Source organism: Glycine soja, chromosome 8 (genome assembly GCF_004193775.1).
Source record: "Glycine soja cultivar W05 chromosome 8, ASM419377v2, whole genome shotgun sequence".
Classification (NCBI taxonomy): domain Eukaryota; kingdom Viridiplantae; phylum Streptophyta; class Magnoliopsida; order Fabales; family Fabaceae; genus Glycine; species Glycine soja.
In genome coordinates, this window is record NC_041009.1 from 20,697,080 (window position 1) to 20,769,168 (window position 72,089).

General features: G+C 32.7%; 4 protein-coding genes and 1 pseudogene across 9 annotated transcripts; 2 read left to right on the plus strand and 3 right to left on the minus strand.

Annotated features, from left to right (window-relative positions):
• The first annotated feature begins 882 nt into the window (after positions 1-882).
• On the plus strand, positions 883-4,417 carry LOC114424652. Of its 2 annotated transcripts, none has more exons than XM_028391513.1 (2): positions 883-1,047; positions 2,294-4,417. In XM_028391513.1, exon 2 carries the CDS (start codon positions 2,338-2,340, stop codon positions 4,120-4,122), a length of 1,785 nt encoding a protein of 594 aa, XP_028247314.1. In that variant the 5' UTR covers positions 883-1,047; positions 2,294-2,337; the 3' UTR covers positions 4,123-4,417. The 2 variants fall into 2 exon arrangements, with proteins under 2 accessions (XP_028247314.1, XP_028247315.1); XM_028391514.1 differs by lacking the exon at positions 883-1,047 and adding an exon at positions 1,074-1,295.
• An 11,407-nt stretch (positions 4,418-15,824) lies between these two features.
• LOC114422680 (EID1-like F-box protein 2) lies at positions 15,825-19,650 on the plus strand. 3 transcript variants are annotated; one of them, XM_028389159.1, is made up of 4 exons: positions 15,825-16,134; positions 16,324-16,570; positions 17,655-18,428; positions 19,315-19,650. In XM_028389159.1, the coding sequence occupies exon 3, from the start codon at positions 17,664-17,666 to the stop codon at positions 18,408-18,410; it is 747 nt and encodes a 248-aa protein (XP_028244960.1). In that variant the 5' UTR covers positions 15,825-16,134; positions 16,324-16,570; positions 17,655-17,663; the 3' UTR covers positions 18,411-18,428; positions 19,315-19,650. The 3 variants fall into 3 exon arrangements, with proteins under 3 accessions (XP_028244960.1, XP_028244958.1, XP_028244959.1); XM_028389157.1 differs by having other exon boundaries at positions 15,829-16,134; positions 19,340-19,650; XM_028389158.1 differs by lacking the exon at positions 16,324-16,570 and having other exon boundaries at positions 15,829-16,134; positions 19,340-19,650.
• Positions 19,651-19,917: 267 nt separating this feature from the next.
• Positions 19,918-26,598, minus strand: LOC114422681 (chaperone protein ClpB3, chloroplastic-like). 3 transcript variants are annotated; one of them, XR_003668714.1, is made up of 11 exons: positions 26,151-26,597; positions 25,110-25,328; positions 24,746-24,983; positions 24,351-24,546; positions 23,851-23,905; positions 23,479-23,629; positions 22,913-23,221; positions 22,067-22,332; positions 20,919-21,845; positions 20,179-20,626; positions 19,918-20,089 (listed from the first exon to the last, which is right to left on the minus strand). XR_003668714.1 is itself a non-coding variant. In XM_028389161.1 (10 exons), exons 1-10 carry the CDS (start codon positions 26,382-26,384, stop codon positions 20,297-20,299), a joined length of 2,916 nt encoding a protein of 971 aa, XP_028244962.1. In that variant the 5' UTR covers positions 26,385-26,598; the 3' UTR covers positions 19,946-20,296. The 3 variants fall into 3 exon arrangements, 2 of the variants coding, with proteins under 2 accessions (XP_028244962.1, XP_028244961.1); XM_028389161.1 differs by having other exon boundaries at positions 19,946-20,626; positions 25,110-25,319; positions 26,151-26,598; XM_028389160.1 differs by having other exon boundaries at positions 19,946-20,626.
• A 1,258-nt stretch (positions 26,599-27,856) lies between these two features.
• LOC114423569 lies at positions 27,857-30,564 on the minus strand (annotated as a pseudogene).
• A 2,291-nt stretch (positions 30,565-32,855) lies between these two features.
• LOC114422682 (membrane-anchored ubiquitin-fold protein 2-like) lies at positions 32,856-36,480 on the minus strand. The gene is made up of 4 exons (XM_028389162.1): positions 36,289-36,480; positions 35,378-35,661; positions 34,482-34,646; positions 32,856-33,459 (listed from the first exon to the last, which is right to left on the minus strand). The coding sequence occupies exons 2-4, from the start codon at positions 35,508-35,510 to the stop codon at positions 33,404-33,406; spliced, it is 354 nt and encodes a 117-aa protein (XP_028244963.1). The 5' UTR covers positions 35,511-35,661; positions 36,289-36,480; the 3' UTR covers positions 32,856-33,403.
• Positions 36,481-72,089: the final 35,609 nt, after the last annotated feature.

Genomic DNA, 72,089 nt, shown 5'->3' on the forward strand with positions numbered 1-72,089 from the left:
TCATGTGTAAAGTTTCTTTAGCCAGCAGCACACGCCCAATGCGAATAAAATTAATATCTTACTAGTGAGTAGAGAGATACTTGTGTGATATTTTGTGGATCCGGACAAAAAAAAAAAAAAATGCACCGTTTGAGAATTTCAAACCATTGCATTTTTGGAAATGAATTTAAAACTGAAATTCAAACTGAATTTAAAACCGTAATGGATTTAGTATTAACGTCTTAACATATCCTTTATACCATTTTTAACAACATGCCGTTGACGAAACGTTACATTCATTTAAATTTTATCTCAAATACTAAATGATAAAAATGAATGAAAGCATCCCTTCGGTGTGATAACATTGAATGATAAGATGTGGGAAACGCATATTTATTTGATTTTTTAATAAATTTTGATTAATAAAAAAGTACCATTAAAATAAAAGGTGCTGAAAAGTGTATTGCTAATATTTTTTTTTAAAAAAAAATTCAAATCTAATACTCGAAGTCAACCATGAAGTTTCAATTTTTCTTTTTTTGAAATTTGACTAGCAAGTAAGAATATATTTTAATTTTTGTATCAACAAATGGAAATTTGAATTGAAAAAAGAAATTCAAAAGTCAAAAATTAATTTTCATATCAACAAATTTTAGAAAAATATCTTTACATTTTGACCAAATCAGTAAACTTCTTTATGATGCATGCTAAATTTGAATAAAGTATTCCTTAACCGGTGCATAAATGCATTAAATATTCAGATTCTAACAATTTCTCTGTATTTTTTTTATGAGAATCTCTGTATTTTATTTAGATTCTATTCTAAAATAATGATATATATAATATTATAACAAGCGCGCAGTGAAGTAACACGCTAAACAAACTAAACAGAAGAAACAAAAACCAGAAACTGTTGCTTTCTTGCGCGCACATTCTCTTGTAAAACGAAACAACCCTTCGAAAGGGGTGGCTCAGTGTTCACTTCGTTACGTTCTGTTCCTTTTCCCTCGCTTTCTGTTGAAGCACCCTTTTGTTTCTGAAGCTCTGGTGTCAAAGTATAAAACAAAGGTTCGTTAGTTAGAGAATTTTATCATCTGGGCTGCGCAAGTTTTCTCCCATACGCTAGTGGTTTTTCTGAAAAAAAATGTGATTTTGGTGGGATATTGAGATGGGTTTTTCGGAGCATGCTCTGATCTCTGTCTCTGTCTCTGTTGCTTTGTCTTGGATTGGCTTCGTTTTGTTTTTTTTTTGCTGAAAAATGTTTCCTTGGCCGTTACGGTTGCTATGGGTTCTGTAGTTTGGAGAATCGGCAAAAGGTGATGCTTTGTTTAGAATATGAATGATTGAATGTGAATTTCTCCAATTGTGTGTGTTATGTATGGGTCATTAGTGATGCATGTTATTTGCAATTAATTCATTACCTCTTTTACGTAGGTTAGGTTGATTATGACCAAATGTACCTGCTTTTAATATCTTATAGTTTTTTTTTTCTTTTCTTAGGTGATTGGTTTGGTACTTTGGTTGCCTTGTTAATGTGCTTGGTGCGCGCCTTTTTCATTAGGGTCAGTTAAACCTTAGATATGCATGGTTTAAACATTGAAAACATGGAACGCAATAAAAGTATTTGTGAGAATAAGAAAAAATAGAACATGATTCCTCAAACCAAACAAGGCCTTAGTTCTTTTTTTTATTCTGTTTTCTCTGATTTCATTTCCTTTCTATATATTTATGCCTTTATGGGTGGTTCCTGTTGCATTTATTGCTTCATTTATCTTATTTTTACGATGGCATATAGTGTTTTAATCTATATAAGGACAAGAATCACGTGTAAAACAAGTAATTCTGATGTTGTTAGATACTGTATGAATGACTGATGTTCTACTAGTTTCTTGTAGTTGGTGCCTTAGCATTTTGTGGAGTAGAGATTTTTATTCCTTTTCAGTTTGTGATGCCTTATGAGTTTCAAATAATAAGAGATTATAACATCATTTATTTTCCTGTATATTATGAATTTTTTTTACCTAAATTGAGAAAAGTTCTAAAAATATTCTGCTTTTGTTAACTTCCAAAGATTATGCTTTGTGAATGGTACTTTTCTTGATATCTGGCATAATTTTTAAGCATTGTTGATAAATAATAAATTTCATTGCTTCTAACCTTAAAATTGTAGATATTGATTATGTACTTTAACTGAAATTTTGAGTAGGGCATTGATGATTGATCATTATATTGCATTTGCTGTTTCAACCAGTAATTACCATATTGTATTTTTCTTTGCTTTTATTTAAAATTAGTTTTTGTTCTCATGTTTCAGGATTTTGCCCCCGATCTTCTTCTGCATAGCTCATATCCCATCCGATGGCTAAGGAAAGTGTTGATTTACCACTGATTCCAAAAGTAACTATGTCAAGTGGGGTTGCATTAAGAAGGCACTCAGCGGGAATAGCAAATTCTGGAAATAATGAAAAAAAACTTGTCCCTCATTATCTCAGAGCATCTACTGGCTCCTGTCATGATTTTTGTAAATATGGGAGGAAGAATGTGGAAGAAGCAAGGGAGAAACTCTCCATTATTAAGAGAGCTGGAAGAAAATCACTTTCCCGAAGTTCAGAAGACATTATTGATGGGATAATGACATCAGTTGCCAAGCAAAAAACATCTCTTGATTCCACGTCAACAAAGATGTCAACAGTGAAACATAGTGAATCAGTTGGCACAAATAAGATGGAACTCCCAACAAAATCATCTGGCAGCCAAAAACAAATGGGGAATAAAGTTCTAGTGAACACAAGCAAGGCATCATTGGTCAGTGTCAAACCATCATTCCTTCCAAAATCACATATTTCTTCAATCCCCGAAGCAAGGAGAGGGGGGATTTCTTTAAGTTTTGAGGTGGAAGCTCTATCAAAACCAACTTCCAAAAGGGTGGAAGCTTCACCAACAGAAACTTCTGAGAGGGTGAAAACTCATCCTAAATCAACTTCCCAAATTGTCAAAACTTCACCAAAATCCATGTTCAAGAAGAAGCAAACTTTAAAGGTGTCTCCTTTTGAAGAAAAAGAAATGGAGTTGTCTGATAAACATGTGACTTCTTTGAATCCAGATTTCATCACAAAGCAGACCATATCTTCTGTGAATTCTTCTGATGTCTTTGGCGGCCAAAGGAATAGTAAGATTAAGATGAACAAGAAAGAAGTCTCCTCCAAATCTTCTTCCAGAGGAATTGGAAGTGTTAGTGCAAGAAAGCACAAGGGCCTGAAAATTGTGCCTCATCTTATGAATCAACCCAAGCCTATAAAAGTTGAACTTGAGGAACACAACAATGAGGCTCAGGAAAAGACTTTGTACATCATCAAGATGGAAAGTACAAAGCAAAGTTCGCACTCTGATCAAAATGAAAGCCAGGATATTGAAGACCAAGAGGAATCTGAATACTCAAATAGTGAATTTGAGGAGGATGCTTGTCCAGAAAACCATGAAATTGAATACATGGCTAATGTGGACACTTTGGAAGTTGAGAAGAATGGAAAGCCTCAAAATGATGAGATTGTTTGTTCTGAAGAGAAGGAGTGCCAACAGTTAGGGGGGAAATTGGTTGAAACTCAAATTGAATATATGGCTAATGTAGACACTTTTGAAGCTGAGAAGAATGGAAAGCCTCAAAAGGATGGAATTGTTTGTTCTGAAGACAAGGAGTGCCATAAATTAAGGGGAGAATTGGTTGAAACTCAAATTGAATACATGGCTAATGTGGACACTTTGGAAGCTGAGGAGAATGGAAAGCCTCAAAAGCATGGGATTAATTGTTCTGAAGCCAAGGAGTGCCAAAAATTAGGGGGAGAATTGCTTGAAACTCATATTGAAAAGGGTAGTCTGAGGAGCCTTGAAGTCCAGAAAGAAGTGTTGGGGGCCATCACCACTGATGTCAAGGCCGTTGCTATAACTGCTCCAGAGAAGGTTCTTTTGAGACATCAACATGTGCAGGTCAAGAAAGATGGACAAGGATTGTACAATAATGTGATTAAGGAAACAACTAAACATGTTGAAACTCAGAAGGGCAAGGTTAAAGCACTGATTGATGCCTTTGAAGCTGTAATCTCTCTTGAAGAGAAAAGTATTTCTGCTGCAAACATTGTCAATTGATCTTGGCAGACTTTTTTTAGATTTCTCTTACATTGTAAAGAAATGGTAGGAAAACAAATCCAAGGTTGTGGCAGTTAGTGTGCCCCAACAAGCTATTGTTCAGCTGAAAATATAGATAGATTTGTCTTGTGTCTTGTCTGTAGAAGAACTGGGAGTGTAGAGTTGAACTGGGGAACTTATGTTCACCACCACTCTTGTGTGAGAACTTATACTCATCATTCTGTTCTTGAAACTTATACCTGTTGTGATTGATTTTTATCTTTTGAATAAAACAATGATAGCATGGTTTTAGCATTCATAGCCAGCAAATGAAAAGTGCTTTGAATTTGTGAAAGTTTCAATTACAACCTTGATACTCACATGAAAGTAATACTAGTAGTTGTTAGCACTGCACATATGTTTAGGGAAAAATATTCTGTCAGTGTCCTCCCAAATCAAGTGGCACTTTGTCTGCTGTACTTTGGGGAGCTGGCAATAAAACCTTTGTTAGGATAGAAATAAAAGAGCAATGATTTTTTATACTCAAATTGTTTCAAACACCTAACTAATATCTACTATTGTTTTGTACCTCTCTATCCCTTCTATCAAATCATATTATCTATAAATCTCTCTCACCAGGTGTTATAATATCCAAAAAAATATTTTCCTAAACAAAAAGGGAAAATAAGTAAATTTTTAGCATTTTAAATTAAAATGAAGAGAAAAAGAAAACATTAGGAGCATTTGGTTTGAGAAAACATTTTTATTTTCATTTTCAAATAACCCAAAAGAATCTATCCCCCTCCCCATTTTTCATTTACCAAACAAGCTCTAAATTGCATGATTATAAAATGAAAGAGCTATATGATATATCTTCCACCTCAACATTAAAAGTGTCTTTCATTGGTTTGAGGTGGAGAATTAACTGTTGGTTTATATTAATTTTGATATATTTTGATATGCTTGATTTTATCTTTAAAGAATTTAAAATTGATGTTTGACTGAATTACTTTTGATTAACTTTTGCATTACATCCAACATTTTATATTAAATGTTACTATTAACATGATCTTGTAATAAAACGTTCAAAAATAAAACACATCATTTCAAAATCCATCAAAATCAATCTCATTTAAAATTAATTTTATCAATATTCATTCAAATACACACTTATTTTTTTGTGCTCTCCCAACAGACATCATCTTTCCGCTTCATCTCTCACATCTTTCCGCTTCGTCTCTCACACACAGCATATAATAAAATGCATGGTTAGGTTCATCATAAGGTCAGATAAGGGTTTCTATTCCGACTATTTCTTTTCATCCAACCCTGCCGATTTTATCAGTAGTTTATCCTTTTTTTTTAATCCGACAATCGAAAACCACCCTCCCATCCGATGTATTAATTTTTAGTTTGATTTGTCCAATTGGTCAGGTAATAAAATTGTGGTCTCCCGTAATAATATTATCAAAATGGCAAACATAAGTATTACCTGCTTTTGTGTCTGTAATTTATTTTTGCTATCACATTTTTTTACATTTAAAATGAATAATATTATTTATGTACAATATTACAATAATTGATAATCATAACTCTTTCTTAACTGACAAATCAAACAATGCATGCACTTCATGACAATCTTTAACTTTTCTGCCATTTATGAAAACAAATATCAATTTTATCATTATTTGTAGTTAGCCAGTAAGAAAACATAGTAAGGAACCAATGATATTAAATTTGAATAATTATTAACCTTTGAATAATTCTTCTTAGTTTTTTTTATAACACATCATTCATAGTTTCTTGTCTTTTGAAAAATTATTTTGTATGAAAGTGATAAAAAAATTTAAAATTAAATATATGCATTTATTAAATTAGAGTACATAAATATTTTAAAATAATCTCACTATATTACCTTTGTATCATTTGAGATAATCATTCTCTTTTTATCATTTTCTAAAGTTGAGTTTATGTGTTATAGAACCCCACCCAATAGAATAAATTTGTAGACGATGGACCTGTGTTAAAGAAAATTAAAAAATATAATTGATTGATTGAAAATGACATAATATAAAGATTGTTAGTAACAAATTTGATCTAACCTTGTTGTCAATTGAGCAAATTGTTCCCAGTAAATAATGGTCCTCCCTTTCAAGTTGTCTTTCTTTAATAAGGATTTTTGTGGAAGCTTGAGAAACACTTCTTGACAGCAACATGTAATTGACCATGACTAGAAATACGTCGTGGAAGATAAGTCCCAACATTGGGTATGGCCTGTCCATGTGACTTATTAATGGTAATTGCAAAACTTAATTTGGCAGGAACTGTGTCCTAAGAAGGTCTTGCACTTTCTATTGTCTTATGTTCAAGACAACGCAAGAGAACTATTCTTTCAGCCTGGTAGGATTTCAACATCAACATGTTCATAAAATTGACCATGACTAGAAATACGTCGTGGAAGATAAGTCTCATTACACGGCTAGATTTATGGTCTATGTTTCACAACAACATAAGGGTGCACTTTTTTTAACCTTTAAAACATGCGAAGGCAAACCAACTGGAGCAATGGAGTGCAAGTACTCATGTTCATATAAGTTGTGTGTGTCCCCTTTGACCTATAATTATGTCATTAATTTTTTGAGCATCCTCATTTTTTGGCATCAATATGGCTCTTTGTACCACATAAGATGGATCCCATGTATGAGATTCTAATTGAGGAAATGTTTCTTGTATAAGTTTTTGAATTGGACTTTCTCTTTCCCATGTTATTTCAAGTTGGTGGGGAATTTTGACCATATCACCATGGTTGGTAGGTTCAATACTATCTTTAATGCACATGAGATATTCTACAAAATTATGATCTTATGATGATCGCATGTTTTGTTGCAAATGTAGGACCTTTGTGATAGTCCATAAAGGAGACTTAACAATACATGCAAAAATCATTTGTGCCTTAGTACCTTTTTGAACAATAGGAAGTATTTGAGAAAAATCCCCTCTTAATACCATCACTTTCCCTCCAAATGGAGCATCACAAACTAAAATATCCTTTAATGAACGATATAATGCTTTCAAAGCATATCTATTTGTCATGGGTTCTTCATCCCAAATAATTGTTGTTGTTTCTCTAACTAGCTTTGCAAGATTACATTGTTTACTTATTAAGCAAAATGAATCCACATCTACATTGATAGGTATCTTAAATTGAGAATGTGCAATCCGATCACCACGTAATAGTGTTGCAGTTATCCCAGATAAGGTTTGCTAAGACAATCTGACCCTCACTTCTTAAACTTGCAATTAAAGTATGATAAAGGAATGTTTTACGTGTTCCTCCTGAACCATCCACAAAGAAAACTTGACTTTGTTTAGTGTGGATAACATCCATAATGGCATTAAAAGCAATTAATTGGTCGTTATTTAACTTTCGTACACATTCCAGATCTTCATTGGGTACTTGGACCAATAACTCCTCTTGCATAACCCTTGGAACTAAATTGTTTTCCGTGTCCTCCAATGATATTGTTGGCAAATCATAATTTGTGATTTGTTTTTCGTGTTGAATCAGAAGGTCATTCAAATCCCTCAATAACATATTAGTCAAGGTTGATCCCATGGTCGTACGTGTTGAAGGATAATCTTCTATCGTGTAGATGTAAAAATCATCCCAGAGAGCCCTAACATTAGTTAGTTCACAAAAAAATAATATAGTGACAAACAACCTCCTTAAAGCATAAGGCATTCATAAAGCTGATGCTTCAACTAAGCATTCACGAAAATTGTTGTCACTTTCTAAAAAGCCCCAATGGTAAGTCATTTTTTAATGTAGGCAAACATGTTTCACTGGATGAAAGTAGGTATTCCCAACTGATTGGACCTCTTATATGAGATAACAAAACATACAAGTAGAATTTCTCCCCTTTGTAGACATATTTATACAAATATTTAATGCTCTTGATGCTATTGCATACTTCAACATTTATATGACAATCATACTTCAACAACCAAGGGTTATAAGGAACCACCTATCTGTTATCCACAATCATATTTCTATTTACAGGTATTGGTTCCCCAAATCGTCATCTATAATCTAGATATGAGTTATTACCTTGTCATGTGAGAATTGTTTAGGATACCTTTTTTGCACAAACCGTTCTTCATACACAAAGATTTTGGACCAAGTGTTCCACAAGGTCCATGTATCATATGCTTTAGTAATGCAACTATGGTTCCTCTTCAATTTTTGGTATTTCTGCCCTTACCACGCTATCATACTCTTGTAGATCTCATAATTTGTCATTACTGTCTAGTATCAGTAGCATGTGTACATGAGGTAGTCCCCATTTTTGAAATTCTATCACATACTTCCCAAGGACACCTTTATTAATGATATCATCCTTTAGTTGCTCAAATTTTGCTCGAAATTTTTTTGTTAGCAAGTTAGAACGATTTTGTGGTGTTTGGTGAGTGGTAACTTCGGAGGATATTTTACTCCAAGATTACATGTCATTGTAAGAAAAATATCAGGTTTATCATCATGGAGAACAATAGCCATACCATCTTCATAACGTTGTGCCAAGTCTTGACAACTACCAACAAATGATGATATCATTTTTTTTCTGACTTTTTCTACAATAGCAAGTTGAACGTGTGGACGTTAATAGTTGTCTACAACATGTTGTTGTAAAAGTCAACCCGCTTGTAACAACGTGGATTGATCATTTGGATGAATCTATAACCAACATATTTATCACTTAGAATTTCATATTATATTTTTTTACAAATATATTGTTACAATATTGTACAAAACAATGCAAATTACCTAAAGCATATAACTATAATATTCACGACATGAGATATTCTGTATGTTATCATTTTTTGTATTGAGGTCCCAACCATATGTCCCAAAATGCAACAATAAAGGATATTGTATAGGATCATAGTATCCCATAGTCTCTTGAATCTTCATTAAATTTCCATCATGTCTTATAATGTTGATATCCCGACCACTTGTCTTTGATTCTGCATCTCCATTGATAATAATTGTTTCGACTTATGGTGCAGTTGGGAGTTGCTATTGTGGTTGATTAGCAGGATGCTCTCTAATGAGTCAGCTACATTCTTAAACATATGTATGTAGTGTAAGTTTTCTAAATACATACACAAAGGGATTGTATCGATGTAGTATTTGTTGCAACTCATAAACCATAGTTTGGTGAAGTTGAGGGTTTTCCAACATTTTATTTTGTAACTCGTGTTCTGTATCATAGATATATAGTTGCAAGAAACTTGGCCAAGATCATTTGGATAAAATCCTCCTATGTTGTGATACGTTGCCCCTTGAGCCCAAAAAGTATATATACCACATTTAGTTCCAAGAATGCTTTAATCAACATGAACATCAAGTGAAGTAAATGAAGGTACACGGTTGTAACTTCTAATATGCTGCCTAAAATGTCTTCCCTCTAATAAAGTGTCTAAAAATACTTGAAGCGACTCTTGTGGAGCACTAACATGTGAAAATGACACATTTCCACCAAACCAACACATATCACACAATTCATGACAAAACAAACATGCATGGCAACATCAACATGTACTTGGAGTAGGCAATTGGAATTTGATCATTCTTACAATATTTTGAAAATTACAAGTACTATTATGAGTTTGTCAGAATTTATATTGCAACTCTACATTATTAAAAAAAGTTACACTTTATTTAAATCAGAAAAAATATAACAGATTTCCAATTTTACATAGGACTTGTAAAATATTTTGACTTTATCTATATTGATATGGACTAATATTTCTTATTTTTACTTATAATATTTGAAATTTAAGAAGAAGCTAGAATATAATCATGTTTAGCTAATATGACTAAAATTATTTAAAACACTATTAAAATTAAAATTGCTAACAAACAGGGACATTAATGCTTGATTTTTTTTTCCTATATTAGTGTACATGCAACTATGTTGATATCATAGAGTTTGTGTCATAACAATTGAGATTGAGTTTCGCGGCAAGAACTTGTTTGGAAAATAATAATCCGCGAATGCTAATCAGCAAGAGTACTAAGTCGCACAAGTAATATAAAATGGTAAGAACCGAGTATCGAATCACAGGAAACTTGTTTCATTAAGAAAATATGCATTCAATAAGTAAACATTTGTGTAAAACAAGTAAATAATCAAAAGGGTATTTTTTTTTCTACAATTCTAATTAACTACAAACTAAAGTATCTAACAGTGAGAGGTGAAAACAGTTGAGTAAAAGCGTTAGGTCATTCTATTGAACCAACTTTGATGTTACTAAATATTTTTCTTTATTTAACGTCGTTTTAGTGTTTTAATGCTGAAAACAACTACCCAAACCAAGATCCCTCGAGTAAATGGGCCTAACTCTATTTAAATTTCGTCCTTGATCCCTCAATAAACTTGGTTTAAACAAGTTGCATTAAGATTAGAACATAATATAAACTAAATCACTACACTCAGTCCCCAGACATACAATTTTCTAGCCTGCTCTATCAAGTTCTAAGGTTTTAAAGCACTTCCTAGTACTAAAAATCCTAACATACATACAAATGGGTGATCAAGCCACAAGCATGCAAGAAATAAACACAGATAGAAGCAATGAACACATAAAAAACAACTTTAAATAGATAGTGAGAAGATATTACATCAAGTGTTCAACAGAAATCCCCAACAAGAGGTCTAGCCTTCCATGACAAGTTAGTAACTTTTAGCACAAATGATGGGAATTAGAAGAGAAACTAAGATTACAAGTGATAAGGATGTCTCCTCCACCCCTAAAACCCTAAAATCACTCCTAAAACCTAAACTCTCTTGAAGGTAGGAGCTTTGTTCTGTGTGTCTCTTTGTTTCCTCCCTCTGTGTATCTCTTCTTTTTACGTCAACTTCAGTGTTTTAAAGACTCATTGACGTTTCAGTTTCTAAAGACCCACCCACCCTCGCACCCTCACACACACACACGCACACGCACACGCACACACACGCACGCACGCACACACACACACACACCCCCACAGTTCTCCTTTCTTTCTTCCAAATTCATTTCTAATGTTCCAAGCACTTTCTCCATGATCCACAGCCACCATTAGTCACCACAAACCGTCGTTGTCCTCCGTTGAAACCCCACAATGAGAGGAACCCATCGATCGGAGTGGAACCGTCCAACTTGGCTTGCGGTTTCGGTAGAGAATGAAACCCTAATCTGACCTTTCGTTTTTCTTTCGAGGTAACTATGATTCCATGTTTGATCCTTGTTAGTTTTAGCTTGTCTTTGCATCCTTTCTGACTTTGGAACCACCATTGCATGTTTTATGCTTCCTTTGAAAACCCTAGAGCATAGAGACTTTGTAAACGTTATCCTTTCATGAAATGCATGTTATTTTCGTAACCTTCACTGAACCCCGGTCACATTGGCATGGTCAGAATTTCCAAATGATATCCCTTTGTAAAACACGAAATGCTCTCAGCCCTTTCATGTAGTGATGTGGGTGTTTGACCCATAGCATTGTTATTAACTTTGTTTTCTGAAATCCATATTAAGTCTCCTTCGTTTTGGTATGGTAGAGGAATGCATGGAACCGACAAGCGAAGAAGAAATCTCCAAGTGATTGGATCCATGGATGGATGATGATGATGAGAAATTGTTGAATGTGGATGATGAATAATTTTTGGATGTGAGTGTTGAATAATAAATGTTGTGTAAGCTCATAATGTTTGTCTATGTTCTTGCTAATTGTGGTTATTTGGATTTGGTATTGATTCTTTTTATAATAAACTCACCCTTGCAATTTTGTATCGTGTGATTGATACCTGTGATGATCACGAACATTGTTCATGGGAGTAGAATGCACACACACACGCACGCGCACACACACACACACACTGTGATGATCACGAACATTGTCACACGCACACCCACACCCACACCCACACCACACACACTAAGTAAAATCAAAATGAGTTTTAAAAATAGAAAAAAGATATAGTATTAAAACATTTTTTAAATTTATTTATTTTAAATTATTTTTTTCTTTAAAATTTAATTTTCACTTAAAAAGGTAAAACTTATATTTTATATATATATATATATATATATATTAAAATGATTTTTATTTTTTTTAAATTCGGATAATTTTTAAATTAGTTTGTTTTTTATTTTACTTTTATATGTAGTTTATTTTTCCTTTAATATTTACATTTTTAAAAATTATTTGTCATGAAATTTGGATGTTTGTGATATATTTGTAGTTATTTTAAAAATTAGATTTTGTATGAGTAAATTACACTCGGATCCCCTGTATTTTTTTTTTCATATTGTATCCAACATCCTTCCTTTTTTTCACCCTACAAAAAACTCTTTAATTTTTTAGCTCACTTTACATCTAGACCCCCTCCCTCCTAAACATTGTTTAATAATTTAATAGAAAGGAGGCATATGCTATTCACATAACTTTTAATGAAAATTTATGTCTAAAATATTATCATCTTTTTCATTTTCAACTTGGAAATATTTTAAAATTTTTCTTTTTTCTCTAATTGGACGTAAATCCAACTCTTTGTTGGACATAAACCCATCTTATTAGTACACATGTGTTAAAGCCCTTCCTCCTCCTCCTTCTCCTCCTCCTCCTTATTAGTTCAATATTTTGGGTGCGTGTTGGATCGTTTGATTGTTGTGTTTTTGTTGCACGTATTGATAGAATATAGTCATTTGTTTCAAATTTTAGCATTTTTTCATGCATTTATGTTTTAAACTCTTTTCTTTGAATATTTACTTTTGATGGTTAGGTGTTTGATATAATGTCTCAATCAAGAGTTGCATCTTTTTCAAGTGTTAACAATAATGAAGTAACAACCAAATATTAAAGGAAAAATTATTATTGCCTTAAGAAAGATCCAATTGTTATTGAGTATTTAACAAAGAGGTTAGGAAAATTATGTATTCTCGCATATTTCAATTAAAGTTAGTTAACAACGTTAACCGAAGGGGGGTAAAAGTAATGTAAAAAAAGAGAGGGGATATCGGGTGCAATTCGAGAAAAAACATAAGAAGTGTGAGTGTAACAAAGATGTTAGGACAATTTCGTCTACTCACATATTACATTACAATTGATACTAGTCAACTAAGTTAACAAAAGAATGGAGATAAGAGTAATATAAAAGAAGAGAGAAACATCAGGTACAATTTGAGAAAAAACACGGAAGATACAAGTGTAATTTACTCATAATTTTTTAAAATGAGCAATTATTTATTTTTTATACACAGAGATGCTTATTTGGCGTGGGTGAACAAACATATTCAAAAAAATTAAAATTAGTTTCAATTTTTTATTTATCATAAATCAGTTTCAATTTTAAAATTAATAACAATTTTACATATAAAACCAAAATGAGATTATTCAGTATGTGCATGGTGATTTATAATGCATCAGCCAGTTGTTTAGGTTTGGTCAAAATTAAGGGTATATCTAATTTTTTTTATTATTTATGTCTTAAAAAAAGAAACCTATGAAATTGTAAACAATTATTGTCTTATTCCATTATAGTTATGTTATAACTTATTAATTTAGTCACGTTAAATTTAATTATAAAACTTAAAATCAATTTTAAATTTAGTATTAATTATGAGAGTTATTCTATTACCGAATTGAGTGAGAGAGAAAAAAAAATTGCATAGAAGAGATTTAGGAAATGAAAATTACTATGAAAAAAGATCAATTTTATGGGAAATTTAAATTAGAAAAGGGATGAATGAAAAGAAAATTGATACCGTGTTGTTACGTGGTTTATTTACACCACTGTGATCAGATAATTCTTTTCATGTGACTTTTTGAACTTGGAATATTTTTGTCGAATTTAACTTTTTAATTGATAAGATTTAATTTGTTCACCTAATTTCTTGTTTTTATAATTAAAAAAACTCATATAATTGTAAATCACTTTTGTCTTATTCTATTATTCTATTTTATTTTGTATTAAATATATTATTTTCATTTTAGTGATATGATTATTTTCAAGTTTTAATTAAAAAAAATATAAGATGGGACGATCTAAAAAGCTAAAATGCGACAAAATAATATATTTGGTATAACTATAATTTAATATTTTAAATTAAGCATAAATTGGTTTATTCCATTTTATTTTGCATTGTTGCATCTATTATATTCATTCCAGTTATATGATTATTTTCAACTTATAAAAACAACACTATAACATCCAACTATGTAAAAATGCAACAAAATTCTATCCACTAAAATTGTAATTAACTATTGAAATTTAAACATAAATATAAATCAAATAATAATTATTTAAGAATTCTATAAAAATTCGTTATTATTTGAATTGAAGAAATAAAATACTATGGAGTGCTATTTTGAAAAGAAAATGACATACCTGGAGTGATACCTGAAAGTAAAAAAATATAAAATTTATATTTTAAAGATAAGATACTTTTACCATATTGTTGATAATTTATTTCTGGACCATTGTTGGATAGATGTCAATTTCATTATACTCATTATTTGTTGTATTAATTGTGTTGTTTCTTCTTTTTCTAAAACTTGTCTATCTTCAAAGTGTGTTTGTTCCTTGTCATTCATTGTCTTTTATCTGTAGTATTTTATCTTCTTGTTTTTCTTTGTTGTGATTCTTGTTGAATATTTAAATTTTTTATAGTATTTAGATAAAAAGAAAGGTTGATAATATACAGGAGGATTTTGTAGTGGATTAATAAAAAAAATAAGATGAAGAAATAATAACATAAAAAATAAATGAATTTCTTTAAAAACAAATTTACCTCCAAATTTGATAAATTTTTTTGAATTTAATTGTTAATCATTTTCTTAAAGAATTTTTTTAAAGTTATAGAGTTTTGATAAATCTGAAATGCACATAAAATATTGGAAAAAAAATTAAAACGCATAAATAACAATTAAAATAAACTGTATCAAACTTAGAAAAAAATGAATAAAAATCGAAACAAGGTGCGGTTAAATGTAACACGTAAAGAGTAAAGAATATCACAATGTGCGTCTGTGAAACATTCAAGAAAAGATTTTGAATATCCTAGAATTAAAAACGAAAAAGGGTGAATGTAATGGGTGTCGTTGAAGAAGCCAACCTTGAAGGTTGAATTTGACACCTTTTCTTTTACGCCTTCCAAACAGCGCAGGCAAGTGGATTTTTGTTCAACCGTGCACAGAAAAATAACAGAAAAAATTAAGCAAATTATGTTGCCGTGCTTGCAGAGTAAGCAAATTATGTGAATTTGGTACGTTGGTTTTTCCTTATAACCCGATGTAGATGTGAATTTGGATAAAGAAAGGTGAGGAGGAAAATTTGATAAGGATGCAAAGGTGCAGATAAGAATGGAGCAACAAAATAGCCCACGATACAAAGTGGTTAAACTTTTTAACATGAGAGGGGTATCTGAGTAATTCAGTAAATGATAGGGAGTTTGATTACATGAATATTAGCATAATTTTTTTTAATTAATTTACAAGTAAAATCGATTAAATAAAAATAGACACAAAAAAAAAATATTTCCTTTATATATTATTATAGATATCAAATTCAATTGTGGGTCACACTTCACATCCCTCTTTGGTGCCAACTAAGTAGAGGTGACGCTACAGGTGTGGGCACATGAACGGACCTTCATATTTGGATTGCACCAAACCAATGCTATGATTCAATGATTGTTCTGAAATTTATAAAAAAAAAAAAAAACACATTTTCTGTCATAAATCATTTCAATTTAATCCAATTCAATCCTTGCAATTTTTTTGTCAATTTAGCTGTTGCAACTGATACTCTAACAGTGTTTTATTCTATGCATCTCTTTACCAAATTGCCCCTGCTCAAAGTTGAAATTCTATAGTCACTTTTTAATTTTTTTTTTGTTCTGGGTGTTTTTCTTATCTGTGTTTTGTTTCAATTGCGCGAGGTGGGTTTTTCTAGGGTTTGGAGGCTATGCCGAAAGCGGGTTGAATAAGCTCAGGTAAGGAAAATCTCTCTTTGCAGCTATTCAATTCTCAAATTCGAACTTGGGTGCCTTGGGTTTTGGTTGATTTTTTTCTTGTAATTTTCTTGTTTGTTTGTGAATTCTACTTTAGGGGGTGGTTTGGATTTGTGTCCGAGGAGGATTTCTGATTAACTTACTGTGCATTTGATTACGGTTGTGTCTCAGGAATGTGAGATTTTGTGGGTGGTACTTGACATGGATTGAGGAATGAAGCGACTTTGTCATGTTATTTGGTTGGCGATTGTGTTGTTGCTAGGAAATTTTCGAAAATGTGTTTCTCAGTTGCCCCAAGTCCTGATTAGTCTTTCCCCCCAAGTGTTTGGATATATTCTATGTTGTGGAGTATCGGTGTTAGTCGAGGCTGGGCACTTCATGGACGATTTAAGGGATCTGGGACAGTTTGAACTCCTAGGTATATGAAATATATGGGTGTTGAAGATTTAGGTCATTTTTAGATCAACTTCTTCGTAAACACTTAAAAGAAAATAAAATAAGAAGGGAGAATGACTTGAACTTTTCACATAAGCTAAAATCAACTTACCTAGTTCAGCTTTTGGAGAAGTTAGATGAGCGAACTTCTATAAAAATTAAGTGCATAAGTTGATTTTTAACTTATGAGAGAAGTTAAATTTATTTTACCTTAATTTCTTCTCGTGTGAGTGCTTGTGGAGAAGTTTATCTTTATCCAAACAAAAACTAGGAGCGAATTGAATGGAAATCAATTGAACATCACTTGAATGTCTAACTTATATTCCAGTTGTTAGGAGCTTAGATGTATGTAAGAGCAAGATCTAAACAAAAAATTGAGTACTGAACATATCCAAGTTTACTTATTTGGCTCTGTACTATATATATATATATATATATGCCTTTAAACAAGGACTGCATTTTATAAGTTATAACCATCCCTTTCATCCTTAACCGTATGTTGCATGCTTGCATCTCACCACCAATAATCTTTACCCCTTGGTCCAAAACCGCTTGATTCATTGCATGTCTCTTTTGATACCTTGCTAATCCCTTTAGTTTGTTCCACATCACGTCATTTATATCAATTATCAACTGAAAATGTGAGAAAAAAAAACTCTAAATTTGCGGCCTTCATTTTCATTTTGGAGATGGAGAAGGTATCTCATGGATTGTAAGACTAGAAGTAATCGAAGTAACCTTACCCTGGAAATCCACTTCTTACCAATGCATTGGAAGGAGAAAAGGCTTTCTTGTATTATTTTGTTGAACTAACTTTGGAGTACTATAGAAAGCAACCCCTTTAGGTTAATTCTTTATAATAAGTTATTTTCTTCAAATGTATAATTATAAAATTGTTATTTGCATTGTTCAGTATTGCCTTCATCTGTGGACTTGATTTCTCCGCATTACCATGAAGTATTTAATTAAGAACTTTGGTATTTAGGTTTTGTCTACTTTGTGAATACCCTAAAATTTTCCAACAAAGAGTTGTTATAATCTGATAATTTTTCTTTTGGTTTTTTTAGGTGAAGAAAATGATTCTCACAAAGCAGTACCGATGCATACACTCAGCTAGCTGTCAATGTACTAAAGGGCATTTAAGTGAAGATGTGATATTCTTAGTATTTCATAATTTGAATTGGAATCCCAAGCTAATTGCTACTCTATCATGTGTGTGCAAATGGTTTGATGATCTTGCCAAGCGAGTTCTATGGAAAGAGTTTTGTAGAACAAGAGCTCCGAAAATGTTGTGTGATCTGCAATCTAATGGGAGCCACATTGTTGATGGGAACTGGAGGGCCCTAGGGAAGCTTCTTATATACTGTTCAGGATGCACAAAAGGTGGCTTGTTCAATAGCATTCAGATCCCTGGTCACTTTGTTTATCAGACACGATTTTCTAGAACATCAGGAAAGAGCTTTCTTTTGCCACAATGCAGAACTGATGTTTTGTATGTGTCTGATCCTTGTGAGCATCTTGACCAAGGTGAAGAAGGAGATGTAGGATTCTTCCGTGGCATTTTCAAGTCATTTGCAACCTCAAAGGTCAGGAAGATGCTTATTAATAAAGGTGCCAAGCTCCATCCAACAGAAGTCTGCCCTTATTGTAAGGCAAAGTTGTGGAGCATGCTGCAAGCCAAAATGATCCCTCAAAGTGCTAGTTGCAGGTTGGGTTCTTATGATGATTGTATTGAGTATTATGTGTGCCTCAACGGCCACATGCTTGGGATATGTACACTGTTACCATTGTCTGATTCAGAAGAGGCATCTGAATTGGAGTAATACCTAAATGATTTTCAGGTATTTTCACGTATCTGGAAAACTATTACTTTCCTGTTTATGTTAGCCTTTTACATTTTTATATAAAATGGGAATAAGGATGGAAATGTGTATTCTAGTAACTATGCCAAGTGGTTTTCATTTAGAACTGGACCCATTTAGAATGCCATTAGTTAGAACTTATTTGGATGTTTTAGTTGTAGTTAATATTTATTCTTTACTATTAAAACAGAAATGGTTTAATTAATTATTTGGTCCTATACGCCAAATTTTTAATTTAGTCTTCATACAAGCAATTTATGTTTTTAGTACTTAAGCCGCTATTTTGTGGTGGCTTCACTCCACCAGAAAACTAACAAGGGTTGAAAGTTGCAACATAAAGTGCTCGAAAGGTTCCTTTTGGAGTGGTTCATGATATTACTCTAGCATAAATGGGAACAATGTAGACAATTATTTTCAGGAGCATAACAGTGGTACTGGTGAAGAATATAATCTAGAAAACTATGATGCAGGATAACTAGAACCCTTGTCGTCTAGAGTATTATTATTATTGTTATATATGGTTGATTGTAATATACTGAATGACTGGTTGATCTGCTCATATCAAGTACAGGGAAAATATTGTATGTAAAGACACATTCATAGGAAACCATTTTTAGCACTCTAATTGCTTCATAAGCAAATTTTAGTACTCTATTATCAGTGTGCAGTGATCTAAACAACATTATTCTCTATGAACTTTAAATGACTAATATTACAAGATAAAATATTACATGTATAGAAAGAACTCGTGCCTCACGGGAATGATAAAAATGTTTATATTAAAAGTAGAAAATGTTTTGAACCAAGAGTAGAGAATCCTGAAGGCACAAGCATTAGCTACATTATTCTGAAGTCCTAACAATAGGACACTTCCTGTTATCTTTGGACAGGTTGGCAGTAAATCTTTACAAGTTGGCTAAACACTGCTGTTATACTCCAGGCTCAATTCAACTAATCAGCACCTAAAATATGCCATTAACTTACCCTCAAGCTTGATGCTGCAATCTCACCCAACCCAAGCCACAATTTCCAAGGAAGGACGGAGATGATCAATTTTTAGTATGAATCGTTATACTGAAGTTTGTTACTGTGAACTATGTGATATCCCATGTAGATTGATACGCGGTGTCTCTACCTGTGACAAATATGCGTGTGTAATAATTCATACTTGTTCAATATAATCAGGATTCATTCTATATCACTTCACTCTCCAACCCCCTCCACCGGTTGATGAAGCATACAAAATAAATTGTATTTAAATGAGAAACAGTATTCTCTCAGTCCTGGCAGGCCTGAATTTGTGCAAGAATACATGGAATTTGAGATTAAAATTAGAAATTCTGTAGAACAAGTTTATAAAATTATTTCATGACTTTTTAAAGTTATTCTAAACTTTAATAAATATAAGGAAAAATATATCAATAATTTTTTATTAATTAGTAAACTTTAAATTCTCATGAACTAAACATTTTAAAATAATTACTTAAACTAAATCATTGAATCAAATACAGCCTTATTGCTTGTATCTTTCCAGCAGGAACAGTTTAATGCTTCTCATAGCCAAGCATTAATTTTTAACCAAGCTGGAATTAATCCAACTCAATATTACTGAAATAAGCTCAGCCTGGCTCATCTACATTACCAGGTTAAATATGCAGAACGCGACTCACTCAACAGAGGTAAAAATATATATTTACACTGTTTTCGAGTGACAAATGTTATTCGTATTGGTAATAGAAAATATATATTAGATGCAAACTACACCGGCATCATTGTTCAATTGGTATAAGGAAACTGTATGCTCAAATTTGTGTGTGAAGGAAAAATATAGAGTAAGTAGAAGGAATTCATGGGGCCTGTGGGAAGGGTTCCAAGGTGCCTTGAGGGGTAGATTCTGAATCAGCTGCAAGTTTCTTAAAAACAAGCTTTTGCTGGGGAAGTTGGCCGTTGGTAAATGCTGTGAGTTCAGTGTCTATTAGAATTGCATCCTCTTCCTTAAACTCTCCTCTGAGAATACCCTTGGCGAGTTCATTCTCCACATTCTGCTGAATCACTCGCTTGACTGGCCTAGCGCCATAGTTGGGGTCATACCCTAAACTTCCAAGAAGTTGAACAGCAGCATCCGTCACTTGGATTTTCATCTTGCGATCTGCAATTCTCTTTTGCACACGCTCCAGCTGTAGTATACCACAAACGAAAAAAAGTGTTATTAAGGATGTGAAATACCACTTAACAGCACCATGCAATAAGGCTTAATGAACTTCTAACTAGTAACTTCACATGTTGAAATAAGAGACATCATATTCAGATTTTAGACTAGAGCTGATAAAATGTCAATTTCTCTAAATTCAAGGACACTACCATCCTTACAAGCATTGATAATCAATATGAACATATGAATCAATCAATTTTCAGACATGGGGAGGGGGAACTCATATTAAGCATGCCAGAAATAAGAATAGAAATTACCTGTAATCTGACAATGCTACTTATTTGTTCACGGTCTAGAGGCTGGAAAACAATATATTCGTCAACTCTATTCATAAACTCAGGGCGAAAGATGGATCTTGCAGCATCCATTACGCGCTGTTTTATGGTTTCATAAGCCAACTCTTTCGGCGTGGTGTCATCATCTGTGTTCAAGATGTACTGTGATCCAACATTTGAGGTCATAATGATAACAGTGTTGGTAAAACTTACTGTGCGACCTTGTGAGTCGGTTACTCTTCCATCATCCAAAATTTGAAGGAATACATTGAAGACATCAGCGTGTGCCTTCTCAATCTCATCAAACAAAATAACAGCATATGGTCTGCGGCGAACTATCTCAGTAAGTTGCCCTCCTTCTTCGTACCCAACATATCCAGGTGGAGCCCCAATCAATCTTGAAACAGCATGTTTTTCCATGTACTCACTCATATCAATTCGTACAAGAGCTTCTTCAGTGTTGAACAAGTAGGCTGCAAGTGCCTTAGCCAGCTCCGTCTTTCCTACACCTGTAGGTCCCATAAACATGAAGCTGGCAATTGGACGATGAGGATCTGAAAGACCTGCTCTTGAACGTTGGATAGCCTCAGCAACTGCCTTAACTGCAGGGTCTTGGCCAACAACACGCTTATGAAGCACTTCCTCTAAATACAACAACTTCTCCCTCTCTGATTGTTGAAGTTTTGAAACAGGGATACCAGTCCACTTGCTTACAATTTCAGCAATATCATTTCCCGTAACTTCCTCTCTCAGCATAGACTTCCCAGAGTTCATATATTCGTCTAACTCCTTCTCTGCACTTTCAAGTTGCCGTTGCAAGGAGTTAAGACTGCCATACTTTAATTCAGCAGCACGATTAAGATCATACTCCCGCTCAGCCTGTTGGATCTCAAGATTCACTCTGTCTATCTGTTGCATAAATACAGAAATCATTAGTATCAGCTGTTGATCATATAGTACAATATAATCATCTTTTACATAATTAATTATCTAACTTAAATTATAATTACCAACTCAACCCATATACTTGCACTATTTCCGTGTGCTGAAGATACTTCAGAATATTATTTTCATCCTATCCCTCTTTTAGCAATTGCTTAATTAAAATGAAAAAAAGAGTTAAATAACACCTCTTCTTTGATTGATTGAATACGAGTCATTACAGACTTTTCATGCTCCCACTGTTCAGTCAGCTCAGCCTGTTTCTCTTTTAAGAGAGAAAGCTCTGCCTCAAGACGATTCAGCCTATCTTTAGAAGCCTTATCTGTATCATTCATGAGAGAGAGTCTCTCCATCTCTAGTTTCAGGACTGATCTGTTGATCTCATCAAGTGCAGTAGGTTTAGAAGTGATTTCCATTTTCAGTTTTGCAGCCGCCTCATCAACCAGGTCAATAGCTGCAATTTGGAAGAAACTATAAATTAGTGCGCTCTGGGCATTGTTGATGCTGATACCAGTCCAGAAGAAATTTTAGCAACTTAAAAGTGTAATAAAAAGACACAAGTCACTCCGAAACGAGAACTATATTTTGATCATTCAAAACCAAATCCTTCAGAAACCAGTACTATAATCATATGTATCTGGCATGTTCCCAACAACAGCCAAGTGCCTATAGATTTGAAGTTTTACAAAATGATTCCAAGCTTTTACATGATTTATCCCTAAATGGCAGCAAACTATTTTCTAAGCATTGGCATTTGAAAGGTTTCAAGACCAACTGCACAGGGATTTTTATTCTAACCAACATCTGTAAATTATTTGTTTTCCATAAATCCTAACTGAATTCATATATTCTCAGAAGCATGCTTAAATCATTCAGAAAATGTTCTAATTCAGAATTCAAATCTCTTTCATACAAAAGTTGTAAGTGTCATAAAAGTAACTTATTACTAGAACCAATGTCAATGCACCAGAAACTTCTCAATCATTGTGGAAAACATTCACTGGGTGTTTAAAGCATTAAGCATGTACTATTACCTTTGTCAGGCAAAAATCTTCCACTGATATATCTATCTGAGAGAATTGCAGCTTCCACAAGTGCACTGTCAGAAATTCGGACTCCATGATGTAGTTCATACCTTTCCCGCAGTCCCCTCAGTATTGAAATTGTATCTTCAACTGTAGGTTGGTCAACATAAACTTGCTGGAAACGGCGTTCTAGTGCTGGGTCCTTCTCAATATACTTCCGATACTCGTCCAGTGTTGTTGCACCAATACATCGCAACTCACCCCGACCAAGCATAGGTTTTAAGAGATTACCAGCATCCATAGCGCCATTTGTAGCTCCTAACATAAGATAGATAATGATTGCAATCAAATCCAACATCTGACATGTTAATTTCAAATCTCCATTTGGCATCAGCTATAACCAGAAGTAATATTTTAGGAAAATGATATGAATTAAAATGTATCATCTATGATCAGTATCCCCCAGTGATCCAAAGAGTTTTGGAATACAAACCAATTTGCATCAAGTAGTAGTCAAAAGTAAAGAAAAGCCAAAAGTAAGCTGACTGAAAATGGTAGAGTTTGAAGCTTGTTACCTGCCCCAACAACTGTATGAATCTCGTCAATGAAAAGGATAGTCTGACCATCAGATTCTGTCACTTCTTTTAGTACAGCTTTCAGCCTATCCTCGAATTCTCCCCGGTACTTCGCTCCAGCAATAAGTGCTCCCATATCGAGAGATATAAGCTGAAGAAAGACCATTGCCAAAAAAAATCAATTTTACAATCCAAGAAAATATGCAAACTTAAAAAGAGAAATATTACATTTTGCTTTAGAAAATGGCAGTTAAACTAAGCTGGCAGAGATTATAATAGTGAAATTGAAAATGGGAACAGACACTTGAAAACCAGTTTCATCCATTTTCAGCTCTATCAAGAATTGCCCAAGCATTTGGATAAAGCACATACCCTACGGTTCATCAAAGCTTGAGGAACATCTCCGTGCACTATTCTCTGAGCCAGTCTGTTTCAAAGGAAGAATTAGGTCAATATGCAGAGCAAACAAAGGAATACTAACAAAAGAATCCAAATAAGGTGCAAGCGAGAATAAAATTAGTTAACCTGATTTTTTTCCAATAAAGTTATCAGAAAAGCCCGAAGCTCTGGCTACTTAAATATTTCTATGGTATTCATGCTCAAACTAAGCACTGAGCATACATCCAATATTGTTTCTGTCATTATAATTTATACTACTAGAAGGGAAAACTGGAAAAGTCATCATTTTAAATTATCACTTAGGCCAACCTATTTAAGAAACATATCATTAATAGATTAATTTTACACATATTGTATGTTTTCAATAAAATTTCATTATCTTTTTTCATATAATGTATAAAACCATATGTTTTAACAAATGGAAATGAAATCCAATCATAGGAAACAGCAAGGGTGAAGACCTAAGTGCTTACCCTTCAGAAATAGCAGTCTTTCCAACACCAGGTTCACCGATTAGCACGGGATTGTTCTTTGTCCTCCTGGAGAGAATTTGGATGCACCTTCGTATTTCATCATCTCTTCCTATGACTGGGTCGAGTTTTCCAGCTTTTGCCATTGCGGTCAAATCTTTTCCATATTTTTCCAAGGCTTCATACTTCCCTTCAGGATCTATATAGAAACTTAAAATGAGGCTTGAGCAATACAAAGTTGACAAATCATTCACAGCATACAGTTCCAATAAACTCGGAAAAAATGAAAGACGATAGGAATCCACTAGTCCTCAATCATCCCCAATCATACTCAAGTCTTCAATACAATAAAATTAAAATCTCTAACTAGTGCTCCTCCAAATGGAAAATGTAACTACCTTGATCAATAACTGACTGACGTCCCCTAACAGACTCTATTGCAGATTTTAGAGCAGGCTCAGATATTTGAAAATCTCTAAAGAATTGCTTCCCAAATCGTTGATCTTGGGTAAAAGCAAGAACCAAGTGCTCAACTGAAACAAATGAATCCCCATACTTTTTCTTGTGGTCCCTAGCTCTCTGAATCAATGCCTCCAAATCACGGCCCAACATTGAACCAGATGATTCCCCTAGAACCTAAGATAATTGAACATGTGATAAACAACTGGGTTCTCGGGAGGAATAACTAGCAGTTAAACTCAATCAGACAACAAATACAAAAGCTCGTATTTCAATTCAAACTCGTTTGAATCTGTGAATCACCTTGGGTTGCCGCTGAATGTACTTATCAGTAGCTTCTAGAAGGCGAGTGTTATCCACCCCAACCTTCGAAAAGATCCTGCGAGCAAGCCCATTCTTCTGCTCCAACAAAGCCTTCATCAAGTGCTCTGTCTCTACTATCTGATGCTTGTTCTCTTTGGCCACCTCCGGCGACGAAACTATTGCCTGCCACGCCATCTCTGTGAACTCTTGCTGCGTAATCTACCATTGCATCAAAACCCCAACATTAACCACTGCACCCCACAATCTCCAACAACCACCATACAACCCAAATCCACAAACATTCAAAATTGTAAATAAACTGGATAAAATTACCACATATGGTTAAATTGGTTGAGTTTGGTTAGTTAGTGATTAATTATTAGTTGGTGCTAGCTTGCTTCTCTGCTGCTACACAGAAGCTCAATTTTAAACTACTTTTCTCCATTAACCCATGTTATATTTTTCTCTACCATGTTTTCCAACAGAGAAAATCTTGTAACTAGAAAAGTTTAAACTAGTTCTTTTTTTAAAGGCCAAATTAGTCATTAATCTGTTAGTTTTTGTTAGTGGGAGAGATTCAAATCTACGATCACTCCCTCCTCCCTCCCCCTTCTCCCATCAACCATCAACCCTATAACTCCAAAAGTTTCAACTAGTTGACTAGGCTCTATTTAGATAAATTTCTCCATAAACACTTGTGATAAGAAAATAAAAAAGGTAAAGTAAATTAAAATTCTCTCATAATTTAAATCAACTTATACACTTCCAATTTTTATTGAAGTTCTCTCATTTACCTAAAGCTGATGTCCATAAATTGATTTTAACTTAGTTTAATTCATTTTGCTCCTTATTTTCTTTTCTTAAAAGTGCTTACCGATATAAGTTTATCAAAATTTGACCTAGTTAAACTAGTGTCTACCAAAATTTTGAACTTGCTTCAAGCATGGTAATTGCATCTTTCGAGAGGAAAGGAAAAAGAACAAATTAGAAATAAATGCGTTATTTATTTATTTATTTATTTATTTATTTATGATGTGTTACCCTTCCACTTGAAGCTTCACAGCGAACGGTGAAAGGTGAGGAATTTCTCCGAATTGTCTGAAACCCATTTGCAAAAGAGTGTCTTTTATTGAAGGAAGGCGATCGGAGGGGCTTCAGGGAAATGGGTTTTGCGAGGGAGAGATAGTGGCGGTTGTGAGATAAATGACCATGCTTTGTGTTGCAGGAGAAGGGAACAACAGCGTGAGAGAGAGAAAACGACGTCGTGGAGGCCATGAGCAATGAGGAGGAAGAGCGTCGAGGGAAGAGCGAGTGGGAAGGAATGATAGTGAAAAATTAAAGGAAAGAGAGAAGAGGGAACTTTGCGTTGCGTGGGTATTGAGGAAAGAAAAAAGAGAAGACAACAGAAGAAAAGAGAAAGGTTGTAACAGAACAGAAATTGCAAGGAGAGAGTTGGGGCAGGAATAGGAATAGGAATAGAGTGAGAGTAGAGCATTCTGGGAAGTTCCTGAATTGTTTAGATGAGTAGCCATACACCACGTGGTGGCTTGGCTTGCGTTGGATATGATGCTCATGTTCCCTTTTGGAGCTACTATGTACCAAGAAAATGACTTACATCACATAAATTTAGCTTTGACGGTAAAAATTGGTGGATACAATTGGTGAAATTAAAGTTAGAAATTTTGGATATTATATGAATTTGATTATCTAATTTTTAATCAAACTTTATTTATTTTTTATTCGTGATTAATTAGTTAGAGTCTTTTCTTTATGATTAATGGAAGGATTAACACCAAATTTATTTTTTAACCTTTGGCCTATCTAATCATCCTAACCTGTTATTAAAATGTAAGATTTAAACTTAAAATTTTGAGCTTGAATTAAATATAATTTTCTTTTAGTTAATTTGATCATGATATAACATGAGTTTAGGTAGCAAAAACCCATTTAAATCTCGTAAAAATTGAGCTTGTATAGGACTTCATTTTAGAAACTCGAATTAAATCAAGATTCTTTTGCTTCAATCCAATATACCTCGTAATTCACATTAGGCCAACCTGTATTAGGTTGGATAATCTTTTTGCCGCCTCCACTCATGCATGTATGTTTTAATATATTGTTAGCTTATTTTAATTAAGTTATTATTATAAGATTTACAATTTCTTTCAAGTACAACAATAAGATGAGTTTTTTTTTTTAACTTTTACATAACAATGAAATGAGTCGTGAACTTAAGAATTCATGCAAACTATTTTTATTTGATCAATTCTAGTGGGTCCATAAAAATTTAAGTTTTCAATTAAATATAAATTATCTTAAATAAAAATTTAAAATTAGTTAATAAAAATGTTTCATTTTAAATGTTCTTAATTAATAATTAAAAAAATTATGTAACTATAATATAAAATAATTTTATAATGATATTTATTCACAAACACAAACACTAGCATGTAATAAGTTTATTGATTTTTATAATATTATCTAAAAAAAATAAATATCAATATCAATGATGACTTTTAATTAGTTAATAGTGTAAAAAATTACACGCAATGATTAGACTCTTAATAATTATGTAACTCTTAATAATTAGGTCCGCATCAGCCGTTTGTCTATCCAAATATAATGTGTCACACTCATTGATTTCACTTGCATTCATTTTCTTATCATTCACAAGTTAATGGCATTTACATCTTTGCGTCGTTGCATATAACCAATGAAAAGATAAAGAATGTTAATTGTTAAAACTATTACACGTTTGTTGTAACAAGCTGAAACCACTAGCTTTGAGGGTTGTCCAAACAAGCAGGATTATCATCCACACAGATGCATATTTTTGTGACAATCTTAGATGAAGTAGGAGATTCCCTTTCCAAGCATAGGTTATGGCCTTGTTCATCTATGGTACCCAAATGAAGATTGGAAGCTGATAAAGTTTTCCACGAACTCTGCTTACTCTTGCAGTCATTTGAGAGACTCAGTGGAGACCCATCACCAATTGTTTTTATGCATTTGCTAATAGCCACCAGTTTTATTTCCTGCCCTTCTTGGCTCCACCTACTTTGGTCCTCACAATCACCCAGTTCAAGTTCATGGTTCTTGTTTACATTCACACATTGCCCACTTAGTGGATGATATATTATATATGGGAGTAGCTGGAATTTGAGCTTGGGCCTGCAATTAATAAAACATGCACTCATCATAACTAATTTATTATATTCCCTAAGAAAATATTTGGTCTGCAAAATTCAAAATATATATCTTGGACTTTATGTGAATGTGACTGTGCAAAAAGTTCACAATTTTAGTTTTTGACAATAATGTAATTATATGGTTATACTCTGTAAAGCATTCTTTCTCACACACCTTTTCCTATTTGGAGAATTTTAGGTTGGTCTTACTAAATATGTAGATCTCATTTCCTATTTGATGAGTTCTATTTCCAAATTAGTGAACTGATTTCAACAACTAAAAAAAGTAGATTGGAAAGATAGAATTTTATAAAATAAGTCACCAGCATTTTTCCTAATAGAAAAGGTAATTATACTATCATGATTTTAAAAAACGGTCTATCTATGACCAAAATTTTGACCATAACGTCAAAGTTTTTTAGCTCATTGTGACCCTGTTAGTTGCATTTGTCCGTAATTTCCCAAGTTGTCAAGGATCGCAACAAAATTGCAACCCCACTCCAAATTTAAAACCATGTATACTATCTGAAAGACTAGTTGACTTGAGTGTGCATACATATAAAATTTATTTAGCTGAATGATTCGAAAGCCATACCTAGAAGCATCTTCTGCACAAGTTGAAACCTTTGAGGGAATTCCGGATATCTTAGGGTTGAAAAGTCATACACCCACAATCCTATCTTGCTCTTTGACATAGTAGCCACCCTGTGCAGTCCACAATGCCCAATCCAAATCCACCCTTGCTAGGTAGGCCAACATGCATGACATGAATCTGTTGTTCTTCTCATCCCTTTTGGTCATGTCCATCCCAAACTCACTCATCACCAATGCACCAGGATTCTGACCCCTCATAAGAAACCCGGGATGCTGAGGACCATGCATAAGAATGTACCTCCTACACCAATTTGTTCCCCACACTAACGTTTAGAGGCCTTGTCTTCAGGAAGCTCAAATTAGTGTCATAGTTCAAACCAGATGAAACAAACCCCAGAACATTGGGATTTGCTTTGTGAACTGTTGCTGCTCCTTGACTCATGTACCTGTGCCAATCCTCTTGATTTTGACGTGGACCACGATCGAAGTTCATTTCTCAAAACTATTGCCACCACCTGTTCAAACGTTACACGATAAATTTTATTAGATAAAAGTTTATATGATAATATCATATCATATAATAATATACTAAAATAAGCTTAAAAAATTATAGAATATCACAAGTTATTTTCAAAAACTCAATAAAGTTCACATAATTCTTTCAAGCACTTCTTTAATCAATACTCTTAGAAGCTTTTTTTACCTCATAGTTTAAGGTAAATAAAGTTTTACTTTTAAAACTCTTTTCATATAAAACTAATTGTATCATATAGACACTTATAACATGTTTGGTTGCACGATGAAAAGGCAAGCACATATAAAACATGAAAAAACAACTATTTTTAACGCAAGCTTCTTTCGACCTATCGCAAAACAAAACATACATTGAACTTGTGTTGGTTTTTATGTTTACATGAATTTGAAAGCAGCAAATCATCAAAACAACATTTTGTTTGCTCTGAAAGAAAGACATTTGGACCTGATGAAACGTGAAAACAAACATGCTATTAGATTGTTAATTCAATTACACCATAGTTTACAATTTGGTTTATTTTTTAGGAGAGAAGAGTAATGTAAAAAAAAAAAAAAAGTTAATGAACCTGAGATTTTCCTTTGACACGATTGGCTATCATGGAGAGGCCTTGTAGCCATTCCTCAGGGTTGAAGTGTTCATCTCCAAAGAAGCCATTCCCATCATTGTCGCCACAACACCATTTAGGGTCACTAACATGGTTATCAGCCAACACCATCATCCCTTGTCTCCCAAACTCATCAATCACAGCATCAAAGGCTTCCACAAGTGTAACAGTCTCCAAAGAAGGGTTGTAAGGTCTAAGGCCTAATCTAATGCCATGGAGCTTCAATGAGTCCAAAGTTTCACCAACTTTGTGGCTACTATAGCGTGTGAACATGTGTGTTGCCCATGTGTAGCGAACACAATTGAAGCCTAGCTTCTTTATTTCACCTATAAGATCTTTCAAGGATATTAAGTCAAGACCTTCCCCCAACATTGAATTGAGGTGACTTGACCAGTTCACACAATGCATCTTCATCCTTTTCCCTGACTCTTCCACTATCCATCTCTTGTTGGTTGAAAGTGGAAGAGAATTTGAATGTGATGTAAAGAGAGAAAGTGCAAACAACAAGATCAAGCACAAAGGTTTTCCCTTCATTTTTTTTTTGTTCTAAAAAAAGTTTGTACGTAGAAATATTGAATAGAATTTTGGGTTGAGTTTATTTTTCCTTATGCTCTATCTTTTGTGCTTATATAGGAACCGTGGTGTTAGTTACCATGACTTTGACCTAGTTAGATTTTTTTTTTCTAATTTTAGCATGAACTTCTTTTTGCTGCAGTTAGTGACAGCTTCATTTGCCATATATATAAAAGGTTATGCTGTCAATATTTTTTTTTTAAAGTGTGTATTTTTCCTTGTGCGGATTTTAGTCCCTCGAAAACTAACACTTCAATGATTTCAAATCATAAAAATAAATCCTTCATGAAAATTAAAAAGTAAAAATGTAAGAAATAATAACTGTTTGTTTTAAAACTCAAGCGTATGAAAAATATAAGACCAATATCGCAATAAGGAACAAAAACAAAATGTAAGTGCGTACAAATTTAAAAATTGATTTATGAAGAAAAAACTATAAAATCCAAAATTTAAATTTGATGAATTTATGGGATTAATTGTTTATTTCATCCTTCTAAGCTTTTAGCATGTCGAAGATTGTAAAATATATAGCTACAGTAATTTCAGAAATTATTTAGGAAAATGCAGGAAGCAATTTTGGAACTTGAGAGGGGGAGGGTTCTTTTTTCCTTGAATAAGGTATTCTAACTTAGAAAAACCAAGACTGAAGTTACCACCTGTCCAACCCTCTTTGTGAATGGAAATACTTTAAAACGTGAGTGAGATATTACTCTCCAAGGACCACGGCTAAAATGTGTAAGTGAGATAGATACGATGCTGTGATTAAAATGAACAATGAGATGACTGAGGATGCACCTCATGGAGAAAGTATTATAATTTTTTTTTAATAAATTGTTGACAAATACGTTTTTGAAATATGAAAATTCAAATTTTAGTTTCCAAAAGTGAAAAAAATTCAACAAATTCATCTCAAAGTGCAACAAATCTATTTATTCGTTAACTTTCGTTCATTACTATTAATAAAAAGCCTACCTACGTCACAGACCAATTTGTCAGTGCTCTACACATTCAAGGACGATAATGACTATTTACTCAAAATATAATTTAATTTTTATCTTCTTTTTTTTTAATCGTTACAAGCATAACATTGCAACAAATACTTAAAAAAATAGAAAAACAAATATAAGTTAAAACAAACATAATAATATAAGCATAATATTGATTAATAAACATAATTTGTCTGTTGCTTTGAAATCTCCATTGTGACAACATTAGGTAGTGACAAAATCAAATTAGGTCTCATTTTTTTTATAAGGATTAACTTAATAGTTGTGCATTTTTATTTGAATCTCATATTTTGAATAAAATGCTATCACATTGGAAATTCAAAGCAACAGACAAATTATGCTTATTATTATGTTTGTTCTAACTTATGCTTGTTTTTCTATTTTTTAAGTGTTTATTATAATGTTATGCTACGAAAAATAAAGATTAAATTATATTTTAGGTAAATAATCATTTTCATCTTTAAATATGTAAAATGCTGACAAATTCATCTCTAAATGTGTCACATAAGCTTTTTCATTAAAGATAACGGACGAAAGCTATCAGACAAATAGATTTTTTGTACTTTGAGATATTTATCAGGGTTATACACATTTAGAGAGAAATATAACTATTTATCCAAAAGAAAATTACAATTATAAGCTTCAGAATACAACCACCATCACCTGCGCGGATAATCTTGCGAAGTTGGGAGCGGCAACTTTCATGAATGCTATCGTCAGGAAGAATGTCCTAGTGACATGCCCTCTCTTGCTGTTTTCGGATGCCATGGAGAGATCTGAATCGCCTTGAAAAAAACCCACCAATCCTAAACCCATGTACCAGATCCAGGACAAGACTCTTAGATGCAGCGGTGGTGATGCTTGTTCGCAATGACGAAGTTGGAGTTTGAAGGGAGGAGTGGTGATGGGGTGGCTAAGAGGGAAGAGTAGTTCGGGTTGAAGGTGAAGGGAGAGTGAAAGGTCAGGAAATATAGCTACAGTCCACGTTTAAAAAAAAACAATTATATAGTACTTTCTCTATTCGGTGCATCCTCACTCATATGAGACCTATGAAGGTCACGCACAATAGAATAGGAGCACAAAGGCTACAATAATGTGACTCAAGAATTGAAAATTAGATATTTTTATTTGCTGTAAAACTAAAGGTTTTCCCATGAAAATGTACGTGACATCTGGCAAGAAACTTGAGTTGTTAGACACTGTAGGTTTTTTTTTATCTACAACGCAAAATCTAAGGGAATTCAATTCAAGCATCAAATCTCCATTTTGTGAGAGATGTTGTTAAACCACTATTGCCACAACTGTTATACAAGAGTGAGAGTAGCAATGGTACCATATAAACAACCAGAAAATTAAAACACATTCAAATATTCAACACATACATGTCTGGAATTAAGCATGTTGTATCAGGCACACGAAAGAGAAGAATTGTAAAAATATATATGAGGGGTAAGATGGCAAACTAGTAGAGTTCATTTCAATCAACAAATATACCAAGTGCCTGATGAGGCAACACCTAATACATGTTGAGACCGGCAGAAGAACATCTCCTATGAAATTGCGCAAGAAATATGGCGCCGCAGAGGAATCAGGGAACTACTAGCTTCACAATCTTCACCAAGTCAAGTACTCCATTTTTATAAAGTAAATAGTCCAGTACTCTTTCTGTAGTACGAATCAGGCATGCAACCAAATAATTTGTGTGTGTTGAAATATTTGACGCTGCAGGTTACGTAAAAAGGAAGTGTCCCTAACCAACTAAGACAGATGGCATCTGCTATTCAATCTGGATGCTATAAAATAACGCACATGCATTTGTTCTGTGTTGCTTTGTTGGCAGCTTTCTTCTCTGTATCAGGCAAAAAGACAATTGTCAATAAGTATCAGATAAAGCACCAAAATTGAATGAAAACAAAATCACTCAAACAAAACAGTAGTTTTACATTTAGATGCAAGTAGTTTCCAAGTCAAGATTGGTGTTTGAGGTGCTATTAACTGATAATTAAAAATCAAGTAGTTCCCAACCAAGTTCATCTAGTTATTAAGAAACTACTCGAAATTTTATTTTTCAGTTTTCTTCTCTTCCTCACATAAAAGAAAATTCAATTAGGATTAGCACAAGACATCAAAATTTCGGGGAAAAAATTGTAAATCCCAAAATTTCAGAAAGGACTGTCTTTTTCTTTGTATTTTGAAGCAGATAGTTTACTGTTGTTGTCCGACATGAGATAGGTCTGAAAATTGGATAAGAACAAATAGTACATTGATAGTCATAAGGGCCTGTTTGTTTGTGCTTTTTATATGAAGAGAAAAAATATTTCTCAGTTAAAAATATATCAAATTTTTTAGACAATTTGATTAAGTTATTCAGGGGAAAAAAAGGCTAAATTCAAACAAAAACAAATTTAGTGGATTTCTCTTAAGCAAGAAAGTGCACTTTCTAAAAATAGTTATACATAAAAGCATTTTTTAAAATAAGCTTATGGACTAGAAGTCTATAACTATTTCAGTGCATTTAATTTCTTTAATCTTTTGTACCTCCTCTATACCTAAAACGTATAAATTCTACAAATACTTTTATAAAGCAAATTTATGCAGAACAGTAGAAGTATTTTACCAAAGCCAAATCCAATAGTTACCTATGTAAGTAATCTTTGGCCCCTGAAGCAACTAAACCCATAATCCCAATTAAAAATTATGACATAACAGAAATGAACTACTAGTAGTATGAAAGTGAAATTAAAAACAAACTTTATCCCAGCCAATGAGAAGAACTTGAATCTTATCCTGGTCAAACATTTAAAAAGAACCACATACACAAAAAAAAGCTACTAAAACTTGCTTTTGACATGTCTCAAATAAATACTATACCTTTCTCCGTAGCAGGATGTTGCACAACCACATGCATCGTCGTAACAGTATCAGGGGTATCACATAACGGGCTCTGGCATTCCCCAACTGTTCTGTTGTTCTCCAAAATTTTTCCTGCGCTAATTAACTTCACATCTTTTATGGTCTTTGGGCCATTCTCCTTGTCTTCAAAACAAAAACACAAACTTACAAATCTCACATATCACAAAAGGCATGGCAAAAGTTCAACATGGAGCTCAATATATTAAACCAATATGACAAACATCAGAATGATTGAAAGACTCCACTTAAAATATCACTAATTTTTCTCTTTGTCAAATACTAGTACAACTTACTGTTCCCATATTAATCTAGAAAATGCCATTTTAATTTTATCTTATATGCCAAAAAGTTGTGGCAAATCAGGGAAACTGGTAAGCATGTATCTCAGTATAAGCATGGATCTCAGTATAAGCATATATAAATAATATGTTTACTGTTTATACACATTAGACGATATCCACAAACAATGAGCAATGGCATGGACACTAAGCTACAAACAACCTCTTCAAAAATTACTAAGCATTAAAGAAAACATAAACATTAGAAAGTTTCAGTTTAAAGAAATAGTAAAATAATATGACACATAAATATCCCCTTGTAAGTACACTGCTAACACTTAAAGAGGCATCCATCTTGAACAAGTCAAGCAGTACAGTATGGGATAAGGAGAAGAAATAGAAGTTTAAGAAAGAAACTATGTAACTGGGAGATATACCAAGAGTTCCCCAGAATTTTAGTTTAAGGTTTTTATCCAGGTTAGATACTTTCACAATTTATGAAATCCTAAAGGTGCCTTCAAACCAGAAGACCAAAAAGAGAAGCATAAAGGAAAAGACAACAGTAACACAAGTAACCTTTTGGCCACTGAGCAAGAACACTCTCTTTTAATGTTGCAATACTAGTAGCTGCAGGAAAACTTTTGGGGCCAATATCAGAACCATCAGTCAACCGAAACTTGATCTCGAACTGATCTTGATTCCCAGCCATGCTCAAAGATCCAACAAACTTGTGTAGTTAAAACAAATCTAACAGCTTCAGTTGTATGAAAAATAAGTTTTCCAGTGAATAATCACTTCACTTCAATTGAATCTCACTAATGAAAAACAGGATTTCATTCGAAGTCTATCACTCAAGAGTTCTGCAAAAATCAGACACAAAGGAAAAGATTGAGCTAGAGTCCCACATAATTACATGCTGCATCTGGCATGAAATACTATATAAATCATGCAAAATTTGGAGAGGCTTGAAAAGTTCTTACAGAAACTCTTAAAATAAAAATATGAACAGAGGAAATTGAGAATAACTTAGCTGGATACATATTAAAAATAAAATAAAATAAAAACAAATATATAAATAAAGGGAGTAAAATGATTGAAATCCAAACCACAAGTGCTTAAAAGTAAACATCATAAGATAATTCAAAACACTGTCACCAACCAAAAAAAAGAATGAAATCTCAAACAGCCAAATCATAAGAGATCCAATTTTCAAATGGGTACGCATCAAACAATAAAAAAAAATCTCAAATTTTCAACTGGGTCACCTACAAAACAAGCAAGGATTGGAAACATCATAAAATAATTCAACACACTGTCACCAACCAAAAAGAAAAATAAGGAAAGAAATCTCAAACAGCTAAATCAAAAGAGATCCAATCTGCAAATGGGTACATATCAAACAAGAAAAACAATCTAAAATTTTCAACTGGGTCACCCACAAAACAAGAAAGGATTGGAGGGAAAAAAATAACAGAGTATGAAAAAACCTGAGTTTTTGTTCTTGTGGGGTTTCTGAGATGGGTGTGTATATCACTGATCTAAGTGGTGATTGTGGCAGTGACGGACTTCGCTTTTCACTTTTGAGAAAACCCAAATTGAAGAAGAAGAAGAAGAAGGGAAAGTGGGTACTTTTTTTTCCCTTGTGTTCGTTGGTTAGTGTTTTGCAAAGCAATAATAATAATTAATGGTGAAATCGGGAAAAAAAAAAAAAGATGAAATAAGGTCATCTCCATTTTTCCAATTTTCCCTTGGAAATAGAGATCTCCGGTCCAATGAATCTTCACATGGCACGTGTACAAAATTATTTAACGGCTGAGATTTAATCTTATTAAATTTAATTTAAAATTAAAAAAAACTAAAATATGTTATTCCTTCTCGTCAAAACCAATGATGTAGGAAGTTTTTTCATATTGAAAAAATATAATCATGAATCCTCGAAATAATTAGAAATGAAAATATCAATTTAGTTTAGTTAGGGATATTCACAAATATGGGTTTTGAATCTGAATCGACAAAAACTAATTTAAACAGTTTAAGTTGACTAATTTTTGTACTAAGTTAGACTCAAATCAAATCAATCAAATTTGTTAAGTTTTGGGTTAAGTATCGAATTTTTATATCTAGGCCCATTGATTCGTTAAGACTATTTGAAAATATTGGAAATTTTAAATTATGATATAATAGCTTTAGTTTTTGGATTTGTATGCTTCATAGTATGGTGTTTGTTTATTATATTTTAATTTTAAATCATGTTTAGCGTGATATGTTAGCCTATGTGATGATCATGATAATAAGGTGATTCATTCCTTGAACTTTTCTTCAACTTTGACTACATGTAACAATTATAAGTAGTATATTCGATATTCCAATTAACAAAACATTTAGCTTATAAAAAATATTAGATTTTAAAAAATAACTAACAAATTTAAATATTTTGACCCATTGACTCAACTCAAATCGTTTACAAACATGTTGGTTTGTGTTGGATTTTATTTTATTTTCTTGGAAAATCGACTCAAACCAACATGTTCAACTTTGATTGGGTTGGGTCACAGATTCGGCCAAATCCGACTCAAATCGATCCGCGTACACCTCTAGTTTAGTTAATGATAAATATTTTAGGGACACATTTCTGGAAAAAAATGTGATATTCTTATTAGTTACTTTATTTGCCACATTAAATAATCTAATAAGAGTAACATGATATTTTTTTTTCTTGAAAACCACTTAGAAACGAAAACTTTCTTTCCTAAGAATAATATTTTTTAAAATAGATAACAAATATGAAAAACAAATATTCTCAATCTAAGATTCCAAAAACATCAAAAAATTTCTTAAAATAGAACATCAAAAAATTTCTTAAAATAGATTGTCTTAAGTATGAGTATTAATGGATGAAAAATTAATGAGAAGTGGAATATGAAAAAGATGAACATTTAAAAAAAACTAAAATTTCAATAGTTTTGATCTAGAAGTAGTACATTAGGGTCGTTCTGACAACCTAGTGTTTGAAATTCCAATTAATTGAACTTAACTTCAATCCACCTCCTCTCTTCCTTCTCCATTGAGTGTTTTGGAAATCAGGATTTTCAACTTACAATGCTTCCAATAGATTTTCAAGCACAATCCAAATCATTGATGCAATTGTGTCATTGTCACACTAAATCTCAATGAAGATTACCATTCTCTCTTCTAATTTACAACTATTAAGGTGAATGAAAATAAAGTAAAGCTTAAAGACGTGAAGAAAATGAAATAAATTATTCAAAATGAAGGAAGTGAGGTGAGGAATGCTTGTCAAGAAAGAAAATTGCAAATTATTCTAAAGATGTGTTCTTTTCCCACCAAATGTGTTAGAGTTGTGAAAGTTTCATATTGTCACGTAATTCTTAGCCTCCTTGTTTGTTTGTTTAAATAAAAATTAAACTTCTTTGATGTCAATTACTAAAAAGTGCTTCAAGGTAAAAGGACTTCTTGAAAAACTATGGAAGAGAATTGCAAGTTGTTCTCGTCATCTCATGTTTGACTTTTATATAACACACTTGTCATTGGATGTGGCAAGAGAAACCTGAGTTTGTGACACCATTGTCCTTAACACAAATTATTTTACAAAGAGCAACAATATTCTAAAATTTGGTTGTGCTATGAAGGTTGGAGAATAAGTAAGAAATTGAAAAGGGAATTTGCCAAAAAATGCTTTTTAGAATCCATAATCTCCTATGGCCTATGGGAGGTACAAAATCAAGTAAGAGATTCTTAAAGGAACTTGTCATGCTTTTCTAAAATGCATGTTTATTTCAAACTAATTTTTAATTTAGTTATCGATAGAAAGGACTCGATGGATACAACTTTAGAATCTTGAAGGAGTTTTGGGGGCTGTTGAAGGGGGATATAATTGAATTTCTTGGGGATTTCCATGCTTCCGAAAAATTTCCAAGAGGAGCTAGTGCATCATTTATTGCTCTTATTCCCAAAATTTATGAGCCACAAGGGTGAGGCGATTATAGGCTTATTTCTTTGGTGGAGTGTATGTATAAAAATAATGGCAAAATTATTGGCATGAAGATAACATAGGGAACTTCATGGTGTGATTGATGGAAGACAAAGCGTTTTCTTGGGGGGAAGAAACCTTTTGCACAATGTCTTGATAGCAAATGAAGTAGTGGATGAAGTTAGGAGGAAGAAGAGGAAATGTTTGTTATTTAAAGTTAACTACGAAAAGACATATGATTCGGTATGTTGGAGCTTTCTCTTTTATATGATGAGAAGATTGGGGTTCAATGATACATGGATCAAATGAATTCATAGATGTCTTGTTTCTAGCTCGGTATCAGTACTTGTGAATGTAACCCCACAAAAGAATTTATGTTGCAAATGGAGTTAAGGTATGGAGATCCACTTGCTCCTTTCCTTTTCACTATTATGGCGGAGGGATTAAGTGACTTGATGAGGGAAGCAGTCTCTAGAAATCTATATAGAGGCTTTAATGTAGGGACTATGAAAGTGGAGGTCAATTTGTTACAATATGCGAATGACACAATTTTTGTGGGGAAATTCAATGTCGATAATGTGGTTGTCTTAAAAAGTATGATAAAATGTTTTGAACTAGTTTCGGATTTGAAAGTGAATTTTCACAAGAGTAGGTTTGGAGGTATTGTAGTGGAAATTGGGGAAGTGGAGAGATTCTCACAATATTTAAATTGTAAATTTTTTTCCATCCAATTCGTATATTTAGGTATTCCTATCAATGCAAATCCAAGAAGGATGGAGACATGGGAGCCAATCATAAAAAAAAATTGACAAAAAGCTTGCATCTTGGAAAGACAAACATCTTTCCTTTGCTAGAAGAATATATTTGATCAATTCGGTACTTACTTCTCTATCCCTCTTCTTTTTATCTTTTTTTAAAATTTCGAAAGGAATTTCTAGGAAATTGGTGAAGATTCAAAGGAGGTTTTTGTGGGGTTGTGAGGATAGGAGGGAAAAAATATCTTGGGTTGGGTGGGAGAAAATTGTTGGAAATTTCTATTCCAATAATTAATGTGGGCTAATATTATAAGACAATTATATTAACTATTTATCATTAGTGGGTTCTATTTTATGTGATCAAATTAAGTGAGCTCGTTAGACAATTAAATCAGATGATATAGACTTAAATGAGCATATGTCAGTGTTGGCCTATTAGGGGATAATGAGAACACTATTAGATTAACACACTATAAGAAGACTATGGTCTCCAATATATTGACCTGTCACATATAGTTTCTCTTCTCCCCATCTGAAGAGTTATGAATGTTCTATTAAAGAATAAAGAGGTTCCGGTTTAGGAAGAACCATGAAGCCACCAGTTACGCTGTTAGTCGGTTATCCGTTCCATAACAGATCCTAAGAAGAGTACATAAATCACAAATCACCTACGAATTCAGATTCTGTCGTGTTTGTTTGATCAATCATTATAGATCCAGGTATTCATAAAATTCTTCTTGATGATCTAATCTAATGTGTTCCTGGTGGTTATTGGTATTTTATAAGGATCCCTTAAAATTCGAACAAATGATATCAGAGCCACCATTACTATTGGGAATTAATTTTATTTTTTTTGCAATAGACTGGTTTTTAGGAGTTAGCTTGTTTTTTTTGTTTCATAAAAAAAAATAATGTTGCTTTATTGTTTTCCTGATCATAGTTTCTGAAGATTGGCGTTTAACGTCATCTAATCGTTTATTGGTTTGTTTCACTTTTTTTTTAATAAAATTTGTGATTCACGTTTCATGTAATGCTAATAAATTAAAGGAGAAACATTATTATATATTTTATTTATATAACTCTGGTTTTCTAACGTGGGAGCAAATTAAAGTTGAAGATGAAGTGAAGTTTCTCATGTCTCTAAGGTGCATTACACAATCATCACAAACATAAATCAGTATTATGGAAATATTTTTCATGGATGATCTTATTTTTTTATTTATATAAAATCTTTTAAAGATTTCTTTTAGGAATTTATACATGATTTTTTTTAATTCCTTTCACAAATTTGTGATAACTTTATTTACGGATGCAATATTTACTTGGGATATTTTAAGTATAAATCAATGATAGCATTAAATATAATTTAAGGATATGATATTTAATTGCCGTAATTATTTTTTATATATTTTTTTGCTATCATGATTGATTGTAAATTTAGCATTAACAAATCCTTCCCATTGATTTGTATGTCTAGTATTTTTTTAAATTAAATTGATTGACACGATATATTGCAAAAGTGATTCCTATTGTGAAAATTGATTTAATTAAAATTGCATAGATTTTGTATGAACTGCGAATTTTTTTCGGCCCAAAGGAAGACGCAATTTGGCCAAATAATATTTTGTGCCTCTGATAATAAATGTGTGACAATTATAAAGGTATTTTCGTGTGAATAATAGTCAGTCCAAATAAAGGCTATTATTTGACATAATTTATTGTCAATATTTGATCATTGCGTTGAAAGTACTAATTACAAATTAATTTCTCTAGGAATTAATGTTGTGCTAGGTATCTTGTGATGAGTCTATTATGTAAAATATTTGCATGTTTTGTTATATACATACATACATACATACATACATACATACATATATACATACATATATATATATATATATATATATATTTATATAACTAAATTATATGAGAAAGTTGTGTAATTTTAAGACCTTCCATTTATTATATTAAATTGTCTTGTATTTTTTGGTTAAATTGATTGAAACAACATGTTGTCAAAGTAACCTCTGTTGTGTAAGTTGATTTGATTGAATTTACATGAATGTTGCATGGAATTTGTGCTCGGCCCAAAGGAAGACATAATTTGGCAGAATAATTATATGTTTGTGATGGTAAACAAGCGGCGATTATAAATAGTGTGATTTTCCATGTGAATAATGAAATGTTTAAAGACAATCATTATTTGACCGAAATAATCATCATATAAGTTTTCCATGTGAGCAATGGAATGTCCAAAGACAACCTATGTTTGACAGGGCTTAACACCAATGTTTGATCAATGCGTTGAGAGTACCACTCACAGTTAGTCTTTTTCAATCCAAAGATTGAGGATTAATGGTGCGCTAGGTATCTTGTTTGGGTCTTGAAATTTACCATAAAGATTACTTGTGCATTGTATGTTTATTGTTCTCTTCTTTAATTGTTGTTGTTGTTACTACTATGGTTTAAATTACTCATATAAAATTTAGAGTTTGAGGGAAGTCAATTGAGAGTTGAAGATACTGTTGCATAATTTATTTATTTTTTCCTAGAGAAGAAACAAGAGAACAAGATAAGAAATTTCCTTTTTTGCTTTTGTAGGATGAGGCATATTAAAAAAATGTCTCATTTACACTATTTAGAGTGTGAAAATGGTAAACTTCTCACTTTTGTTTGTTTTAAAGTTAATTTAGTTTTGTACCGAAGGACGTTAGTGGATAGGTTTTGGTTCTACTACTCACAAAAGCATGTCTATACGATGCTACCTATGGAATCATCCGCCAAGTGATAATGAAATATTCTTCTATGTGGACGATGACATAAATTTATAGTTGAAGCTATGAGAAATTTTATGTTGCTTTAAAAGACTCAACTTCATTTGAATTTGGCTGAGACATATATTAGGCTATTTATTAAACCAAATTTTATTTCTAATTTGGACAAATTCAGTTATTTTCGTGCAATTAGAAATAATAAAGTCAGTTTCTCGTGTGATTCAAATGTTGCAAGTTATGAGTTCTTCTATGGATATTTGAGTGTTCCTATTACAAACATTTTTGGGTGGTACAAAACTTAAAATTAAATGAGAATTTTGTTACTTTATAACATAAGTTGTTAAGTCATATCTCTTAATAGAGAATTTGGATGCTTATGTTATAGGAAATTCTGGATCCTTTATATTGGTTGGACCTTATAGTCTATATTGAGTATATGAAGCGAAAATAAACAAACAAAATGGAATTCAGGTGCTGAAAGAAATAAGGATGCCTTAGAACTAATACATGCATATATTTGTGTTCTATTCCTTATGGATTCATGGAATGAACAAATGTATTTTATCATGTTCAAAGATAATTCCTCTTTATTTAAATTATGAGAAGTTTTGACCTCTAGACATTTAGTCTTTCAAAGATGAAGTTGAACTTCAACTAAGAAAAAGAAAAAAAAATTAAGGTTGTCAAATGTGACCGTGGGGAATACTATGGTATATATGACATAAGGTACAACGTTTGGAGTCCCCCATGTGTTTTTCTTCAATAATTATGAATTTTTTTTACAACATGTAATGTTAGCCAAACCTAGCATGAACAAAGTTGCAGAATGATGAAATTAGACTTGTACAGATATGGTAAGAAGTTTAATTCTTCTCTACCAAAGTCGCTTTGGGGAAAGATATTAAAGAATGCAATTTATATTCTTTTAGGGTACCAATTAAAGTAGTCACTACCCTATAGGTATGAGTCGGGGAAATTCCAACATTAGGCTTATACATATTTAGGGATGTCCAGTCAAAACAATGTCTTATAGGCTGCATAAAGGTAAGTTGTACTTAAAGATAATAGTTATAATTTTTTTTTTGTTACATTTAAAGCTCTTGCATGTATAAGTTTTATAATCCTACTTTAAGATCATGTTTGAGACATCCAAGACTCCTTGAGAAAATTGAGTTTGGAGGGGAAGAAAACATTAGGAGTGCTGTTTTTAAAGAATAATCTGTTATTGACAATAGATAAGCCTTTGTATTTACCATTGTTCAAGAAACGGATATGGTAATTAAATAATGATGTTACTCCTAACATTATTAAAATACAAGACAACACTAAGATTCCCTTTCAAGTACCACCTAAAGTTCAAACTCAATAACCTCAAGAAGTGTCATTAAGAAGATCAACTAGAGAAAGGAAAAATGTAATTTGATATGATTATGTCATATTTATTTAAGAACATGAATATGACATTAGGTTGGCTGAGAAGGTCTAATTGACCTTAGTCAAGTCATGTTGTGCTTTAACTCTTAAGTGGATTGATGCCATAAATGATGTAATAAAATCGATGGTTGACATGACATTTAGGATATCGTCAAATTGCTTGAAAGTGTGAAACTCATAAGTTGTAGATAAATATCTATAGTTGAAAGGGATTCAATGAGTATTTTTGAGATATATAAAGATTGTCTTGTCGCCAAAAGTTTTACAAGAAGGAAGACATTGATCATAAAGAGACTTTCTCTCTGATTTCTTAGAAAAACTTTCTTAGGACTATAATGACACTATAGATCATTTTGATAATTGTTTTGCATAGATGAATGTAAAGATTATGTTTCTAAATGGAAACATTGATGAAACAATTTATACGGTGCAACTAGAAAACCTTGTTTAAGATGATCTAAAGTCTATTGTATGCAAACTAAAGAAATTCATTTATGCTTTTAAACAAGTCTCTCGTCTATGGTATTACAAAATTCATCAAGATTATCTCTTATGGTGTTGAGGTAAATTTGGTTAATGATTGTGTGTGCTAAAAGTTCAGTGGGAGTAAATTTATTATTTTTGGTATTATATGTTGATGACATCCTACTATCATCATACGACTTATTGTTGCAAAACAGTTATATTACAATTTATCATGCATGCTTACGTTTTTTTTTATTGTCTTGAAATAATTTTTTGTGGGAGTCCTAAGGTGATATATGAGTAATCTTGGTATGCAACACTAGAAAGTAGTAAAGCGCATTATGCGTTAATTGAAGAGAACAAGAAATTACATGTTTTGATATCGAAAGTCTAGAAGTTTAGCAATCATTGGGTATTATGACTTCGATTTTTTTGGAATGTCTTAGTAGCAATCACTCCACATAAGGATCCATATTTAACCATGTTGGTGGAGTTAATATTTTGTTATGAGACATCATACTAGAATTTATTTTTTCTAAATTATTGTAATTGACTTGCTTGTTGTTGCCAACATTAAGTAGCCATCGGGTGTTTATTGGGACAATATCTTAGCGGTCTTATTAAGGATTCTACCAAGTAAAAGTTTGTTGACAAAATATTTGGTTGTTAAATAAAGAATCCAGAAAATACATATTTGTATAGAACATATAGGGACTCATTCCATGCTAACGAATCCACTTACTAAATGTATGACACTTAAAGTTTTTCATGAGTAAGCTCATATGAGTGTAATTCCTGATAGTACCTTAATTTAGTGGGAGTCTTACTTATGTTCTATGTCTTATGGTTTACAAATATTTTGTTGTTTGGATTTTCTGCAGAAATAAAGTTGAAGTTTATCATTTCATTACTAGTTTGTTTTATTTGCAATATTTATGTTGTGTTTGGATAGATCTATATAAAGAATAAAGTTTGGACCAGTTGAAAATAAGCATGACTAAGATCACGTTGTATGTAATTTTCATGCTACTTATCCATATTGACCTATGTCATTGAGTGTACTAATGTGGTGGTCATTGGGGTCTAGTTACATTTGTTATAGTGACGAAAGCCGTAGTGATTCCATTATTGATATATGAGATGAACCAGGTTGTGGTGGAAGTCTAAAGGTAAATAACATACAGATGCGTGCTTAAGGATTTTTTATATAATACAATATGTAGCCCAAGTGAGAGATTGTTGAAATTTTCCATTTCAATAATTAATGTGGGCTAATATTATAAGACAATTATATTAGCTATTTATCATTAGTGGATTTTATTTTATGTGATCAAATTAAGTGAGCCCGTTAGACAACCAAATCAGATGATATGAACTTAAATGAGCAGATGTCAGTGTTGGCCCATTAGGAGATAATGAGAATCTTATTAGGTCAACACACTATAAGAAGGCTATGGTTCCTAATATACCGAGCCATCACATATAATTTCTCTTTTCCCCATCTGAAGAGTTACGAAGGTCCTATTAAAGAATAAAGAGGTTCCGGATGAGGAAGAACTATGAAGTCACCAGTTACGCTGTTAGCCGGTTATTTGTTCCGTAACAGATCATAAGAAGAGTACATAGATCAGAAATCACCTATGGATTTAGATTCCGCCGTGTTTGTTTGATCAATCATTATAGATCCAAGTATTCCTAAAATTCATCTTGAGAATCTAATATAATGTATTCTTGGTGGTTGTTGGTATTTTATAAGGATCCCTTAAAATTCCGACAAAAATTTGTTGTCCTAATGAGGATGAAGGGTTAGGTGTTAAGAACATTTCTTTGTTTAATATTGCTTTTCTTGCTAAATGGAGGTGAAATCTTTTCCACAATAGAAGGGAAATTTGGGAGAGAGTGTTAGATTCTAAATATTTGGGTTGGCAAGGGATAAGTGATGGTGGTTCAACACTTTATGAGTCAAATTGGTGGAGGGACATAAAAAAGGTGTGTGGAGGCTAAGTGGATTTGTGGTTTGAAGATATGATGAAATGAAAAATATAAGAGGATTCACATACTAGATTTTGGAAGGATAGGGGGATGTGGTAGGGAGAGATTACAACATAAACTTGCAAGGTTTTTCCTTAACTCGAAACAAAAGGATAGTATAGAAAAGATGGTAGATGGGTTTAGGAATTTTGATGGAGGAGAGACTGATTTGAGTGGGGAAACATTTGGTGGAGAAATTTTTAGAATTGGTAGATAATGCTAATATTGAAGGCATTGGAGGCGATCGCTAGGTTTGGGCCGTGGATCCATCAAATATATTCCCGGTTAAATCCACTTATCTTGAATTGCATAATTTGAAGGTGAGACCAAATGAGGAGGAAGTGTTCAAACGACTATGGCAAATCAAAATTCAAAAAATAAGATTTCTTTTATGATTTGGAGGGTCTTACATGATAAGTTACTTATAAAGATTAATCTTCATAAAAGACATATTCAACTCTTGGAAGATGGTCTTGTGGTTTGTGCAGTCAATATGAAAAGGATATTTCATATGTTCTTTTCTCATGCAAAGTAGCATAAGCGATTTGATGGAGATGGTATAGACTATTGAAAATCCAATCGATCTCTCATGTTATAGCTTGTGATCATTTTCGTCAAATTTCAGATAAATTACAAGAATAAAAACCAAACAATTGGTGGTTAATTGGGTGGAGCTCCGTTGTGTGGAATCTAGGCAACAAAGAAACAAATTTGTTTTTGAAGAACAAATACCACATGAAGATAAGGTATGGCAAAAAAAAAATCCTTTTTGACGTATGATCTTGATTAAAAGCATATTAAAATGATTTTAATATATCGTTTCAAGAATGGCAAGTGGATCCAAATATTTGTTTGGCTATTTATTGAGGAGTGGTGTTAGCGGTAATACTTGGTTTATTAAAGAATGTATCTTTTCATATGCAACATTATATTTGTATAGGTTAAGTAAGATTCATTTTTTAATAGGTGATGTAATCTTTTTATAAACTGTTAACAAGTTGATGCAGGGAAGGGTACCTATCTTTTATTTTCTCGGAGTGTGTAATATCACACACTTCCATTGATACTATAAAGCCTTGGTGGCTGTCTCTCAAGCACTTTGTAACTATTATAGCACATCCTGCTGAATTTATAATATGTATATTCATTGCTGAACAACAACAAAAAAAGTAGAAAAGGACTGGCGGGACCTTTTTCTTTTTCTTTTCATGTTATTTCTTTAAATGAATGCAAATTTATGCAAACTAGCCTTCTCATAGCATATATCTTGAAAGCCTTTAACTTTGGAGGGCATGTATTATATTTTTCAAAAATTCTAATAAAATGGTCTTTTCAGAATGGCATGAGGTGGGAATATCAAAGTTTAATAATTGCATTTCAGACTTCGCAGTTACAAGGTGAAATTTTGAGCATAGGTTAACAAGTTTGTCTCGAGATATGCTTGCTTGCAGACATTCAAGTGTTGATGAAATTGCATTGACGATGTTAATGGCATACCAGTCATTCAAGTATTATTGGAGGCTCATAGAATTTTTCTTCTCTTGATTTGGTATTAGTTGCAAAGCTATAGAATTAAATGGGTACACATGCCATGCATTTTTAAATCTAAACGAAATTGAATCTCATCCGCCAAATAATTTCAGTACACATGTCATCTCATGATTCATTGGATAGGAGATGTGCATTTCCAAAGGGAAATGAAGAGGATCCGAAAACAAGGAACGAGGCTGCTTCGGAATTTTCAAAATCATGGTCAATGACTCTTTTCTTTGTTGCCTTTTCCCTCTTCATAATCTCCGAAGGCCTTGGAAGTGGAGAAATTGTCATATGTAATGTATATCATGCATCATAAATAGAGTTTGACAAATAGGTTTCGGCTGCGGACCACCCCCAAATTCACATGACATACAATTCTTGATATTTTGAGCATGTTTAAAATACAAACTTTTTTTAGTTAATCTTATTTAAATTGTGGGTTAAACGAGTTTTACTTTTAGGTTTTGTGGATTCTCATGAGTTTTTTATATTTTAATATAAAATTAAAATACTAATAAATAAAGAATATAAACAAAGTAAAATAAAAAAGTATAAAGTTAAATACTTCTTATATGATTCAATGTTTAATAAATGATGATATAATATTTTGATTTAGTATAGAGTTATAGATTAAATAAACATGATGTAAAAAATATTTTTTTAGGTAGTTTAAGATGCAAATTATATTATAATTTTAGGCAAATAATTCTTTTATAGATAATTCATAGTTAATTTATAAATTATTTAAAATGGGTCAAATTTTACATTTTGAAATTTAATTTTTTATTTATTTTTAAATTTTTTTTATTAAATGTGAGTCCATGCAAAGTCCACAGAATATGCGGGACGGGTGTGAGCTCAAAAAAGATGAGTCGGTCAAGAATGCAAACTTCCATGGACAAGCTTACCTCGATGGATGCCAAACTCTAATCATAACACATGTACTTCACATCACAAAACTTTTGCAATACTTTTATAAAGAAAATTACAAAAAATAAATGCAAGTTGCTTTGTATAGAAACATTAATTTAGTATTCTATTAAGTTATCTTGTGTTATATGGAGAGAAAATATATTATATAAATGAAAGATGTTTTATATGAAGGTGAAAGAGATTAATGAATATGACTTAAAATTACAGCTAATATTGTTTTATATTATTAATTTAACAGATTATATTCTACAGAAAAAATTATCTATAAAAAAATTAATGGATTAATATTTATTTTGCATATTTTGGAAGAGAAGGATGATAATATATTTGGATGATTCTATATATACCGTACAGTATGTTCACGTCTTAACAATAATAATTATCATGATAGGTTGTATGAAGGTACGTAAGTGAATATGTACAAAAGATTAGTCATTACAAGGAAGAAACAGCAATAGCAGCCGATAGATGTAGAATTTACATGCATTATGACAAAACCATATATCAAGGGAATAGTCCTTAGCAGTTAGCCCTCATCCCATAGCTGACAATCTAAGTTTTGACGAACCACAACTGGGACCTCAAGGAAAATAATGGTTACAAATGTGTATCATCCCATAGATTCTTTGACATCGTACCAGAAATTATACTTTCACATAAATTTCTTATATAAAAATTATACAATCAAAATAGATATTAAAAAAATAAGTTTGAGAGATGAAATCATTGATATAATTAGGGAAATATATAAAAAAATAATCTTTTGTATGATTTTTGTTTTCGCTCTTAGAAAAGAATCATTTTCAATTGGTTATTTAATACCTTCAATGATGGTTCTAAATCGTTTTTAAATTGGCTGTCATAGAAAGATGAATATTTTTCACGATTTATAAACTGTTTTAGACTATAACTTTTTATGTCAATTTTTCGAAAAATCTTTAGAATGTTTTGTTTAGTATTTAAAAAAATTAAAAAACATGAGGAGTCTAATATGATTTTGCTTAAAATCATCTTAGAATGAGTATATTCTAAGACAATTTCTAGGTAAACCATCTTGCTGTGTATATTTTAAGACAATTTTCTTAGAAATCGTCTTTGAATATATTCATTTTAAGACGGTTTTTGTTAAACTCAATGTCGTTTATTTTTTGTTTTATTTTATTTTATACCATACCCAATTTGAAATTTTTCAAAGGAATTATAAAATTTTGTTATACAAGTGGATGTACAATAAGAAGCATAGCTTACACGGTTTTAATCAAAGAGATGATACTATATGAGAATTTCAAGCTGTACAAGTGGATCTTGATCATTAATAAAAATAGATAAAGGTCGTATCAACATATACCTACAGTAAACTATTCCATTGTTGCAACCCAAAAATAAAGAAAATAATATAAAATTAATTTCAAGTTACAGCTTCAAACACTTCGATTTCTTGCAATTGTAGCATTTACAGGCCTCAGTTTCTCTTGGTGTCTCCAACTTACGCCTGTAAATCCAATTTGGTATAACGCAAATGAAGAAAGGAAAATTTCAGAATAATGGGATGTAGTTCATGAAGAAAATGTACAGGTAATTAAAAATTTCACTTGCCTTTTCTTTTTGTGGCTGTTCTGATTGAAGTTTTCACCAGCCATGTAAGTTGATGGCTAGGAACAATCTTCAACAGGCTGAACCCCATTATTTGATGGATCAAATTCTTTTTTTGATGACACAGGTACCAATGATAGATGTTGATGTTCTTGGCTTGAAGAGATTTGCAAAGAAGTAGAGCTGGGCAGACTGAGTTGTCTTCCAAAATACAACTTTTCAATTTGTATGCCCTTGTATTCTTTTAAGGCAGCAAGTGCATTCAAGTGTAGACCAATTCCTTGCAAATTCCCCTCTGTAAATCCTCATTGCGTTTTGCAAGAAGAAATTGCTTTTCATTATAAACATTCTTCTCATTAGACTCAGATGTACCAGACCGATATTTGAATTCTCATCGGAGTTCTTCCTTTGCACATTGGCCATCTCAAAGTCTATACAGTGCCTCCGTATGGAACAATGCATTGCAGAAACAAGCTGAAACCAAAATGCAAAAGTGTTTATAAATTGATTGACTAGTTAAATACATTTATAAAAAAAAGTAGAAAAAAAGTTTCAAGTATGCTCATGAACCAAAAAAGAGAATACATAATGACATATAACATGCTTCTTTACTACAGGGAATGCAAAATGCAACACAATATTAATTAGAAAAAAATTGATTTAATCTTGTGATGTACATATAAGTTATAAAGCCCAAATTGGCTACAACTCACAGTGATACAATATTGTGCTAGAATTAGAAATGATACTTCAACACAAACCATAACAAAAGGATGATACCAATAATAATATGCAATCATTTACACATATAAAATGTGGAAAAGGATGTTTATATGATTTAACAGTGCACTTGTTCATATGCTAGTATAATGTACCATATGAGTACTGATACTCAAACCAGTGCTTGGAATCCTAGAAAATCATGCCTTAGAGATAAAATCATTGAAAACATCCAACAATATGCAAAAAAAATGAAAATATTGTATTTGGTTCGTGCTTGTGGTTGTCATCAGCTTAAAACAATGATATTCAATTTCAAGTGCAGAACCAGAAGCAACTAAATCAACAATGTGCATTTTCCTACCATTATTGATGGTAGAATGTGGTAGCATAGACATAAATTTGCTGAGTCAAATTGAAGAGTCTAAGGGTTTGTGCATTAGACCCTTAAAAGCTTATGCATCACCTGAGGAATTAAAAAATAGCATATCCGGGGCATTAGGAATCAAACTATCGCAATAACAGTCTGGATTTAGCTTCATCTAACATATTTCCTAAAGATGCACTTCACCCTAAACCAAATTAGTTTTAGAGCCTTCCTTAACATAGCCAGCATTTGTTGTTGCCTCACCAAGCAATTCCAAAACAGAGTTAGCCTCATCACCACAAGGTGGAGGATCATAGCCAAGGCTACCACTAATTAATTAATAAATTTGTTTCAGTTACATATGTATAATTATGGTGACATATTATTATATATAGTGGCTAGTCGAATCCATTATTATAGGATGCATGTATATTAGTACTCTGAGTTTATGTATGCTACTAATTTGTAATAATAACAAGGCTACTTAACTTTATTGATAAAGGAGTCATTTGCAATTAGAAGTTTTATAACCTTCAGAATAGCATTAACCAATTCTCATAACTCCTGGAAAATTTGTCATCTTGTTCTTTTTTAAACAACATAATACCTTACAATTTGTTTCCAGTCAACTAAATCCATGATATAATTGAAAAGAAGTATCATAAAGACAGATGAAAAATATAAATATAAATACAAGACATATTAGCAACATGAGGAGCCTGGTGGGGAGCTCTTCCAAGTAATTTGTGATTTTAAATTATAGACAATAAATAACTATTATTATAGAAGTGAGGCTTAGTAATAGTTTGACTAACATCACTGAGTATAAATATGCAGCAATGTTGTCAGCAACTTTGTCATGGATCCATGACTTGCCACCATTAGTAGTTCTCAAAAGAATATCACTTCCTCATGCTGCCCATGCCTCATCCTGTATGCATAATTTAGCAAATTATATATATAAAAGAATAGCTTCCGCATTGTTCTCTGTTTTCAAAATTAATAAATATTGCATAAACTGAATAGGCAATCTTCGAATGTTCTCTTTTTTTTCTTCTTTTTCCCCCCTTTTTCTTGTTGAACCCGTGACTAGACTGTTACATGCAAGAATTGGTTACTTAATAAAGCTACTCTTTATGCATCAAGGAACACTTTGTTAGAATTAATGTGTCGTGTAAGAGGCATGTGATGAGACTAATAAATAAATAATTAATAATTAAGAACTAAATTGTAATTGGGTTAAATAATAAAAGTTTTTAGAAATAATTGTTACTTGATGACTAAATTATAATTGGATTAAATAATAGAAATTTCTAGAGATAATTGCTACTTGATGGGAGTAGTAGTTATAAAGGTTAATACTCACTAACGTGAAACAAAGTCTTCTTTCTAACAGAAAAGTGTTCTTTCTAACCCCTAGTCATCACGAAAGTAGAGAGACATAGTCAAAAAAGAAAAATCTTATTTCTCTCTTCTTCTAAGGAATTAAAGTGCACCACGGAGAAGTCTCCCTATGGAGAAAAGTACGCATTGTTTATCTATTATTTGTAAAAATCATATATTTCAAGATCCAATTGATTTTTTATAATTGTTAATCTAGGGAACTCTCAAGATTTACATATTGTATTAGAACATGAGTTATGAAATTTATGATTTTTCAAGAATGATTTATTTTCTCTCAATTATGCATGAATCCTAATTATGAAATTTAGGAATTTCATTTTTTTTTTCCGCTGCAAGTATGAAATTTTATATCAAAATGGGTATAAATTAAATTGGCTTTCAAATCATAGGTTTGAATGATGTTTTCCTACATGAAATTATATTATTCTGAACGTGTTTAATGGAGAAAGTATAATAACCTCAAAGACATGTACATGGACGTGTTTTCTTTCTCTTAATTAATTTTATTGTGTTGTGTTGTGCTTTCAAATCGCAGGTATGAATGGTGTTTTCCTACATGATTATGTTTTGGTGCAAAAACCTTACTTTTAATTTTATTAAATCTCCTGTACGTGAAGGAATTATAATTTGAAGCTTTATTTCCAATTCTTTGAATTCTCTTATTGAAACAAGAAAAGTAAAAGGCATTGCAGAGATACTTGATTAGAAATATTTTGCATATTTTAATTTTATTTGCTGGAACGTGTTTGAATGCAAATAGCAAATAAATGTGAATTTTATGGCCTGGAATGAAAAAAGCAAGAATGACTATGAATTGTTAATAACAATAAGTATGTGCATGTCATATATTTTGTTGGAATTAAGTGTATGATGGATTTGTTAGTCACCAAAGTGGTTAAATCTATAAAGTTATTTAATTCCAAACTAATGATTATTTCAATTACCCATAGAATAATGGATGCTAAATTATGATTATTGGTTTATGGGTACATTGAAATTCATTGTTATAAGACATTTATGGATCGCCCAAAGGTTGATTAGTTGTTCTTATAATTAATGAATATAATTGTAGGTGATTTGTGTGTATCATTAGTTTAATTTATATACCCAAAGGAAATAGGTACTACTAATTGGTGCATATTTAATTCTCAAATAATGTTTAAGAGTTTTATTAGCATCATCATGTTTGTATGTTGTGTTGGCATATCACCCAAAGGAGAACATCAATATACATTGATTGTTATATAAATGAATTATATGTATGACATGTGTTTTATGTCTCAAAACACTTATGTGAATTTTGTTATATCCCAATTCACTAAATTCTCATGTATCATCTGTGTCAATTTTTAATGGGTTTAACTTCTCTAACTGAAATGAGCAAGTCCAATTTCATCTCGGTGCTTTGGATCTTGATCTTGCTATATTGGAAGAGAAGTCTGCTACTATGATTGATGCTAGTAACAATGAAGAGAAATCCCATTATAAATCTTGGGAAAGATCTAACAGACTCAGCCTAATGTTCATGAGAATGATTGTTACAAATAGTATTATGACAACTCTCTCTAAGATCGAAAGTGCTAAAAAGTTAGGATAGTGCTCTTAAACAACTGATAAGTCTCTTGCTGGGACATTAATGAGTACACTAGCTACTGTGAATTTGATGGTTCATGTACTATGCATGAGCATGTCATTGAGATGACAAACATTGCAGCAAGACTTAAGACCTTGGGAATGACTGTGAATGAGAACTTGCTCAAGTTTATTTTGAACTCATTAGCATCTAAGTATGACCCATTCCAAATGAGCTATAATACTGTGAAAGATAGATGGAATGTGCATGAATTGCACAATATGTTAGTTCAGGAAGAAATGAGACTTAAGAATTAAGGAAGTCACTTAGTCCATTATGTAAGCCACCAAGGGAATCAAGGAGCTCGAAAGAAATTTGTGAAGAAACATGATAAAGGTAAATGACCATTAAAGATCAATGATGACTCTTTGCAAAACCAGAAGAAGGTATCCAAGGTCAATAATTGCCATTTCTATGGAAAATCTAGACACTTCCAAAAGAATTGCCCAAAGCGTAAGTCTTGGTTCGAAAAGAAAAGTGAGCTTAATGCTTATGTCTGTTTTGAATCAAACTTAACTAAAGTTCCTCATAATACATGATGGATTAATTCTGGATGTATGACCCATGTTTCTAATACTATGTTGAGATTCTTTACAATCTAAACCATAAGTCCAAATGAGAAGTTCGTCTTCATGGGGAATAGAGTGAAAGCTCTAGTGGAAGCAATAGGGACTTATCATTTAAAACTCAATACTGGACATCATTTAGATTTACTGGAAACACTTTATGTACCTAGTTTATCTAGGAATTTAGTTTCATTATCTAAACTTGATGTTACTGGATACTCTCTTAATTTTGGTAATGGATGTTTCAGTTTATTTAAGCATAATCCTCTCATTGGTACTGGTGTTCTTTGTGATGGTTTATATAAATTGAAATTAGATGGTTTGTAGGCTGAAACTATTTTAACTCTACATCATAATGTTGGCAATAAACGTAGTTTAGTGAATGAACGATTTATTTTCTTGTGGCATAAATGTTTAGGCCATATTTCTCGAGAAAGGATGAAAAAATTAATAAAAAAATGAAATTTTTCCTGATCTAGATTTTGTGGATCTAAATCATTGTGTGGATTGTATTAAGGGAAAATAAACAAAACATACAAAGAAAGGAGCTACAAGAAGCACTTAACTTCTTGAAATTGTGCATATTGATATTTGTAGCCCTTTTGATGTTAATTCTTTTGGAAAGGAAAAATACTTTATCACCTTTATTGATGAGTATTCACATTACGGTTATGTCTATTTAATGCACAAGAAATCTCAGGCAGTGGATGCCTTAGAAATTTACTTGAATGAAGTAGAAAGACATTAGACAGAGAGGTGAAAGTTGTCAGGTCTGATAGAAGTTGTGAGTATTATGGAAGATACGATGAAATTGGGCAACACCCAGGTCCATTTGCTAAACTCCTTCAAAAACATGCCATTTGTGCGCAATAAACAATGCCTAGTACACCATAAAAAATGGTGTATCCGAAAGACTTAATAAAACTTTAATAGATATGGTTATGAGTATGTTAAACAATTCAACTTTACCCATATCTTTGTGGATGTTTACCTTGAAAGTTGTCATGTATTTGTTGAATAAGGTTCCTAGTAAGGCAGTTCCAAAGACATCTTTTGAACTGTGGACGAATAGGACACCTAGTATAAGGCATCTGCATGTTTGGGGTTATTAGGTAGAAATAAGGATTATAATCCACAAGAAAGAAAATTGGATGCAAGAACAATCAGTGGATATTTCATTGGTTATCTAGAAAAGTCAAAGGGGTATATGTTTTATTGTCCTAATCATAGTATGAAAATTGTCGAAACTGGAAATGTAAGGTTAATTGAAAATGGTGAAATCAGTGGGAGTACAGTTCCACGAGATGTGAAAATTAAAGAAGTTAGAGTCCAAGTTCCTTTAGCTTGTGTCTCTAGCAGTAAGGTGATTGCTCCTTTAGTTGTTGTTCTAAACAATAATGAAGAAAAACAATACAATAATGAGTCCATGATACATAATGAACCTATTATGGAAGAACCACAAGAAGTAGCATTAAGGAGGTCTTAAAGAGAAAAGAGATAAGCTATTTTGAATGACTATGTGGTATATCTACATGAAACAGAAACAGACTTAAGCATTAATGATAATGATCTAGTTTCATTTTGTAAGCTATGATAATTCTGAGAAGTGGTTAAATTCCATGAAAATAGAGATAAATTTCATGAAACATAATGATGTTTGAGACATCGTAGAATTGCCAAAGGGTTGTAAGTAAGTTTTCAAGACTAAATGTGACTCTCATGGTACCCTTGAATGTTACAAGGCTAGACTTATTGCTAAGGGATTTACTCAGAAAGACGACATTGATTATAAAGAGACATTTTCACTGGTCTCACGAAAGGATTCTTTCAGGATTATCATGACATCAGTAGCCCATTGATTATAAATAACATCTTAGAATGCTTAATTTTTTTTAATTTTATTTTTTTAAAAAAATTCATTCTAAGACAGTTCTATAAAAAATTGTCTTAGAATTATCAATTTTTTAATTTTTTATTTTTCAAAAAATACATTCTAAGATGATTTTCAGGAAAATAATCATCTTAGAATGATAGCTTTTCTAAGACGATTTTTTGGGAACCATCGTCGTAGATGCGAACATTCTACGACGTTGCATACCAGGACGGTTGATAACCGACGTAGAATGTGACAAACAACTAACGTAGAGTGTGTTTTTTTAAGCAGTGTCTTCTTCCCAGAAATTAAAGTACATCGGAGAGAAGTCTCACTATGGAGAAAGGTACGCACTATTTATCTATTATTTGTGAGAATCATATATTTTAAGATCCTATTAGTTTCTTATAATTGTTAATATAAAAAACTCTTAAGATTTACATACTTTACCGTTAAACGATATCCAACATCAAGAAAGCCAGAACCCCGACTTTGAACATGAATCTCGTCAAATTCTTCAGTTAACTGAAACAATTATATATAACGTTCTTATTTAAAAAGAAATGAAGCAAAAATCTACAACAAGCATAAAGTGCAAAAAAGACGATTATTTTTTGTCAAGATATTTTAATTCTCTATTTTTGAAAGGTTCAAGCTGCACTATTCCACACACACACACACACAATCAAGAAGAGACTTCTATTTAGAAGCAGTAGGAGCAGCTACACTATTCCAAAGCTTTGTCCACAAATTTCCCTACTCAGACATTCTCTTACATAGCCGCCAACTATGTTTTGACTTCTTAATGTCAAGATCGAGCATTGGATGATAATGATTTACTTCCCTCAAGGTCATCATCCTCTTCCCAATCCCTAGTTGAATGCCACCGAATAAAATCTTCAAAGGCAACATCTAGATTTGTTGCCTTAAATGCTAACATATCTAGTAACAAAGCCATTATTGGTCTGCTAGTCTTATATATTGAAGAAACTTTGCATGCACAATTAACTACAAAGTGAAAAGGAAAAAAAAAGTCCATTATATATATAATTCTATTTGGATCAATGACTGAAACTACCATAAAACAAATTTAATGTAACACTATTCAACTACTTTTTATGGAACTCTTTAAAAAAAATCAGTTTGGACCCTAATTAATATTTAGTGTCTTTGGATTAATGAAATGACAATATTTTAGCCTCACAAAGTTCATGGAAGGAGATGAATATTTAGTGTCTTTGGATTTTTATTTATTTATTTATGTTTCTTCATCTTTCTGAATCACATTTGAAAGAAAACTAAAAGCCGGAGATAAATAATCCCAATTTCACACGTGTTTGTTTCCTAAAGACCTTGTGTTGGATCATCAACTACAGGGCTGATTCTACTCTTAACATTAATAGCTTAATATTAAAGTGAAACAAAGGGACCATCATTAAATAAAAATAGTTGTATTTATAATTGTGCAAAAGAAATTCAACAGCTTAGTCTCTCAACTTTACTTTGTCAACCACATGTACCAGGAATGGAGGATTCAACTTTTTACCGAAGAATTTATCCACTTGTCAATGGGACAATTTTAATCCATCATCAACTTTCTTCAATAAAAGCAATACTATTTTTTTAAGCAAAAATGTTGTAAACTTATGATTATAGCTTAACCAATTACAAAATATTATCTTATGTCTTATGGTCATGTTAGGCAGACTACACAAGTTTGTAAAGCAATAAACTAAGCATTGGAGAGGCTACTACATCACAAGCAACATAATTCATACCTCTATACACCATTTCCTGTGGCACTAGACTGGTTGAACTTGGGTGACAACCTAGAGGCTATATTCCTGAACATATATTGCTACAACACCATTCAAATCCTTACGTTTAACCTCAATTAATTGTTAATGTTTCTTGTTTTCAGTCATTTACCCCTATGTGAAATGTACACTAGTTTTATGTGGTCCAAGGCTCTAAGCTTTTATAGTCAATGATTGTTATTATTATATGCATTGCATGAGTTTCATCTTACAAATGAATCTATAAAAGCTTCAACAACCTTTAGCCGCTTTTGATGCATGTCTTCTGTCATAAGTGGTGCTTCCTGTAGCATCTACAAGAGTAAAGACGTTATATCCTTCCATGTACTGATGGCTTAAGTGGAACATCATTGGGGATTATTTTAGTTTTATTAGAATTAATTCTCTCTCTTCTCACTTCATTAAGGGCAATTTTGGCATTAAAGAAAAAGAATTTGAAAAGAGAGTTACAGAAGAAGTTATCATGAAGTTTTGTTTTAAAAAAGGATAACTTATCTCTCCTTTGATCAAATTTTTATTTTCATTTTTCACTTGGGCTTCTACACCATCCTAGAGACCAAGGAAAGAAAGTTAGAAAAGGAATACCAACCAGAAAATTGTAAAGTGCATTATGGATCCGAATATATTCTCTAATTCTCTTATACAAATTACAAAGTATTATAGTAGTGAGAAATATGTTATCCCAGATAATTTCTTGTATATTGAATTTGAAGAATGAAAGTATAACAACATATAAATCAAGAATTAAATTATATAACAAATACAATGGAGAATAGAAGCTTCTCTTTGATGATTCTAATTGCTTCCATAGAGGACAATACTCACTAGAAGTAGGATACTCGTGCAAATTAAGTACCTTTTAGCAAGGATGTTCCATGATTTGAAGTCAGATCAGCTAATAAGATGAAAGGAGGGAGCTGAAACTGAATAGTAACTGAGTCAATTGTCTTTCCAAGATCATTTCTTATTCCAGCCAATACAATAACACGTCATATCCCACCATCTGAAGTTAACTGTGGTTTTACATATATTGGGGTGCTCTTCAACTTTCTAACTCTGAAAAGTGAAGTGTTTGAATTATTGAGAGAACACAAAGTGGGAATACAAGTTTATGTAAACAAAGAACTCAACATTCATAATTACAAGTTTATCCAAGACTGGCTTTCTACAAACGGATTTTTGGTTCATGATAAATCACAGCCAAAAGAAACAAGGCTACCAACGTGCTACTTTCATTTTCAAATCCTGATTCAGACAACAAAAAAAGTGGATATTGTACCTGTAACTCATAAGCTTAAATTGTCCATCAAGAGGCATAAAAGAAAGAATTTGATGAGACTCCCAAGGCCGAAAACAAATGCACGGATGGAACCTCACATCATCTAGGATGTAAGGATTTGAAAATAAAAGGGTTAAATTAGGAACACCTGAGATACAAGAATTTACTTGAACTTCACCATAGATCTCACATTTCACCAAACCCTGATTCCTGAATGAATAAAAATCTTTAGGCATGACTACAAAGAAAGAATGAAATTCTCCATAAGATAAAAACTACTAAAGAGCAGTTTCAATATGATTTGTAATAAATTTCTGCCAATAAAGTTCCACAAGTACAAGTTTCTAAGAGTCAGTAATGTCCCTTTCACAAATCTTGCAAAATAGACGTTCCATTCACCAAAACATTGTAGCTAATAAGACCAAAATTACCAAAAAGTAAAAACACTAGTAATATTATCACTGTCAATGTGTCAATTTTTGAGAAGTGATAATGGAGAATGAGCATATAGACCTATTTATAATTACATCCATTTCTTCAACTATGAGTAGAGATTAGTACTTGGGACGAGTACCTTATACACAATGACAAAGTTGTCTTTGATTATGTCCTTGTTTAAGGCCCCAAAATAATCAATGAGGACATTGGCTACCCTACAAAGGAACTACAAATCACTATGTTCTCTGTATACCAAAATTTAGTGTACTTGACAAACCCAATATATATAGTATACAATGTTATGTTAACAGTTTTAGTCACATGAAGTCTTGATGACAACTGAGATGTTACAAGCAACAACCAAAATTTACTGTACTTGACAAACCTAATATTTATAGTATACAATGTTATGTTAACAGTTTTAGTCACATGAAGTCTTGATGACAACTGAGTTGTTACAAGCAACAACCAAGAACATTTCTCTCTTCCTAAAAGTTCACAATTAACCACTTCGAGAAGAAAGTGCAAACCAACCTAAATTAACACAGCCATCAAGTTTATCATTCATTGAATGCTCAAGCAACTTCATTCCTACCTTTGAAAGAACATCCTCTTTAGCCCTCCACTGAGAAGGTCAAGGTTCACTGGCATAGCTGGTCTCATCTACAGTCTTCGACTCTGAGCTTGTCCATGTTTGGCAATATGCAAAACAATCTCTACTCATTGGGGAAAAACCAAGAGTATTGGAAGGTGAAGCAGGGTGATACCCCACATCAGAATTTTCATAAAAGTTGGATGATTTATCCATCTTAGCTCAAGAATAAGTCATTTAACTTCTTCAACACCTGCCCATAAACATGAAGGTCAAGTGAAAAATTGTGCTTGTGTTTGTGGCCTCTAAATTTCAATACTTCATCATCACTTTGAGACATACTATATAGGATGTAAAAGCATCACATAAATAGAACTTACCTTAAACCATACAAATATCCATTGAGATCCAACATAGATATAGAAAACAATAAGGACAAAAAAAAGTGAGATCAAAAGAGAATGCAGAATTTGAATGTTAAATTGTCTTGTCCAAAAAAAGCTCCCTAAGAATGCTTCTTCTATTGAAACTCAAAATGGTTTACTAAAGAACGCAACAAAGGGTTTTGAAGGGGACAAAAAAAAAGGCAAAGTTGTCTGGTATATACAAAAAGTATATCAAATATATGACAAAAACAACGAAAGCTGACACATCATTACGACAATATACTAACACTACTAATAATAAAAATAATAATTAAATTAAATGAACACCTTACCTTTATTTCATTGGCCCCTTGAGTACCTAACCTATCATCAACATGACACAACAACCTATAAATTTGATTATTAGCCTCAAGTGTTAACTAGGCCTCATTTGGAAATCTTAAATCATTTCTCCAATGAAATGCATGAAATTATTATTTTTTATGAGAAGCAATTACGCCATTTAAGGATGGTACCTTTGTGCATGTGCTTATTGGGTTATCGGAGAAAAATGGAGGGTAACCAAGTATTAATAAAACAAATATATATTATTGTTGAATTAAATGTCAACTAACCATAATTGTTTATAATGTAAACAATGAAAATGTTTAGGACAAACAAAAATCTTCCTATGTCAACTAAATTTGTCTAAATTCCAAGTTTTTAACTTGTAGAAAATATGTTGTCCATTTCTTGCGAAGTGTTGTCATGGCCTCTGTCTCTAATGACATTGCATCACAAAACCATTGCAAAATTGTAAATATCAAATTACTGACATACATAAAACATTGAATTACACTTTAAGAAGAAAGTAACAATTAAAATTTGTTATATTAAACATTCCTTATTCCATTCATTCTTCAAACCACCGCTCACTATGCACCACATCCAATGCATGACATAATATCCACACTTACAACCTTTGGTTTGAACATGAATCTAAATGCAATATGAAATATATTTACCAAATGTAGTACTTTGAAAGTAAGACATGACACTAATCTGAGATACCTATTGATAAAATAATGACATACCTTTGGTTCAATCATCGAGGTACAACTTGATCTGGCTTTCCTTCCAAAGTAGTGGTTAATGTCTTCATTGCACTAGTTTGAAAATAATGCTAATGTATATAAGATAAAAATCATTGTGTTTATATGCTATAATTGGTATACATTAATTGACTTATGATTTGAAAAATGACCTATTAATTGCAGCCTTGATGTTAACATCAGGCTTCTTACGCAAAGAACAAAACCAAACAACAATATTGTCCCGTGGACACAGAACAACAAGTTGCCAATGTGTCTTGAAGCCGAAAAAAACATTAGTTAGGTAATTATAATGAAAATCTTTCAACACTGTATGACATGAATTTCACTTATTGATTCAGGTAAGGTCCTAAGTACACTTGTCGTTGTGATTCCTTGTCCTATGTTTCAATGTAATGTTGAAATTCTTGATGTCTGTTCTTTGTGTATTGTATAGACTGAGGCTCTAGGAAACCATACAATGCACCATAACCTAAGCATGTGCTCCAATCATTCATAAACCTATTTCAAACATTTGACATAAATATTGTTAATGATATATTGTAACGAACATTAATTATGAGTTAGTAAATTAAACACATACTAAACCGAATTTACTTACATCATCCATAATTATAGTATGGATATGTTCAAACATTTATTACCTAAAATTATCTCAGTTACATCTGTGTGTGATGAAAAACCCATCTTTGACATTAGGTATCCCAAATTTTGCCCCATCCCACGATAAATCAATTGTTTGTTGGTAAACATCAAACAAGTTCTTAACCATTTTCCAAATGGATCAACTCCAGCCACTGCATTGTCCATTTCAGCAGATCCAACCGGTTTCGCTAGACACTTATGTGAATCCTGCATGGTTAATGCAAATATCAATTACGTTAATTTTATTTAACAATGTAACTAAAATTAATATTCAGAGGGAAAAGAAAAAACCTCATCAGATACAAGTTTCACAAGATGTGTAGGCTATCCCACGAATGTGCCAATGACCTGCCTCACAAACTGAATCTATAATGTCGGAAAAGGGAGTTGAGCGTCTCCATGGTAAACTTTGACAATACTCACCCTAATCACATCATCTGTATAAGGGACATTGTGTATGGTGGACGAATTGTCATACACTTTTCTCAACGCCACTAGTCGAGTAGACTACTCATCAACTACGTACAAGCCCAAAGTATCCACATAAACATCAGAAGGATCTTTACCTAATGGATTTGTGTCAGCTTCAGCATAGCTCCCCTTGGTGCTCACACGTACAACTAATACTTGTATATCCGGTGCCTCAAGGGGGGGGGGGCAGTGTTGTGATGCAATTTAGGATAACTCTAATTTTATTGCTTGTTTCAACTCTTGTTTAATTATTTCCAAACTCCACTTGTTTTCCTCTTCTACCTTCCTCCTCCACGATTCCTGAAGATTCTTATTTTCCTCTTCTACTTCTTTCCTCCACTCTTCCTTCAGGTTACCGATGATTTTAGTCAATTGTTGTTGAGTGATTGATGCAGAGGAAGTGTTGGAGCCACGTGAGGCCTGACCAAAGTACTGACTGATTTTCACACCTGTCCCCTCGACATGTACACAACTGGATGATCCGGTTGGCCAATAGCAATGTTCAATATGTCATCACGACCATGCGGAACAAAGTTCCCTTGCATTGTTTGTTCTTCTAAAGAGTCATGTGACCAAAACAACATGAATTTACAATCCAACAAAGGTTCTTATTATACAATAAATTAAGTCGAACTATGAACCGTCGAGGTAATTACTTATAATTTTGTCTGATATCTCTTATGTCATTGTAGAGGTCATCTAGCCATCTCGCTTTGTGCAGGTCATCTTCCACTTGACATGTCTTGAAACGGGGGATTGGGTCCACACTCAGTGATGAATTTTCAGTAAACTCAGCTTAGTGTTCTCGTGCCTTCCTTTTCTCGTCCATGAGTTTGTTTTCAAGCAGATTATAACCCCACGAGACAGTAAGTGGAGGCAGTCATTGCATTTTTTAATTTCTTGGGACTTTTTTCGTATTCCCTTACAAAAATTAGAAACATTTTTCACAAGTTAGTAAATAAAAAAATGAAACTAAATTGAATTTTAAATACAAAACTACTTAAATAAACCTGCCAGTTAGGGGTTTGTCGACTTTTTGCAAATTCCGCCCAAGTTGCTGCATCAATACCATACTTAACAGAAGGATCATCTTTTTGTTGACCCTCATTGTCAGCATAAATATATTTTGTCGTAAGGGAGGACTTAAATTGCCTTTATCTAGTAACGATCATTGACATCACCTTCTTTTTGGCATTGCCGCCCTCATGGATGTCTAATTTGGCCTCCAAATCGAAATTGTTATGTAACATTTAGTGAATGATCATATTTTGAAACTAATTAAAGAAAATTGAATCCAAATGTCAACTTAAATATGCACTTATCAAAATGTCATCCCATATTAGGTTCTTTAAAGATTCTGGGACAACATTCCAATTGGAGTGGGCAATAGGAATTTTTTCTCGCGCTACAACCTCTAGATAACTATGAAACTTTTCTTTATGGGGCCCTGATCCTCTCCCACTGGCAGGATTGACGTTAACCATTGGTCGTTGCTGATCCAAGCTTCCTATAGTCAACCTTCTTAGCCAAGTGGATTGTCTAGTCCTCCTAGACGTAGCCTTCGAAGGAATATCTGAATGTGGAGGGGACCTTGGAGGTGTTGCCATAAGTCTGCGCAAGTCAAACAAATTGAGTTAGGACATAAGAGTTATATAAATAACATATAAGCATTAAGTTGTAAATATCCAAATACATAAATGTATTACAATTATATGATATGCAATATACATTACTTTGTTCATACCCAATTACATAGGAATATTCTTCCATAAACTTTCATCTGATCATTCGATTTTCATGTACATAATCCTTTTGATCTTTAGCATTTATGAAAGGCATTTGTTGGGAGAAAGTCGGCATCTCGTTGACATCAAGTGTTGAACCATCAATATGGTCACCGATAAAGTTGTTCTCCCTTGTAGAACCACTGACCATGTTGATTCGCACGGATCTTGGACATAAAACACCTGTCTAGCTTGCACTGCCATGATGAATGGGTTGTTGTTGTAACCAACCTTTTGAAGGTTTATTAAAGTAAATCCCATTTTGTCTTGACGTACTCCGGTATTTCCATATACCCACTAACACTTGAAGACAAGCACTCTAAATTCACCGTAATCAAGCTCCCACATATCTTAAATGACTCCATAGTAAGGAATGGACGCTTTAATTAAATTGTTATCAAAAGCACTACAAAAGTGATCCAAATGACCATCAACACTCACCCCATTGTTCTGCTTGCTACTTTTATCATCCTGTGACTTTGTGTAAAAAGAATAGTGATTGATATCGTATCCCTTCCAAGTTGGAACATTGAGATTTGGACCAACAACTAACAATCTTAATGTCTTGGAAGCACTATCATCTACGAAGATTGATTGTCTAAACCAGTTGATGAAAGTTCTATTGTGCTCTTGCAACAACTTCATCTTGTTCATTTTCGGTTAGTATCTATGACATGTTGTCTATGAGCATCTACGTATGGGATCACCTCTGTTGTGTAGCTTAATACATGAAGATGAGCTTGTGATAGTTACTGGTGATCCATGGTTACAACATTGAATCCTCATGTACCCCTACCTTGAATCGTGGAGTCATGAAGAATTTGAGGAACCCCCACTAGTGTATTAGTATTTATATACTCTAAACAAAACACAATAACTTCTGCAACAACGTATCTTTTAACAATGCTTGCTTGTGGTTGATATTGATTCTTTGTATATCCTTTCAACACCTTCATGTAGCATTCAACCGGATACATCCAACATAGAAAGACATGCCCACACAAACGAATCTCTCGTACAAGATGAACTATTAAGAGAATCATGATGTCAAAAAATGACGGTGGAAAATACATTTCCAATTCACAAAGGATGATGGAAGCCTCATTCTCCAAATTATCCAACTGTTGAGGGTCAATAACCTTGCTACAGATAGCATTAAAGAAAAAACACAAGCGGGTTATGGCAAGCCTAACTTTTTCAGGAAAGATACCACGAATGACCACTGGTAAGAGTTGTTGCATTAACACGTGACAATCATGAGATTTCAAACAAACCAATTTCAACTCATTTACTAACACAAGGCTCTTGATATTTGAAGAGTATCCCTGTGGAACTTTCAAATTTTTTAGACAATGAAAAATACTTTTTTTCTCTGTTATTGACATTGTGTTACATGCTGAGGACAAATACGTCCGATCACCTCGTGAAACTGGATGCAACTGGTCTCGTATATCCGTGTCAACCAAATCTTGACGACATTTCAAACCATCATTTGTCTTGCCTTTAATGTTAAGAAGGGTGTCAATTAAACTATCACACACATTTTTCTCGACATGCATAATGTCCACACAACATCGGACATATAGATCGCACTACTAAGGAAGATCAAAGAATATTGACCTTTTCTTCCAAATGTTCTTCCTAGATGCATCCCTTTTTTGTTTCTTACCAAAGATAGTTACGATGTCCTTCACCCGATCATAAACTTCGTGTCCAGCTAAGGCACACTTTCAATCTCATGGGTTCCATTAAATGCTTTCTTCAATCGTCGATACGAGTGATAAGGTCTAAAAAATCTTCGGTGCCTTGTATATACTGTCTTTTTTCCATGTTTCAGTTGGATGTAACTCGTTTTTTTTGTCATAAATATGACATGAGTGGTGTCCTTTCACACTATATCAACTCAAATTCCCATAAGCTGGAAAGTCATTAATGGTGCAAAATATCATTGCACGTAACCTGAAGGTTTGTTGAACATTCCCATCATACACATCAACCACGTCCACCCATAATTTTCTAAAGTCTTCAATCAAGGGAGTAAGATAAACATCAATATCATTTCCTAGTTGTCTGTTAGTCGTCTTTTACGACTAACTTTTATATAGAAAAGTTTTCAAAAATGTATATATTTCTCCCAATTTATGGTTCTTTTGGATAGGATTATAAATATTTCTTGTTTAGTTTTTATATTTGCTTAGTAGAAGCTTTCCATATGAATTTAATGTAAATTTCACTCCAATTCCAGGTAAAATGGAGAAAAATTTGAAGGTGCAAAAGCTGATGTCTCGCTAAGCCTGGACCGTGCGCTTAGCGAGACTCAACCGCTAAGCGAGACATCAGCCGCTTAGCGAGTGAGATGAATATTGAAGAGAATCTACCATGTCATCACGCGCTCAGCACGTCATCAGCTCGTTCAACGAAAAGATTGTCTCTTCTGCGCTTAGCACGAGGTTGGATTTCCCCTACAACTGTGACACCCTCTACCCCTCATCTATATACTAACAAAGAAATGAAAATTCGAATATTAATAAAAAGTATTTTTTTTAAAACATTTTTAAATACAAGCCTTTCAAAGGGATAAAAGGTTCACAATCACTTCCTTCTACATCATTTTTAAACTTGTCCAAATAAATAATAAAGTCATCGGCTCAACAAGGTCGTCTGAGACTTCATAGAATTAATATAAAATCCTATACCCCAATGTCACATCCTATCAGAGCGTTTTGTCTCGACGTCCTTCAGCACAATATTCCTTAACGCAGTTCACCTAGTCATCTGCTCCCCCGAACACAAAGTTCAAGATCATCACAGGATCCAAACACAAACAACAAACCGGGAGTGAGTTATCACATTCCTAACTAATAGAGAAACAAGACAACTAGATATACATATCATATAAACCAAATAAAACTTACTTACACGTAATTCATGTAATTCCACCACTTTGTCATTCAAGGTTCACTTTTCATCCATCAATCACATTTTTCAATCATCAATCACATTACACAAGAATCACACACTCTGATCAAGACATAATAACACCTCAATTTCATAATAAACAATTAGCGAGCGCATGAGACAGTTATGCTAAGACTCAAGCCTATATGCAATGTGGTACCATGTCAGTGAAAAACCACCCTAGGGCGCTTAGGAGTACATAACAAGACACACCACACAATGGGTTTGTCAGGTCACTCTCACTAAGTAAGATCATAGGGAGACCAGTCAGGGTCACGATGTTTTGCGAGAATGCTCCAATCATATGGGATCAACATAAGTTTAAAGGAGCACTCAAACCCGGTGACCCCCAAGGCCTACACTCCGAAGAGTCCGTCAGGGCCTCTCTCTCCTGATTCAGGTCCAACCCCTAAAATCATTTTAGCACACAGACACTGCTCGTGAATTATACAATACCCACGACCTCACACTCGTGTTTTAAACACGTACAACATATTGCGCTACAATTTAACACTGGTTCCTAAATAGGAAACCTACACTTTCTCTTTAACACTGGTTCCTAAATAGGAAACCTACGCTTTCTCTTTAACACTACGCATTTACACTTTCCTCAAGATAACACTGGTCGGGTTATTGTACAATTCATAGCTTACAACACAAATAATGTCACATCAAGAGTTAATCACACACTTATTTACAACCAAAACTCATTCATAATTTCACATCTCATAATGTCACAATCCACCATCACATATTTCATTTATAAGCACTGCTCATGAATTATACAATACCCCCGACCTCACACTCGTGTTTCAAACACGTTTAACACATTGTGCTACAATTTAACACTGGTTCCTGAATAGGAAACCTACATTTTCTCTTAAACACTGCGCATCAACGTTTTTCTCAAGATAACACTGGTCGGGTTATTGTATAATTCATAGCTCACAATATAATTATTGTCACATCAAGTGTCAACCACACACACTTACTCACAATCAAATATCATGCTCACAATTTAACATCTCATAATATCACATCAATCATCTCATTTTTACATGTATATCGCAAATTGACACATTCAACTTTGTACTACTCAATCTTCACTATAATATTATAATACCATTATAATAACTTATTACACCTTATAACTTATACACATCACACAATAATAATATTTGCATGATACAAAACATATATATGTATATGTATATAGTAAATTAAACTACATTGTTTTTAATCAAAGAATTTCTTTAACAATTAATTTAACATTACATCAAAAGAAATTACCACTAGACATTAACCTTACAATTTTCTTTAATTTATTATTCTAGTATTACAATAATTATATACACATAACATGTTGATCATCGTCGTAGAAAAATTAGAACAAGATAATAATTTGTATAAAATAAGTCATTGAATAATATTATTTAAAATATAATTTACGTTAATAAAAAGAGCTTAATTTTTCTAAGGGGTTCACACTCAACACAACAACACATCAATTTCATAGCAATTTCTCATTGGGACATCAACTGATTCATCAAACATATATAATTTACTGTAATAATTAAAAGGATAAAATAAAAATTGCAAGAACACCCCAAAACCCATTCCAATTGATATCTCTAAGGATCCCTACACATGTTCTCACTAATTCTCAATTGTGAATAACTCATCTCTTACCTCTAAGCGGACTCACGTGTCTTCAGCCAATGATAGCAACATCTCTAGCGGTTCCATGAGATTCCTCCAGTTACTCCTCCGACTGCTTCGATAGAATTCCCAAACGTCAGAGAGACGGAGAAGAGATTGAAGCCTCCACTTGTACTGTCTTCATGCGATTCCTTTTTCTTCCTCCACGAACATTATCTTGCAAATCCCAACGGTGAAAGTGTGCGAAATTGAATTTCGAACAACATATTCAAACTTCATGAAAATCCAACGGTTAAAGAAACCGGGATCATAATTTTACTGAGACCATTTTGGGTTTCTGCGAGAAAGGAAAAGGCTACAATGCGAAAGGTATTTCTCTCAGCTCAAACATGATATCAAAATTCCCAACGGTGAGAATTTTCGGAATCGGGCTGCGAACGTAGTGCTCAAATTTCACGACGATCCAACGGTGAACGAGTCCGAGATCGTCATTTTTCTGAGACAGGTTAGGTGGCCTGCGGGAAAAAGAGAGGGTTTTGAGAGAAGAGAGAAGAAACGAAATTGTGAGGCAGAGGAGACTGAGGAGTCAGTCTGAAAACTGACCTAGCATGTTGCTATTTATAGCTAGTGGCATTTACGACCTATTATTTACTCTATTTATTTATTTATTATTTATTATTTTATAAAAACAAACTTTATTTTATTCTCTATTAAACAAATAAATAAAATACCCTTTTTATTTTCTCTCAAATTATTATTTTAATTAATAATTATATCTCCTTATTTATTTATTTATAAAATCTCATCATTTTTTTAAACTCTATTTATTTATAAATAACAATCTTTTTTTTATCTAGTTTACGAAAATTGGGATGTTACAACAACTACTTTTTGGTCCAATTTTTCTTTATACAAATATGTTCAAGGGAAATCTGATTTGCCGAAAAGCGCACCAGATTCTTAAGTATTTAAAATTAAAACGGATTAATCCGAGTATCAAACTCAGGGAACTAGTATTAGACAAGGTTAAATTCAGAAATAAGACATTGTTGAAAGAAACATTGATAATTGATAGTTTAGAATAAAATTAAACTAAGTCTAGGCTAAAAACAGTAAAAATTGCAAGTAAGTGAGATTGACAGCAGTAGGTAAAAGTGTTGAGTCTTTCTAACAAACAAGCTGATGTATATAAAGATGTTTCTCTAATCAATCATGCTTTTGTGTTCTATGTTGTAGCCTAAATTACTAAACCTCGATCCCAAGTTAGGCTGAATCAATCCAAGCTTTGTCCTCAGATCCCTCTTGTTGGACTAGGCTTAATTTAGACAACCCTCATAAGTTTAGACTAACTTAAACTAAGCTTCATCCACAGATCCTTCATTTAAGACTAGACTCAGCTTAAATAGCTTTCGAAAGTTTAGACTAATTTAACCTAAGCTTCGTCCGCAGATCTCGCATTTAAGACCAGGCTTAGATCAAACAGCATTATTGTAACAACATATTTGAAACCAAAACTTAATACGCAGATCCCTCATTTAAGACTAAGTTTCAATTCTGCTTCAATCAAGTTCTAAGGCAGCAGTACATTTCCCAATGCTAAAGTCACCTAACTATGCACACAAATGGGTGATCAGACCAAAAGCATACAAAATTTAAGCACTGAAAGAAGCATTGAACACAATAAACACAACAAATTAGATATTAAAGAAATTACATCAACTATTTTTTTTAGAAATCCCCAACAAGGCTGTTTAGCTAATCATTACAGAAAAACCCTAACAATAATGAGATTAAGAGTAGAGAATAATTGCTCCTTACACAAGAAGGGAGATCCCTCCTCCTCTTCTCAGAATCTCACAATCACTCTATAACTCACTAATCTCTCTATAATTACAAAATCTAGGTCTCTCTGCCAAAAACTGCTCCTCTTGCTGCCTCCAGAGCTCTTTTCCCGAAATAGGCACTGTGGTGTGCTCTGACTTCTATGTGTGATGGTGATTCTCTAGATTCTTTCCCTAATTCTGCACAAAACAACTTTAAATAGGCTCTGAACCCGCGATGTTGCACTTAGCGCCACCCTTGGGCTTAACGGG

What these genes read in the sequence shown, in the direction of transcription:
- LOC114424652 (XM_028391513.1), top strand. Translation starts at nt 2,338, where the DNA reads ATGGCTAAGGAAAGTGTTGATTTACCACTGATTCCAAAAGTAACTATG.
- LOC114422680 (XM_028389159.1), top strand. Translation starts at nt 17,664, where the DNA reads ATGATTCTCACAAAGCAGTACCGATGCATACACTCAGCTAGCTGTCAA.
- LOC114422681 (XM_028389160.1), bottom strand. Translation starts at nt 26,384, where the DNA reads ATGGCCTCCACGACGTCGTTTTCTCTCTCTCACGCTGTTGTTCCCTTC. An exon ending in AAGACTGCTATTTCTGAAGG is followed by an intron (nt 23,906 to 24,350) that starts GTAAGCACTTAG and finishes CCTTTGAAACAG; the next exon opens with ACTGGCTCAGAGAATAGTGC. An exon ending in GTAGCATTGTCAGATTACAG is followed by an intron (nt 20,627 to 20,918) that starts GTAATTTCTATT and finishes GGTATACTACAG; the next exon opens with CTGGAGCGTGTGCAAAAGAG.
- LOC114422682 (XM_028389162.1), bottom strand. Translation starts at nt 35,510, where the DNA reads ATGGCTGGGAATCAAGATCAGTTCGAGATCAAGTTTCGGTTGACTGAT. An exon ending in TCTTGCTCAGTGGCCAAAAG is followed by an intron (nt 34,647 to 35,377) that starts GTTACTTGTGTT and finishes TTTGTTTTGAAG; the next exon opens with ACAAGGAGAATGGCCCAAAG. An exon ending in ACATCCTGCTACGGAGAAAG is followed by an intron (nt 33,460 to 34,481) that starts GTATAGTATTTA and finishes TGCCTGATACAG; the next exon opens with AGAAGAAAGCTGCCAACAAA.